The sequence below is a fragment of the Dromaius novaehollandiae genome, chromosome 1 (assembly GCF_036370855.1).
Source record: "Dromaius novaehollandiae isolate bDroNov1 chromosome 1, bDroNov1.hap1, whole genome shotgun sequence".
NCBI classification, from domain to species: Eukaryota; Metazoa; Chordata; class Aves; order Casuariiformes; family Dromaiidae; genus Dromaius; species Dromaius novaehollandiae.
Window position 1 is genome coordinate 121,537,678 of NC_088098.1, and position 72,089 is coordinate 121,609,766.

Genomic DNA, 72,089 nt, shown 5'->3' on the forward strand with positions numbered 1-72,089 from the left:
GAGCCTTGAAACAGCGTCCTGTAACGAAAACTACCAGACTGCTTTTGTAACAGGCTTTGCCAGAAGCTTTTTCTATAATATAGGTTTGCTTCTACCTTCTGATGCCTAAGACAAATGCAGGATTTTTGTCCTTAGCTGTGCTGCACCCTTTGGGTGAAAACTGGCCGCTCTGGGTGAAAGGAGAGAGAGGAAGGGAGGTGACTGTTGAACAAATTGTATCCCCCAGCATCTGTCTCCTAGGAGATCCCCCAGTTTTGTGGTCACATCGCACACTGCGGCTGTTGTATGGATAGGCTTGTAACTGAGCTTTTGGTTGCTAGGCAGTGGATGCTGCATTTCTACTTCTCTAAGTTTATGCAAATAATGAAGGAGAAAAATCTATGCTTTATCTGACTGATGGAGGTGTTTGTCAGCTTGCTCCCTGATGCTTACAGTGTTACTTGGCAGATGGCTTAGCTCTGGGTGACTGTCCCCAAGATGATCGAAGTAGAGAGCCTGAATTGAATTTCAAAGTGCATCTGGTATGATGAGGCAGAAATGTGATGTGAATCCATCTCTGTTTCCGCTGATGTAAAAATGATGACCTTTATGTTTTAGATAAATGGGTAGTGTGGCACTCGGCCAGGATCCAGTAGTGTTTTCTGAGATTGCATGTGACTCTTAAATTCTTTATATCACAATTCAACATGCTAAAAAAAAAAAAAAAAAAAAAAAAGACCTGAAAGACCTGTGTGCAAAAAGCTGTTTTGAACCCCAAACCTGCTTGAACTGAATCTCGGAGCTGGAGGGGTTTGGATGCCCGAGTCCAGCTTACCAGAATTCACTTTGTAGAGAATATTGATGAAAAAATAACACAGAGAAATCCCCTGGTGTCAGTCTCCGTGCAAGGTCCCAGTGAGAGAGGCTCCCTGGCTTGGAGAGTTTGCCAGAGGCAGTTGGCACAGGGTTCATTTCTCAGCCTTTTCCCCAGCATCACGTGGAAGCAAACTGGTTAAGCAATTTGCTCAGGGACATGAAGCTGGTCTGTTGCAGAACTGGGAACTGGCCTTGCGGTCTGAGCACAGTGCCCTGCTCACACAGCCCATTGCCCTGGCGAGCCTCCTGCCTCCAAACCTCCCTCCCTCTTTGGGAGATTAACATGGAGCAACTGCACGAGCCTGGGCATGTGTAGAAGAATCATTCAGGAGTGATTAAGGCTATATCACAAATTATTGGGGCTTTAGACTAGAAATCAGGAAGAGGTTTTCTAGCAGCAGGATCTGTTTCGGAGAATGATCTGCAGTGCCAGCCCCTCAGACGCTTCCCAAGATACCTGAGCCAAAAGCAGAGGCTGCTGGTCTGTGCTGGCAAGCAGAATACGTGTGGGGACTTGCTGGACTCAGAAGTAACTTCCGTTGAATTGTACAGGGTTGGGCTTTTTTGTTTTATTTTGTTTTGTTTTGTTTTAGCCTGTCACTACAGGCCTGGGTCTATGATGCAAAATGAACATTAGGTAGCAGGGCAAATCTTGCAAGATGTAAGGGAGTCAGCTTTTCATCAGGGCTGGGGGGTGCTCCTTACTCACTTTCAAAAGCTCTTGTGTGTCTAATGCTACCTCTACTTGAATGATGCTCGCAGCCTTGTTAAAGGCTCATTGACAGTATATGCCCAAAATATATGCACAGAGCATACCAAATATAATCGGAAATATAGAAAATAGTGTGGGAAAGGCACTGGCCCATGTATTCTGGGCCCAAATCTTTAAAATTGCATGTGCAAATAAAATGCCTGCTGCTGAGAGGTCTTATATCTCAGTGCCTTCACTGGTCTCCAGCTTGTGGGTTCCGGCAGGTTTTCCAGCAGAGCTGCGGACCCCTATCACTAAAGTAAGCTTGCCTTTCTTAATTACTTTTCGGAGAACCTTAACAAGTAGACCATGGACCCCAAGGAAGACACAAACATAGGCTCAAAACCACTTATTTCAGTGGACTATCTCTTTATGCAAATATGACTGCATGTCCATTTGCAGAAATGGCTGCAAATTCTGTGTGCTGAGTTTGCATGCTTAATTTTGATCTTGATCCCTGAGTTGTAAATTGAACTGGGGATTCGCAGTACTGAAAATGAGATCTGTTACGGAGTTTGCTAAAAAGCCAAGGCGCTCTGTTTGCAATAGGCTCCAGTCTGCTGTGGATTGGCAGAGACGGGGACCTGGAATGTGCATGTGCCAGCACATTGCATAATTTAGTTTAAATCTTGACTAATCAAGATCATTTGCCAGTTTGCAAAGGTTACTTTGCTGAGGCAAAAAGTCATAGATTCAATATTCCCTTCCATTTCTCAGAAACACTAGTTTTACTTTTATTCAGAGCCTTGGGATAACAGAAATTGAAAACCCATGGAAATTGTCATTTCATGATAGATTTGTAGTTTGCTCTAATTTTTTATAGACCTTTCATCTGCAGTTGACTGACTTTATTATGAGAAATGCGTTTCTCCATTAGAACCTGTTTCTATAGCAAGAATCATCTTCATTTTTCTCCTGACTGACTTAATTGCCCAGTAAATAGATTGAGAGTTTATAAGACCAAAGAGCTATAGGCACAAAATGAATAGAAAAGAGAAGAGAAATTTTTATGCCAGTTGGAAAGAATAGAGCTGAGCATTACTTAGTGCTATATTTGAGAGAGCGGGTGAAGGTGATGTTTGTAGAACTTAAATATATTTTTTCTTTTCCTCTGGAGAAGAGTAGGTGTTGGTATTGAGCAAGGACCACTGTTTACAGTTGGCTCAGGAAGCAGAAACCACCTGCCTTTGCTACCCTTTCTGCAGGGTCATCTGCCATGGGTTAGCGACCTCATGGGATGCATGGCTTATCAGCCAAGGGGATGCTGTCAGGTTAAAGACCATGAGCTAAATTCTACTCTCCTGTCCTTGTGTGTAACCCATTTAATTGTAACTGAGAACAGCATTTATCTCAGTTCTTGTGTAACATCTTTGATTATTATAACTAAAGGTTAACTTTTTTGCAACAAAAGGTTAAAGAAAATCTCCTGAATTCTAGCTTAGATATTACTTGTTTGTTTTGATCATTATATTTTATTTGGATTAGTCATAGCTTACATCAGGTACATTTTCTGATTTTCTGAATTTTGCAGTGCTTCAATTTCTTCATATTTAGAAACTGTATATATATATTTATGCACACACACTCATTTATGGAAAATTGTAAGTTCAAAATTTCTGTAACAACTGTCATGAACAAGAGAAAATTCTGATAGCATTTACACTTTTGAAATGAAATAATGGTTGCTGTTTTCTCCCCATGAAAACCTCAGAACAGACACACTTTTAGAATGAGGAGGAGGCGTTTGTTATAAATTCAACACCACAGTTTTATGGAAACAATGTTCTATATTTTTGCTCTCAGAAATGTTTTTGTTACTTAGCACTCAATAGATCCAGTGTATTTGCCTCAAGACCTGGTGTTTGTCCAATGGAGAACATGGAAACATATGATTATCCTTGCACGTTTGATACTGAATGTCCAGGGCTTAAAAAATGCTGCAACTCATCCAAAGGAGCAGGCTGTGTGGATCCAGTGCCAGAGGGTATGCTACTGATAAATTCAAAACTGCTTCTAATACAAAAATATGCTTTATTTTTGCTTCTGAGGATGGGAGTGGGCAGAGCAACCGTCACCATAGCTCTTCGTAAGACAAATATAGATATCTGTTTTGGATCAGTTCCAGGATATTCAGTTTCAGTATCTGAACCTGCGAGCCCTGAATAGCAGGTGCTATAGGTCCGGTGGACCTTGCTCAAGTTCTTCTAGCTAGTGATGCTGTCTGCAGCATATGGTAAACATAGCAGTAGCTGGTGGTTTTATGTGGGCCCTTCAAAATTTCAAATTTAAACCTGGCTTCAGTTTCTCAGGGCCTTCCTATAGCTCTGAACTGAGACATCAGACCTCAGATGATTTGGCTGTTTAATTTTGTTCATTTCAGAAAGAATATTCTGGTACAATGTGACAATGCTTGTTAAAATGGATTTTAGTGAATTAATCAGAGTGGATCCCCACCTTTTGAATCATTCACGCCTGTTACACTCCATGGTATGTACAAATAAAAATGTTCTTGTGTGTTGTTCTTTGCATCAGCATTTCTGTTACTCAGTAACCAGTAATGGCTTCAGTTTGGAAAGGATCTCATAGTTCTCTGTGCTGGGGATAATCTTGCTATCTAGTTGCTCCCCCTTTGTTCTGCAAGATAATTGTTTTTGGCCCTAATATATTCCTATTAACTAAATGTCAACTTCATCCTCAAGAACCTCAAGTAATGTTGATTTAACAGCTTCTTTAGTAAATTTTTCAGGTCTCTGCCGAGAGGAATTTAAAGTTTTCACATTCTAAAATATAATTTTTCTCCTGCTTAAGTGATGCCTGCTTCAGCTCAGTTCAGTTCTGGGTCTGTGACATAAGACAGGGTTGGGATTTCAAGACCTGCAAAGTGTGATGTTTTCCAATAAGGAGTTTTGAGCTGAACTTTTCAAGAGACAAATCTGATCTATGAAATTGGGATCTACATGCAAGGTGAATTGTGCAAGGCTAGACATTTCCCTGTCAAAATCTAGGAATATGGTGTGGGACTGTCTCTGGATCAAAGGTATTTCATTTTCATTCTTACTATAGCAAGTGGTGCTCTGTGAGACAGCAGTGTATTTCTTTTTCTGTAGGACCAAGGCTCTGCCTCGTGCATAGATTAGCAGTGACCATGGTAACTGTGTGTGTATAGTCACATTACAGTAGCACAATATGTATCTTAGTATCCCAGCTACAACAGATAAGAAGAGGCTGAGGCAAGCATCTCCGGAGGATGGTCTGTCTATAGGGAGAACCAGGCCACAGACTAAAGCAGTGTTCAGACAAGGTGGCTTTTTCTGTCCATAGGGTGGTATTTAGGAAGTGGATTGATGAACTAGGACAAAGACACCAAACCATAAACTTCATGCATTTTCCTAGTACATGTCACCATTTCATGGAGAAAACCAGGCTTGGATGTGGTCCCGGAAAGGTACCCAAAAGGGAAGTTCCCTATTACCCTCCACTTTCATTTCTGCTCCTCCTCAGTTTCCAGCTGAGAGTGAGCAAGTAGCAAAGGATACCCCTCTTCCACCATAGTCTAGCCCTGATGGGCAGGAGAACAGAAATGATAGCAGTAACATGGGGATTTTGTATGAATTTAGTTCTTCCTCCTGCCTAAATTCCTCCTCACCATATACTAAAAAACCCCCAAACCCTGGTCCTGTCCTGTTGGGGTAAGGAGTAGAGGGCAGTAATCAACCAAGACTTACCTATCCTAGTCTCAAGGAAGCTATGGCAAAACATCAAACACTCAAAAGAAAACACCAAAAGGAGTCTTTGCAAGGAACTTTTTCCTCAAAAGAATGTCTTCCAGGCCCTGTCTGCTCCAATGACTCCTCTTCCAATGCTCAGCTGGTCTCAGTGTCCCTTCTCTGATTTGTGACTTGTGGTTATGAGGACTTAATCAGTCTCACTGTCTCTCTCCATAGCTTTTAGTCCCAGTCTCCTTGCTCAGTCTGTTGTTCCCCCCCCCCCCCCCTTTTTTTTAATATTAATTTTGCCAGCACTAGGATTTTTCTCGCTCCCTTTAGCTCTCATTCCTTCATCTACATTCTATTTTCAGGCTCCTCCTTTCCTTCTTTTTTGGCCTCTCTCTTACTCCTTGTGTTCCCATCAGTGCACTTGCTCTATTATATTCCCTGAACACCAGTTAAAACTGCAAGGGGAAAGGCAGTGCTCTGTGTTCACAGCTCTGTTGCTTGCTCTCAGGACAACGCAGCTGAGGATTGAAATTGTAAGGAAAGTCCTAAGGAGCCACTGGAAAAGCTGAGTTACTCGGTGTGGTTCAGAGCTCTAAGAGGCTGAAGCATGCCTGGAGACGATGGACAGAAATCTAACTTTTCAGTGAATTTGAACTTGGACAAACATGGTCACATTTTCCTAGGAAGAAGAAAACCCGCAATCCTAACGCAAGTCAGTCTGCACACATGCCAAATAGCAAGTTGTTCTTCCTAAACAGGCAGGTGGTGGTAGAGTTTCTTCCACATAATGTCTCTGGAATTCTCTTTATTGACTTTTCATAAGTCCTAATTCTTAGGAACTACTGAATTATTTCATCTGAAGCCTTCAACAACCAGAAGGAAAAAAAATCAGCCTGAGGCTGACTCCTCCCCTGGAAAACTTGACTTCTCCTGGCCAAACTATGGCAACGTTGAAGGACTCTTTTCAGTTTCTTAAAGTAGGAAGCATTGGACAGCTTTATTACAGGTGCACAAATAGCCTGTCTAAAGTATATTCTGTCTATTGAGATTTTGCTGTTTAAGCATTACATGCGAAAGAGAACATTTCTATATCTTTCTGGGTTACATGCTCCTGTCAAAGCATTTGAGATCTGACATTGCAGCTCCATGCCTTCTGTAGTTTGGCATTGCTGTACTGTAACTCTTTTGTGAAATGCAATAATAAGAAGAACTCTCCTTGCATAAATACAGACCTAGTTTGCTAAGATTTCTGAATCGGTGCTTTCTGCACTCAGTTTATAATGGTAATCATTGCATAGATTATGCCTCATTGGCATACAGTTTTACTGATAAAGAAATGAGATACTGAAGTGTTGGTTCACCTGTTTTCCAGATTACTGGAGCGTTACAGCCCTTGAATGCCTCTGTGTATCATATCCAGAGTAACCATGCAGAAATATATGCTGGGACAGTCGCCTCTCAGGTTCTCACTGGACTGCATCAACAGGCTCCACTAGTGGATGTGTCTTCTTCCTTGAAGGACATTGTGAAGCGTGTGTATGAAGTGATTGACACAGATGTGCAAGGTTGCTATTTATTATAATCCTGTCCTTGGAGGAAGTGTTTTTATCCCTCTTCACTTGGGATTTTATCTGTATGACTATCCACTGGCTTTCAAAAATTTGGTGTGGCAAATCTTGTAAACTTTGCAAATATGTCCCTAAACCTTGCATTATAAAATGAATAGATGGATGTAGTTAGTAATCATTTTGGAGTGAAAAATTCGGAGGGGAATACTTCTGCTTCCTGAATTAAGTTTATTTTCTCCTGATAGCATAGCCCTTCTTTGTACTGAAAAGCAAAGGGGGTTCAAGTCTGTATCACAATCACTAGCTATTTTAAGCAGAAGAGGCTCTTAACAAGAGTGTTTGAGGTATTCTTGGGAAGCAGATATACTCTATTTGTGTAGACTTGTGTTATTTCCAGAAGCTTGCATGAAACAATGAGTATTTATAGTCTGTTAATTACTATTGTGTATTTAAATTTTAGATAAATATTTAAATATGTTGATTTAAATAGATTTAATCTACTTTTTGCTACATAGTTGTTTGAACATTTCCACTCCTGAAATGCATCAACAGCACAGTTTGTCATTACTTCCTACTCTGTGTTTATTTTTGAAAACTCAGTCCAACTTTCAGTGAGACCACTGGGTAGATCTGCCTTCCCCTTCCCCTCATTTTGCTTGTATTTGGATGACACTCTGGAACTGTATAAGAGGGCTGCCACTATTGCCATTTTATTCCAAAGAATCTGAGCAAAAAATGGCAGTTATAACTGAATCAGGGCTTGTTTCAGGGAAGGGCAGCTTTCTGATTTCATTGCACCCATATGAATCTGGAGTTGTTTCAACAAAGTTACTGCAGAATTTATCATATCCAGGGTCTGATCTACATGTATTGCAGATCAATCTTGATATTGCTATCAAGATCTATGTAAGATGTACTCTTCTTCTTAGATGTCAATGAATGTTCCTATGCTGAATTCAATGCTTGTCCTAAGAAAGACACCTGTGTAAATCTGGAGGGTTATTACAGCTGCAACCCTGAGCATGAACATGGTGATGTCAGTCCTCACCAGATGAACACAAGAAAGGAAGGTAAGAAATGTAGGCCTCACCTTGAAAATACTGCGATTGCTTCTGTGGGACTTCGGTCTAGCACAGGAGCTGCCTGAGAGGTGAGGATTTCTGGCATACAGTGCGGCCCATATCGTCCTTTTGGGAAAAGCTGCCATAGTTGTTAGCTATTTCTGATTGAAACATGGTATGTTTATCTCACAGTCCCAGACTGTCTCCCATATCTCACCCTCAGCTGTCCTTACCCACCTGCCCAAATCCCTCTAGCTTCAGACCTTGACTTCTTCTCAGAGCAAGTCTTTCATAGTCAGTACACCACCCCAGTGGCTTGGGGAAATATGATTAATGAAGTTATGTGTACATAAAGTCTCCTTCCTGTTTTGACCGCATGACTACAGCCTGGACTCAGTGGCTGTATAATATCACCTTGAGCTGCCGAACTGTTTCTGAGTTCTCTTTTGGAGGCAGCTGGAGCAGTGGGTGAAATGATTCTTTACAAAGTCCAGCAAAGTATGTAGGCATGTACTTACAGTCTACAGACATCAGTGGGCCTGCTAACAGGCTTACAGAATATGAGATAAATAAGTGTTTTCAGATTCAGTGCTTTAGTTCAAAAACAGTTTTACAGTCCCTTAGCCTCAAATATTAAGATAATGTATTATCATTATACTTATGTGATAATACATCTATTTTCATTTGTATTTATATTACTTCTATTGCTTCAGCTGCTGAAAATGTGAATGGTGTTACTTTGGATTTGCTTTATTAGGCATGCTTTACTGTTTCTCCCTTAGGCATAGTAGCATCTATTCCAAGTGCAGCGTTGGATCCCAGTAACACTAGCAATAGCTCTCAGTCTATAAGTAATTCAACTCTCTTGTCCATGACTAACCAATCTGCTGAGGCTGGATGCTGTAAGTAACCTTGGATTTGAATGAATATTGTCTTGCTTTTAATTCATCACCTCTTTGATCCCTTTTTCCTGAGGCTGGTTGAGCTATGGGAGGATGTTCACAAAAGCTGATGATAGTTTTGGAGTGAATTTCCACTTATGGAAATGGAAAGAAAGAGGGTCCCCCAGTGGGAGATTTGGATCAGGAGCTGTAGTGCTATGAACAGACCACTAGAAAAGGCCTTGTTATCCCAGTGGTTACTGAAGGAAGCTGACCTCCTTGAAGTGGGGTGCCTGTACTGGGCTTCTTGAGCCACTTGTGCCTCTGAGCAGTTCAAATGCAGATCACGTTGTAGGGCTTGTGTTGGATATTCCAAAGCCTCCAACATGAGGTAGAATTCCAGCAAGGGCTGAGTGTTCATCCCTGGTTGGTCCTGGAACAATGTAAGGGAGGATCCAGTACCGGCTGCAAGAGATCCTCCTGGTCACGGCCGCCAGGATGCAGACCTTTTGCCCTGGTGCAGACAAAGCTGTTGATGGGGTACTTGTTCAGACAGGGGGCCTGGCCACAGCCACCCTATGCTGGAGTTAACCTTTGTGAATGAATACTCTCTCTGCTTTGTATTGTAGCTGTCTGAGGGATCATGAAAAGAACAAAAACAAACCCCAATAGATTTGTCTTTATATTGGTGATTTCAGTCCTTTCAGACAAGAGTTATCACAATCCTTTTAACAACATCCTGTTCTTCTTTAGGGAAGAAATAGCTTTAAGGAGTTCTTTGCCTAGTTCACTGAGACAGGCTGGGTATTCTTGATGTCCATCTTTATCCACAACTTCTGATCCAATTTGAAGCTAAAGGAATTAAACTGAAGTCTTCCTAGAGCAGGACAGTATGACTTTGGGACTGTCTGGCAGGAGGCCTGGAAAAAATTCTGTCCTATTAAAATAATTTAAGAAAGCAACCCTTTTTCTTAGACTAACTCTTAGTATAAAAGAATTTAAGTTGTGACGGCAGGATGGCATGGTGTCTAGCTTAGCGTAGGGGCTGATGTTCATCTCACCTGATCCCAGCTGTCTGCAAGAGAGGCGTCTAGTCTGTGGTAACCATCTGTGCTGTATGGTTAGTGGAGAGAGAGAGGCCCTAGTCAAAAGCATTTCATCCCACTGAATATAGACGCCTCCTCCTCCTGCTCTGAGAGGAATCGTCTATGAAGAGTCTTGTCTTTTCCCATTGACATGATGATTGCACTGGGCTGGAGTGGCATAAATAAATAAAATGGTCTCCCCTTCCTCCCCCCAACCCCCAGCCTGTAAAAGCTGGGGTCTGTGTTCTGCTCTGACTTACATGGAAATTGGTGTTCTTTTTCCAGGCATAAATCAAGGCAGTGAATCTCCACCTAAAGATGTGCATTTGATGTTTAAAGTGGCAAGAGGCTAAACAAGTGTGAACATAGGTAGATTACACAGGTTCACTATTTCCAACTTACTTATTTCTGTTGCTTGAGCCTGTAGCTCACTGTCAGATTATCAGTATTACCAGAGGTTCAACACTAATACTTATGGTAAAAGGAGAAAAAAAAAAGAATGAACACTCAATTAATCACTCTAGTGGTTCATGGATGAGGGAACCTCTTACTGTGAGAGTGATGAATCTTTTGTGATGTTATTGAAAGAGAAACTTCCCCTATTGATCGTAGAAGTGCATGTCTATAATGGATTTAGAAGAGCACAGTGTTTTAAGGATGAAATAATGCTTTTTCTTTGATAACTCTCCCTGGGACTGTGGTAGATCCTCCTTCAATTAGAAACCACCGAATCTTCAGCGTTACCAGCAGCAGTTTTGAAATGTCTTGGCACATCACTTCTGCTCTGAACTATACTTTCCAAGTCCAAGTGTTGAAGGACAAGGAGATTGTACAAAACCTGAAGACAGAGGAAATGAAAATGGATGTGTCTGGACTGGAAGCAGGTGTGATGTATTCAGTAGAGCTCAGCTATGAAACATGTGGAAAAAACAGCATCTCCCATCAAAATGTTAAAACAGGTAAATAGCCACTTAAAAATATTCTGTCTCTACACTCACTTGCAGTTCAGCAATGATCCCTTTGGGCCTCCCCAAGCACCATTTCCCACCTCATTTGACATTTTCTCTGTCGCCCACCCCAGCACTTTCACAATCTGGACTACCAGGCAGCAGGGCTTTGGCGTCAGCTGATGAAGCAGTGCTAGAGCTGACTCAGACAATTACAGATATTAGGCTAAGCCAGCATGCACTTTTTCTTGGTCGGCACTGCCTTTTGCTACCACCACTAACCCTTCTCCCATCAGGGTCTTTTTTTCCTGATTGATGGCTGGGGCACGTGAGGAGTCCATTCAACTGGCTGGCCAAGGCTCTGCTGAGCTATTGAAAGTGCTCAGAGGAAGGCCAGATTTTGATGAGTAGTTTGTGAGTGACCAGGATTAAAGTGAATGACAAGAGCTGTGTAAGAAAGCTTGCAGAATAGCTGCATAATTTCATTCAATTAGCCAATGACGTTAGCTCCCTGAGACCCTAATCTGTTGATCAAACATAACTTTGCTTTTTCTTTATACTTAAATTACTTCCTGAGCCTTCATGCAAAAAGAAGTCTCTCTTCATTTTCTTTAAAAAGCAGGCAGTGAACTATTTAATACCTGTCAGCATGGGAATGCTGCTATTTATGTTTATCTGTAAGAGCCTTCCCTTTGATCAGATGAGAGATGACTCCCATTTGGGTCAGCAGGAACTGCCTCTCTTCATGCAGGGAAAGTAGGAGGTCTAGTGCTCAGGGAAACAGGGGGTTGGCCTGCAGAGTATGGAGTCGGAGCCCTTGAAAAAAGAGGTTTTCAAAGACGAGTCCAAAGAGTAACTGCCTCAGATTGTTTATGCAGGTTAAATTGGTTAGAGATTCCTCAGCTCTAGGTTACAGCTGATGTGCTCTGTGCATGATCTGTCTGTGCTCACCAGAGGAAGTGGTATGCACATTTTTTTACCTCTTCAGTTTGGAAATATACTTACTCCCTACACTGCCAGGATCTGGAAGAAAAATTATTGTGACTGATGGACTGAAGATGAGCTGACAGACATTCAACCCTGGATGTAAATCAAATGCAATAGTTATGTAGGGCTAGGTCCACAAGGATATGTGTATACCCAGCTCTCACTCAGTTGGAATTAGCCACGTAAATATCTTTATGGACCTGATGTAAGTACTCAATGTATAGAAGACTCGTAGCAAAAAATTGGCTTCAGTTTCTTGGTTTAATACAACATTCTTTTACCTCTCATATCCCTTCCCTCTCCCTCCCCCCTCCCCTCCCCCCCCAAAAGAGGAGGGGACCTTCTTTTAAATACAAGAGGGGGGTCTTCTTTTAAATACCAGCAATTTTTCTCCCACTATATTTCTCCTACTAGCAACACACTCAGGTCTTGTGCTCTTTGTATATTTTAGTTTAAAACAAATAGTTGCATATCAATTCCAGATTTAAACATTTTATCTTGGGTTGTGCCAAAAACAGGTGAGCTGACACCATATTACTGCTCGCTGTCAGCATTTGGCTATACCTCTGAGATTTTGGTCTAAGTACATCAGTTTTGATGCTTGATCAGCATGTATTTTAAAATTGTGTCCTACAGAGGCCAAGATATTTGGTATCACTATGAGGATCCTGAACTACAACTTCACTGAAGATTTCTATGATGCCAGTAGTTCGGCATATCAAGAATTTTCAAGACTGTTGTTTACAGAGGTAATGTTAAAGTATCATGCGTAATATATATTTTTTAAACTGAAAATGTATGTAATTTAATAGGGGATTTTGTGCACAGCTGAAATATCCCTTGAAAATCATCATATCGCTTCCTGTGACCTGTCTTTATAATTAAAACAAAATCCATCTGACTAAATAGATCAAGCCCTTGATCTTGTTAGCAATGGAGCCAATGGGAATTTTCCCTTACAGAAGAGCAAGGAAGAAAAAAATCAGGCATGCAATAGGGACTCCTTTCCTTGGATCTTTACTTTGGCAATAAACTTGCACTAAATTGACTTGAGGCTTTTTAAATGAATTTTTGAAATGACATTGCTGGCATTCATTTCAGTGCTGTCTTCACAATAAATGTTTCACTGCTCTCAAAGCTCTTTCTTCTTTAAGGAAAAGTGACTGGGTTAGGCTTTCTTCTTAGCTCCATTCATTACATACTCACATATAGCCACTATCAATGCTCAGGTGTAATCAGCCATAAACAAAACTGAGTCATGAACTCTGTTACCAGCTCTCAGCTTCCCAAACAGAGAGGGCATTTCAGACACCATAATCTCTTACAGTTTTGTTGTAGAGAACAGGGCCCAGACAGAGGAATTCAGGTCTTGATCCAAAACTAAACTTTCCCAAAATACAAGGAGACTCATGAACATATGTGAATATAAAACTGTGGAAAAAAAGGATAACAACAATGGAGCTGTATTTTCACAGGCAGTACAGAAGAGGCATGTACTCATGGAAAAAATTGGTAGTTGAGCCTTCTGGCATGGTTTTATTTCCTATAGCTGCAAATTGTCCTCTTTTGTTGCTTGGAAGGATTTTTGTTGGTGAATCTACTCTGAGGTTGATGCAAAGCTAATTGGCATCATGAATCTACTCTGAGGTTGATGCAAAGCTAATTGGCATCATGGAGTTGGGAAGGAAAAGGAGGGCTGCTCATCTGTGCTTCTTGTGCCTCACTGCATGTTTGGGAGCATGCTGCCCACTTCTCATTTCTTTCCTCTTCTCTTTTTCTTGCATCCCCACCCAGGTATGAACTTAGACCAGTTAAGCAGCTTGTTTGTAGAAATTTTTTGAGCAAACTCTGGTTGAATGAGAGCAAAGCTGTGTTGATTTATGACTATGCACTGCATGCTCAAAGGTGTGCTTTGAAGTGCACATAGGAAAAAAAGGCTCAAGCAAAAGAGATGCTTCCCAGAGATGTAGGGTGAAACCTGCCAACTTTTGCACAGCTCAAATATTGACGGCAGTATGCCAGCTTTCACACTCAGAGTAACACCATTTGGTCAATAAGTATGTCTACTTAGTTGAATGTTGATCAATCATGATGTAGTTATGATATTGCCTTTAAGCTGAGCTGTCTCAAATACGTTTTCTGGAAGCTACCCACCCATTTTTCTTGCGTCTCACCCTGAGATTACTTTGTCACCATACTCAGTGCAGGCTGGTCTTGGACTGGTGAGTTTCAAATAATCACTGATGTCTAAAGCTATGCCTAAACTGGTTAATCAAACATTTCCAGAACCATTTTCTGGCACTAAGATGAGATGGCACAAAACAGCCTGCATCCATACTGTTTGGCCTTCCAAAATATGGTGGCCACATTCAGATTGCCTACTGAGACTGGCCCCTGGCCTATGCTAAATGTCAAACCCTGCCTGGGTACTGCTTGCGGTAAGATGAGTGGTCAGATGGGTCTCATTTTCAAGTGTACCTAGGTGCACCAATGAGCTTCTCACTTCTGTATGCTTATATAATGTCTGAAAAATAGGATCTCTAAAACACTTTGAAACTTCTCCTTTTACCACATTTTTCTACTAATACTGCATGTGTATAAATCATTAAAAATGGTACCACTGTGATTCAGTTTTAAAATAAGCTACGCTTATTGGGTTCCTAATTGTTGATGTGTCTCTCACTTTATTCAGATTGAAAATTCATTTCCACCCAACATTTCTGGCTTATACAAATCTGGGAAGCTGAAAGTGCAAATTGAATCTCTGGAAGCTGGAAGTATCGTTGTGAGGCTCAGAATCACTGTACAGGATCCCGAGTTTCTGGCTGATGCCTCTACATTTGCCCCAATGCTTTCTTACCTGTACAATGGTTCTAGGCTTTTCGTGGATCAACAAAACACCGCAGTAGAAGGTATTTATTTATTTTTAAACAACAAAGCAGTGTTCGTATTTTGATCACCCATGGTATTGTTGGCTCTCTTCATGAAAAGTACTTTATAGAGAGACAAAGTACAATGTGGATCTTACAGTGATTTGTTGGAGAGAAAACCATGACATCAGAACACCTCTGTGGGCCTTTATCTATAAGCCCAGAAGAAGGAGCACTTGGCTGTCCCGAAGTACCTGCGGGCACTCTTTCCCTCTACTTTGGTATGTTCAAGGAGGAGAGGAGCACTCAGTTTCCCTATTAATTTTCCTCTCCCTCCTTCTTGTGAGCTGTTGTTTTTTTTTGCCGTATCTTGCACTGAATTGAGGATAGGATTACTGTGGAATATTTGTAGCCTTTAAATACACATGCCCTCTAGACAGTTTGTGCTTCAAGGCTGTGGGGTTGTATTTGGGCCAGGGCTTAAGAAAAGAAATCCAGCATCTTCACAATAGAAATCCAGCCAGAGAAATTCCCTAGTGTCCTCTTAGTGAATAGGACTAAAGAAACATGTATGGAATTTATGTTAAACCAGGCCTTTGTTTGATCTTAACTAATCCACCATTTTTATCTTCAAAGGACTAAGTTCTGGCTTCAGGTTTCACAGCTGACAAAGCCAGCCAGGGTTCTGAGAGTTGCCAAAGTCAACAGAGTGGGTTATTCTTCTCTCCCAGTGTATTGTGCCCTTAAAAGCTTATTTACTATGATCAGGGAAAATTCCCTTTGAAGCTGCAGAGCATACCAAGGTTAGAGAGAACAGGAGAGGAAAAAACAGAAAAGACAGATTGCACCTGAAGCCTATGAATATCGCACTGCTAGCAGATATGGAATTGCAAGATGTTGATGTGTGCCAAAATACCTTAAAAACATCATTGATATAATCTTCCTGGTTGCACAGAGGGTTGTGGGTGTCCTGAGAAGGGGTTGGAAGGAAGGAGGCAAAATTTCCTGAGTGTTATTTTAAATTCAGAAAGCCAGATGACTTCCAGTAGCAGTGCTCTTATCTAGGAGCACAGCCAGCTCCACTACTCCTGTTTAGGGCTAGAAAATGGGGCCTGTTTCTTAGCTCTGGCCAGACCGGCATTGTTTGACATGAGTTTCTTAAGATCAAATGTGGAAAATAAGGCTGACAAGTGCAGCACATGAAGGAAAGGCTTTATGATGGGGTCAGGAAGCAGGGCATCCTGAGTCCCAGGGCATCTATTAGGTCGTAAGCTAGCGCAGCTCCTCTTGCATTGGGGAGCAATGCCACTTCTCAGACGCTCTGTGCAGCCTGATCATCAAAAGACTATGTTCTTGGTTTAGTGACAGCACCAGAGCAGAGCATTCTACTTTAAAACAGCACGAGTGAGACGTCAGAAGAGATAGCACAACTGAAGGAATGGCGCAATTGCACCCATCTTTGCATCTCAATTATTAAGTTTTCTGCCATGATATATAGACACTAAAATGGCTGTCTGTTGTGCGAGGCATCGTAAGAAAAGGGAAAGGGACATGTGCTGAGCCAGGGTCAAGGTGCACCTAGCATAGTATCATGTCTTTAGTAGTAGCCGGGAACCAATTCCTAGAGCAGAGTAAGTATATGGCAAGTGCAGACGATGCCTTTCACTAATCCTCTGCTGGTTACCAACTGCTCCAGGACTTCCTGAGTCCAATGTGATTTCTTTTGGGTTTCTCCTCCATGGACCCCCATAAAGTCATGCAAACCTTCAGCACCTGCAACATCATTAGGCAAGGAATTCCCTGGTTTTTCTCCGCTCTGTGTACCTCGTACAGATATAATGGGTAATCAGGGTGAACACAACAGTAGGGTTTTTATAATTCTTTGTGTAGGACTGTTGGCAGAGGTGGGGGGCAGGAAAGGTTCTTGTCAAATGAGACAGGCCAGACAGATGCCAAGAGTGCAGAAAGGGAGCACAAAGCGCACCTTGGCTGAGATGCAAAGACTATAGAGGAAAAAGGGTGGTGTGTGAGTCCACATGTGTATGTATTAGTACCAATGAGCGCAGAGGAGAGAATATAAGTTTTGGGCTGGAACGTTGTGGAATGTGGTTATCAGAGATTAAGAAATTTTCTTAAAAAGTCATGCTAGGTAATGGGAAAGGAAACCCTCAGAGACAATGAAGCCAGGTAATATAAATTTTTGGCAGTTAGCACTAGAACATCTCTCAAATGGTGTTTGAAACCATCAAGAGCTGCAATTGCCTTATAGCATAGCAAGGCATTTGTGAGAGTGTTTTCATTGCTGATGCTTTAATCAATCCTGCATATTTCTATATTCCTTCTAAGTGGCTTAGGCTGTAACCTGATAGGCAGATGCTGGCTATGGACACATGAAATTATCTAGTGGAAATTATCATGGATACAACAATTATCTAATGAGGAAGAAAGGAAAAATAATTGAAATATTAGCTTGAAGGAAGTAAAAGGGGAAGCCTGTGTGCAAGCACAAAGGCAAATGCATGTATGTGCATACAGACACATGCTCTGTGCTTTCTGTTTCTAAAACGGGACTTTTTTCTGAGAAATAGTCACAGTAATTAATGTCTGTACGTTTGCAGAACAAACACTTATAATAATGCTTTGTGCAAAACAATTTTGAGGTCTCTGATCAGAATTATTTGTCCCAAGACATAGACTTTTTAGTCTAGCTTCCTGCTCTCAGTCAACTAAGGCCCGAGGCTGTGAATATATATGCACAACTGAGTGTACACAGGGAGTGGTTATGTAGAATTCACTGAGATTATTCATGTGTAAAGCATTAACTCCCCCTTTACATGCTTGCTGAAACACAGTGCAAATGCTGATATAAGACTCTAGATCCAAATCCTTCAGGAGTGAAGATACTCAGCCATAAAATTGGTCTAAAACTCCATGATGGGAGCATCACTTACTTTAACCTATTCAGAGTGACTGGAATTAGACCTTAGAAATATCATTAGAGCATAATCATGCCCTGACGAACCAGGATCTCTTTTCTAAGACTACCAGAAAGAGGGTCACAGTTCTATAATATTACCTGTAAAAGAAAGTCTTTTATAAGAAGAGTTTTCGCCCTTAGAACTTTCTCTGCTAAGAGGGGAGTTACTTCCATTTACTTTTTATTTGAAGCAGAAAATGATTTGACTTTAAAATGTATTTAATATTCTAGCTAGTGGTAACAGATTTATTCATTACTTGATGTATTTGGAGGTATTATAACCAGAATTTTGTATAATGTATGCTTTTGATATATCTGTCTTTCTGCTCTGTTATTATCTTATACCTCTATTTTATCTTCTAACATTTAGCAGACTTTGTTACACACAAACCTACAATATTTTCTCCCTTCAAATCAGTGTATAATTCTAAAAAAAAATTTCTTTAAAAAATTCTTTATCTGGAGAAAATATTCTTTAGAGTGAAAGGACAAAGATTGATTTTTTTATGTGACCCAATAACAATGTAAATAGTGTTCTGCATCACTCAGAGCTTGTTTGTCCGGTAAATGATGAGAGAGGAAGATCACGTATGTAAATTTAAATATTCAGAAAAGGACTACTTTGTGATTATTCCTAGCTTAATGCAGCAGAAGGGAGACCACCTGACCAGTGTTCTGGTTTTGGTCTTTCAGACTGGGATGAATGCGCTTCTCAATCTGAGAATGACTGCTCCGTGTTTGCAGAGTGCATCAATTTGATGGGCTCATACCTGTGTCGATGCAAGACAACCATGGACACCAATCCATCCCAACCTGGAAGAAACTGTGAAGGTGAGCAAGAGACAGCTGTTTAGTTTCTTTTGCCATGAAAGGTGGGAATGAGCTGTGTTTTTCTACCTCTGCTTTTATTAAAAGTGTTTGTATAGTGCACAAAGTGCAGTCTCTGGCTGAAGAATCATGTATGATCTCTGTCTACTATGAATGTGACCCTTAAATATGTCTTTGCATGTAATCTCTCAGATCTACTCTTTGATTAGCCTAAATACTGGATGCTGAGAAAGATGAGGCACACTTTCCTTCTCTTGGTATCTCTGGGGCTAATTTCTCTCCTCTGTAATGATCCATTGCATGCAAACCAGAAGATGAGATACAGGAATCAAATCTTCTTCTTTGTGTGGGCACAAACCAGACTCAATACCATAAAAATTGCATATGCTGCAGTTCGTTAATAAAATACCTGTTTCCGTAACACTGTAACATGTGGCGAGGTAGTCTCAGCCTTTTCCTCAGGTCAGATCTGGCATGTCCTTATGTTCTCTTCTGGTCTGAATTTCCATTTCATGTGCATTTGTTGTGCTGCAGGTGAAATTGTGAACCCCCTTACTGAAACGATGGCCCCCGAAGTAACAGGCACCACAGAGATTGCTCCTGAAATAAGCACTGCAGCCTCTGCTTCCCCGGCCGTCACTGAGATGGAGGTCGTAGCTGCTGTAGGCTCCAAGATGAGCACTACTGTCCGTGTCCCTGCTGTACTGCCCCTGAGTGACAACCAAGCACCCTACAGCCATTCTCCCACCAATGCTCCTCCAGCCACTTGGAAAAAAGGCCTGTCATCACAGATTGGCTTTGGCAGGGAAAACAGCTCCATGGCCATGCAGGCCACAGCCAGAGAGGAAGTGGTTGTGACCACAGAGCAGCAGGCAGCTCTAAGTCTGTCTCAGCAAAGCTTGGTGGGAGAGGCTTCCCGTGATGCATTGCAACAAGTGGCTGCTCTTACAAATGCACCCACAGGCATGGCTGGGCAAGAGCAACTCAGTTCCCAATTGCCAGTATTATCAAATCAAACGGCCTCCACTACTACGGGAAGACATGCAGCTTTTGGTGTGCCTGAAGTAAGCTCTCAGGGTGGCCCCAGTACAACGCTGCTGGTCACAGGAGATGCTGGAGTTCTTGCTCTCAATACCACTCTCAGAATACATGTAGAGACAGAAAGGAGCAACAGCTCTTCATCTGAGAAATATTTTGGAATCCTGGGGTCACCAGCTTTGCCAGACTTCTCTCAGGCTTCCAGCCCAACGCCAGGCTCTGCCATGGACTGCAGTGAGTATGGGTCCAGCAGGGGCCTGCATGCATGGTAATTTAACAGCATGATAAGCCAAACCTCACTCAAATTCCAGAAAGATGCATGGTTGTTGTAATCAGTGGTCTGGAATGAAGGCAACTGAAATTAGTTTGTCTTTGTCAAACATAGTTTCTTGTGGAAATTGGCACTTTTTTTCTAAATCAAGATGTCAAAATACTCTGACTTTCTGGTAATTTGACAGAAGTTCTGTTGATGTTACATTTCCTCTTCTCAAAGCAGATGAAGCAAATCATACAGTGTTCAGAGTGTGGCTCATCGAAAGATAAGTTACTTGTCCTTTTGCCACATATCTTAGTTTCTCCTGCATGGACTGGCACCAGGATACCATAGCAGCAGCCTATAGAGATTTCTTAGAGACCTGAGAAAATAAAATGACCTGCCTTCATATTTCCCTCAGTTAAGCATGAATTAGACAGAACTGTGCAAATCCCCTGAAGGGCAAGAGATGCAAGGAAATATGTGAGCCATTTTTTGAAGACCTCTAATTGAGATTAACAAGGCTGATGGAGAGGCCTTCATCCATTTGGGTTTGGAAAGATGTATTGCAGCTACTTAGGAACCTTTCTGTTGATCGGAGTTGAATCACAGTTCAAGGTTAGGGTCAGATTTAGTCTTTAAATTATAGTTGTGGTTGGGATAGAAACATCACTGTCTCTGCCCATCTCTAAATGTACTGTTCCTTTAGTGTGTTAGTGAGTGATACCTGTTTCAGTTTTGTTTCTGCATGTCTTTATTCTTTCTCTCATGCCATCCACATCTCTCCAATCACAAAGTGCACTCTTCTATTTCTCTGTTCTCTTCTCTCTGACCCCTATTCCTGGGGTCTCCATTCATCCAGCACCCTTCTGGTTCTCTTTAGTTCCTTTCTCCCTAAATACTCTTTTTCACCCTCCTGAGACCATCTCTGCTGCTCTTCACCCTCCCTTCCAGTGCTATAGTCTCCATTTCTCCAGTCCTACTAGTCTCTGGGCAGCCATGCAGATGCCTCTTTTTTGTTTTTGTCTTTTTTCTTCATATCTCTTCATATCCTTTGTTCTGCCTGGCGTTGGTGAGACCTAGGAAGAGAGCTGGGTAAATACATGATTTAGAAGCTTGCTGGGCAAATGGAGGAAAAAAGTCATTTTGGACTGAATAAAATATTGACTTCAACTGAAAAGCTCCACTTACTGCTTTGCTTTGTGCCTTCCCCTATCTTTGATATAGGGAAGAGTAAAAAAAAAAAGTTTTTTGTTGTTGATTTTTCCCCCCAGAATGAAAGCAACAAATGTTCATTTTTTTTGAAAATATTGAGGTAGCTCCTTTTAGATATCAGATATTGAAGATCATTTTCTTCCAGCTGAAAACAAATTGAAGAATTCTACACAAAGACATTCAGTTTATATGAATCTGCTTTATTTTCTGGATTAATCAAATATTAAGCCAAGTACATTTGCCCAGCTTTTGGTAGGAAAGAGGCCTGCAAAGGGACTATGCTTGGTGAACAAGAGGAAGAGCCACCATGGTGGTACTTCACCAGCCCAAGCAGGTAATTCAAAGGGCAAAAATCCATCTTTGGTCATGTTTAATACAGAGCACCTCCTTGTGGCAACATCTCTAACCTGGAGCTCATCCTTAGTCAGCAGAAAGCAGAGCCAAATCCTTTCATCTGGCCAGTGGTGGTGAGGGTTCCTTCTGGATCAGAAACATTCTGGGATAAAGCAAGCTGTCAGTAGCTTGCTTTAAGTAGACATGACTTTCTCCTTTCCCCTGCAAAGCTTTACTTCAAGACCGTTTCTCTTCTTCTGGCACTTGTCCCAGCTCAAACAATTATTGTCTCCAATGTGACCAAAATTAGCTTTCATGTAATGTGGTGCATAGAGTCTATGCAGAGTCCTGCTTTTCAATTCTTGCTCCTTCTGTAAAAGTAGCTAATATGGGAGACTAAAACTCAGTGTAGGAGTCTGACAGTCTCAGGGCTGGAGCCTGGTATCTTACGCACTGTTGAAATCAGGACAGAAAGGTGTATGAAGGAAAGCATGGCAGTACACCAGAAAGTGAAGACTGCTAATTGGATTTGGAAACAATTTTTAAACTGAATACCTTAGCTAGATCATACTGTCCTTGAAGTCTCTGGTGGAGAACCATCCTCTGTAAGAGATATTGAAGCTAGCATAGATTTTAGTGGATATCTAAGGCTAAAGGTGATGATCTGTTAGCAGCTGGAAGGCAGTGTGAAAGATGATAAGCTGGCAATGCTTGGGGTATTGGATGGTATAAATCAGTTTATTTGGCTAGCCACTAAAATGATGCCAGTGGTATCAATCATGTCTTGAGAAGCCCCTCTCCTCCATTTCATGATCACTTTCAGTTGCTGTTATAACAATCCAAAAAAAGTAATACCAAGAAATGATCTAAAACATCTGAGATTGCCTTAATGTGATTCAGCAAACAGAGCTTTGGGGGGAGAAGGCATCAGATTCATCTCATCTAACAGTAGCCATTTGAAATGTGTATGCCCAGTCTCCGATAGCTGTCTAGCCTTCACCTGAGGTTGGAGGGAGGATCTAGGTGCTGGAATGATTTGCCCTCTGCAGGGGCCAGTTTTCCTGCACTGAGTGTTGGGGGAGTTGGGACAGCTAGCTGAGAGTAGGAGAGCAGACACCTGAACATAGCCATAAAGTGACATTTTGGATGCTCCAAAGCATCCAAGACACAGGCTGTCAGATATAAGACCTAAATGAGATTTGTGCCCCTCTTGAAAAGCATCCAGAGGCCAGAGAAGATAGCTTAAGCGGCTGGATGCTTGTGTTTAGGCACTTGCATCCCTGCCTCTATTTCAGAGGGCTGACTTGCTGTTGTTTTGAGTTGAAACAAACCCTGTGTAACCAGGCATGCCAGTGACTGTCACACACTCATCCATGGACCATAGTCCATGAAGCATATGTCTAAATTGTCATTTTCTTGCTTTGCAGCTGTCCAGAAACTTAATGGAATGGTGCGGATAACAAATGTGAAATACTCTCTGGACTTCAGCAATACAAGCAGCGAGGAATATCAAAAGTTTGCACAGCTTTTTGTTGATGAAGTAGGTGGATAAGAAGGATGCGGCCTGTTATTGGTCTCAATAAAATCATGTGTATGATTTTTCCCATTAAAGGGTGTATTGCCACATATGTGCCCCTTCACACACCTATGTATGTCCTGAGTCCCACTGACTCTATGAGACTGTGTAGGCAGTATGCTGCAGTGTTTTAGTGTGGGACAAGGATTTGGGGATTCTCCGATGCCTCTGTTTCCTCTGTTGATCACATCTAGTTATACTGGCTTATTTATTTCCTTCAGGGATGTGGTGAAATGTTAATGAATATTTGCAAAGTGCTAGCGATACCCTTGCCCTGTACAGAGGCATATTAATGCACTGTATGTCTGTTATTACCATTTTCCATAGTACCTTAAGGCTGACATTTTTGTAATCATCCTTTTTCGTAGGCCCATGTCTAGAGAGGGAGTCTAATGTTGTTTCTTGGTTAGTCACCTCTGCCATCACTTCTAATTAGGGCACAGGGTATCACAGCACACTGCAATATCACCTCCTGCTTTAACACTCTCATAATTCTGAGGCATTTCCCTTGACAGTATTACTCTCCTAATTTCTTCATGAATTTATCAGAAGTTTGTTCCTGTTGCACCTTTTGGTGTTTACTCAACACACACCTGTGGTCGGAAAAACAGTGGTGGTGTTGTGCTGCTTTATTGCCTTCTCTGTCTCATCTTAACTGTCTACTTTTTGGAAGGATTAATAGCTGTGATGATAAATCCACTACTGACAATTATTTGACTTTTCAAAAGCAGCAGAACTCTCCCCAGACTCTCACTGTGTGCAGAGTTACAGCCTGTCACTGAAATACAGCTGTCTGTGGGGAATGTAATGACAACAATTTGTGTTCAGGCAGAGTCCAGCAAAAGGAAGATGCTGTGGCCAGCAAGAAATTAGAGAAAATTGTAAGGGAAAAGTGTAATCTCTTTTGTTGTGCATAACATTTCCTTGAATATCAAATAACTTTCCCAGTGGTTGTTACTGGTTTGCACCCTTCTGGATATGTTAGTGGAGCACAGCTTTCTCAGGGTTGCTTCTGCCCCAGGCCGCCACATCATAAAAACAGTCACGCCATGAAAGTGACATGATTATGCAAAGTGAAAAGGGAACAATTCTCCACTGACCTCAGATTCACTCAACATCACTCTCTGCCTGAGGCTATTTGGGAATAGTGTGTTATTAAAATGGGTTAAAATAAATATATTTTTCACAGGTTATTCGGTCAGATACCTTAATCCAGAAAATCCGTGATACAAATATGCTTGGAGAATTTGTAAAATGATTAGATAAAGGAACTAAAGTATGTTTTGTGCCAGTGTTACACAGTTCTCGAATTTTAGGCAGAAAACAATCACTTGGGACAATAAGGAAGTAAATTCTTTTTCCAGCATACAGGTTTTGTGAATCAGCTGGCTAGACATGTTATGGTCTTGATCTCATCTATCTCTGAACCACTATATATAGGCATCCAAATGCCAAAGAAAAGCAAGTTTAGGAAAAGAAAAAGGTCTACAAAGTTTTCTTTTCAGGTTATAAGGGCCACAAATAGATCCTGTTAAGGTAGGCAGGGAAAGTGTCATGGGCTTTAAAAGCAGTATCAGAATCCAGTTAAATAAATGTTGCCTAAGATTTTTCATAAATGTCTTTGATGTCACCATCTACAATTCAGCAAATGTATAAATCTGTATGTGTATAATGTTCTTTAGTGTAATGCTGCCCCAGCACTTAAAGCCTTGTAGTTAAATTGGCAGTACAGCCAATAGAAATACTGTCCTTGCAATACAGTGTATGTGAACTTGAGGTAAAAATCTTGATGTGACAACTTGCACTGTCATTTTCCATGCTAGTTTCACCACACTCCTCGCATTGCACCTGAAATACAACATTGCAAAGCGGGAGAGAGTATTTTACCCTTGGGTTTTGCTCAGCCTGTCTTTTGCAACAGCCAAGAAGAACTATCATGACTGCAAGGGCTTGTCCTCAGGAAAACGAACTGGGGAAACAAAGGGTTTGAAATGAGAATGCATACTCTGATGTGCATTAAATTCCTGAGTGGGAGAGATCATTCAGGATTCTAGCATCTTAACTATTGATTGACAAAAAGTGTAAAACTAATAAATGATATTGCCTTATTCCACAAGGTCACCCCCTCATATGGAACTGGCATAGCCTTCATTTAATGTAGCTTAATGCACTTAAAATGAGTGTAATTAAAGCCATTTGAATGTGGAATGGATGTTGATACAGGAATTAAGGCAGTCTCACTGTTTCAGTGGAAATTCACCCCTTTTGTTAATTTGAGTTTATCCTCCATTAGGAGATCCTTAAAGTTGGCTGTGATGGTGGCTGGGCAGACGTGTGCTCTAGTACCTTTCCTCTGGTGGTGCTGGCAGAGCAAGGGTGGTGGGGGTAGGCACTCTGAGAAAAACAGGCTTGATGCAGGTTATCTTAATAACTAATAGGATGTTCTGTTAAAATTAATGTCCCATTTACTTACTTGTTTCCAGAATGCCAGTGGGTTTCCTGCTGTATTGGCCATGCAGGCTTCTACATGTAGGTGACCTACAATAACTCTAATGAGCTGCTGACATCTGGCCTGGGACCTGCTGATGTGTGGTCCCAGAAAACCACAACAACCCGTGGTGGAAGCCTGGCTGAGTGAGCCTGGTGCTTTCCTCTCACTCAAAACACCTGTTGGCCCTTCTTATAACATTAAATCATTTTTAGTGTGGCGTCCATCTGGCCCTTAACTTTATCTCCCTCCTAGTTTTTCATGCTTTAACAAGGGACATTCCCTTCTCCCGACGTCAGTGTTGATTTTGTCTGTGCTTTCTCTCTTTCTTGTGGCTCTTCTTTTGGCATACATGTTTTCCCTGTTTTGGCCTTGCTAGTTTTCTCTTTTTTATGCTGCAGGAATTGTAGGTACAATTACAGATCCAAAAATATTTTATTTTTTGTAAGTAAACCTCAAGAATGCTATGTATTGAACTACTACTTTCTAAAAAGTCACTCTTTCTTTTCCTCATTTTCTTGCCCCAGAGCTCTATGTACTTCATCAACCATTATTTTGATAACCCAGGGTGTGGTACGTATTGTGAAATCATGTAGCCCTCTGAATAAAGGGTTTTGTAGTGTCATCTAGTGGCTAGCTACAAGTAATGTGATTGTACTTTTGAAGATGCTTTTCAAGCTTTGAGTCATGCTTTGTAAGCAAAAATATGAATAAAGACAGAAACAAATAAACCAAACAAAAAATTCCAAACCCAAAATAAAAAGAGGCAACAATAAAACCAAATATTCAGAAAGAAAGATGAGAATGGAATACTGGTGAAATTGGGGATGGACTAAGAGGACGTCACAGGTGTATTTAATGCCTAGAAGTTCGGACAAAAAATTATGAAAGATGAAAACTTAGGGCTGACCCACAACTTTTCAGTACATGGTTGTGAAATGGTAGAAAGGGAGAGGAGAACAGACTCAAGAACTCTATGGCTGAGTGATATGGCAGATAGTGTGGCTGACAAAGACCAGCTGCAGTCTGCGCAGGCTTTCCTGACCAAGTTACCTCTTTCCATCCTCCTAGCTCTGCCTGTGTGCCTTGTGGGGTGCTGCGGCATTTGCTCCACAGGACTTTTAGGCATGTGGTAAGCACGGGGCTTACCCTGCGTATGTTACCTGGTCACCAGGTGCATGCAATGCACATCAGCCCTGACAGCTCAGAAAAGGGCTGCAACTTGCCTGCAAATTCTGGGCTTGCCTGGAGGGCTGATGCAGGAGGGGGATAAGCCAGACTTGGCATGTAGGTGTTCAAGAGCTATGGTCACCTGGGAAAACCCAGCCAAAAATACAGGAGCTGTGTGTGTGTGGGTGCAGCAGAAATGAGGCTGCTTCTTGTGTCAGCCCTTACTGCTGGCCCTTGCCTTCCATCTTCCTTCTAGCCAGGGCCTGGGTTCTCCTGGGTAGTGGTCGCTGCCTGCACACCTGAGCACCATGCTGCGGACATGAGCTCTGCCTTAAACTTGCGGCTGAAATCCAGCCCTTCTTTGGCAAGAAATATCTAGAGCAAACATGCAGAGGAATACATTGTTGCCACCTTTATGATCAGGAAAGTTGAGCTGGGCAGGAAGTGAGTTATATATCCTAAACAGAGGGTCTAAAGCAGAGCAGGGTGCTGGAAAAGATGTGTGACTCCCCTAGACAAGGCATCTACACACCAGCTCTCACTTGGGCCAAGTGCTGCTCCTCTGGCTCCTACAGTGTGGTTTGCTCTGCTGCTCTGTATCTGCCGCTCTTGGCATCCCCAGGGAGCCTGGCAGAGATGGGAGGGCATGTGAAAGTGTTTTCTTCTTTTTCTTCTTCTGTTTCCATCTGTCTGTGTCCTTCACTGAAGACAGTGGCTGCTATGTACAAGAAGGTTGCGTGTATCCCAGGCTCTGAACATTCAGAAAGAATGAGAAGGACGGCATGGGTTTTGTCTTTTTTGTCCTGCTAGGAGCAGCTCTCTTTCTGAGGACGATCTCTTGCTGGGCTTTCACTGGGACCCTCTATGTGCAATTGTAATATCAATAGCTCAAAATAGCCTGTACTACCTGCCGATGAAGGTGTTTCGTTTCAGCCATTCAGGCTGAAAGTTTTGTCCAACATTTTCTGCTGTTGCACTTTGTAAGTGTGGAAGAATGTAAAAGACTTCCCAGACACATGTACATGTGATGGGGAATGTAATATAGGAAAAGTATTAAGAAGCACAGGAGATCTGTTAGCATCTCCTGGAGAAAGGGAGAGAAGAAAATATACACTTCTTATGGACAAATTCACAACGCTGGTGGATGGTGTCACACAGCCTGTGCTTACCTTGCCATGTGCCATGGCATCTGGTCTGCAAGACCAGATGTGCGTGTGCTCTGCTTTTCTTGGGACATGCAGACAGGCAGGGAGTCCAGTGCAATCCTATAGGGACTCTTGTTTGGGCACTTAGAAGAAATAGACTGAGGGGAGCACATGTGGATGTCTATCAACTTCTCCTTATGGCGAGTTTCTCACAACTATGTCAGTATTTCTGTGCAAAACATCTTCTCCACATACTCTTTAAAGCTGAATTAATATTAGCCTTGCATCTTGTCTTGGCCTGGTCCTGTGACCGATGCTATTTGGCCTGTGTTTGTTCCTCCTATGGCTGGTGCTGGGGCTGGAGATGAAGAGAAATGGTGCAGGAAATGTAAAAACTGTTGAAATTCCCCTTGGGCTGTTGCATCTGCATCATGCCTTCCCCCATGAGCTGCCCTCCTGTGGGTGGAGATGCTCCTGTGTGCGGCTGCCCTCCGGAGGTACCCAGCAATGGAGGGAAAAGCTGCAGAAAGGGAAGAAGCTGAATATTCAGCTCCAGCCTGTTTAATCTCTTTGAGAGAGGTCGGTGTCTCCATCTGAGTTGGACAGTGGTGGGGCGGAGCAGTGTAGCTGGTGCAAAGCCTAAAGCAGAGCTATGTTTTTTTTCCAGTTGTATATAAAGCAGACCACCCTGCACCCCAGTGTGATACAAGAGGCTGTTTCTGTGGGCCAGTGGTGACCAAGGCTCAGTGTGCTTTGAAAAAGGTGGACTTCTCTTTCTTAGGCCACTAGTGAATTCCAATGCTTCTGTGCACAGGCTGTGAATAGTAATTTTATCGATTTCTCTAGACTGCCCTAAGCTCAGCTATGCTTTAGCGCTGCACTACTTTGAGGGTGACCGTTCCTATTCAAGACAGTGCAGAGTCATTTCCTAGCCTGGCTCTTGGGCTCTCCAGAAGGACTGTGAGTGTGGCGTGTGTGTCCAGATGGCAGCTAGAATTTGCAGAAATAACACAACGCTCCTCAGGGAAGACTTTAATGAAATATTTCTGAAATCAAACTGAGGATTGAGTAGAGTCCAGGCTTGACAGGAGGTTGGGCTGCATGGCAATGCTGATAGCATGAAACAGCTGCCTTTCTGTTTTCTTTACCCTGGTCTCAGTACTTAAAAAGAGCCAGGTTTACACTTGGAGATAAGCAGAAAAATTTTGTGCGTCAGCTCAGCTCTGGTGAGAAACCACTTGTGAAGAAAGTCTGAGGGTGGTCTGCTCCAAGCTGTAAGATACGTCTGAGCTCCATGCATGATTATCGTAGATATACACACAGCCTGGCGCGCCAGGAGGCCTCTCCACTTCCATTGGCTGCACCCCCTTGTCTTGGGTTGCTCCTTCTCCTTTGTCAGACTTGTTGTTACCAGAAGCTTTTGTGAGGACCTGTGCCAAATGATAGAGGGGCTGGGTTAATCATTTTTCTGGTTTAATATTCACAGTCAAATATCAAATCCTTCGGTTGCTATTGAGTGGAAATGTTGTTAAGAAGCAAAAAGTCATTTTTCTGCTGCTGCTCTCCAGAGTAAGCAGCAGAGTTGTAATGCATAATATTCAATTCTGGGCAGTATACAAAGCCTAAAATGTAATTGCTTCTATCTGTCCATTTTGTCTATATTTTGTTTTTTATTCCAGGTACATAAATCTCTCTCCCCTGAGCTCTTTCTGAAAATGGATACCGGTCTGATTAAAGTGTTGATAACTAGCATCACTAATGGGAGCACAGTAGTAAGTTTCAATTTACTGATTGCAGAAGATGTGGATATCTACTACATCATCACAGCTTTTCATGATGCCTTTGAACACAACTCCTATTTCACAGTTGACAAGAGCAGTCTCTCCATAAATGGTAAGGAGCAGCTTATATCACAACAGTTCTTCAGAACTAGAAAGATGATAGAGCCTATTATTAGCTTGTATTTTTTGAGATGAAAGTACCTGTAAAACTGATGGATGAAAAACCATTCTCTCTCCTTTATTGCTTCTGGCTGTTCACCCAATCAGCTTTTTTCAGAGGGCATCAAAAGATAAAATAAGAACTGTGGTATCCCTGATCCAAAAGGACAAAACCAACCAGTGTTTTGGTCTGTAGCTAGGGATTTTATAGAAAAGAAGATACGGAGAAATTACAGTTTTATAAGCTACCAGTGAAAACAGGTCCTTTTACACAGATAGCCTAGCCCTGTGTAAAACCATTTAAAAACACATTTCCCTCTGCTTTGCACTGATAAATTTGCATGACATAAAAAAACCCCAAGAAACAAATAAATTAATTCTTCTGCAATGAGAGTATCTGTTTTCTTCACATGCCTGTGGACTGGGAGTTCAGATGAAAGTCCACAGTTTACCAAGACCAGCACAATGGGTGATTGTATAATTTCTTCTTCCTTATATGTAATTTAAGATGGTAACAAGAAACATTAATCTCCTGACTAAATGCTGCTGAATCCTGTCCCACAAATTGATGTCATCTCTAGAAAAAATTTGCAAATTCTATATCCTCAACATAAGTTTGTCCAAAGACTATTGTTATAAGCTGTCAATTAAAACTGTGGGCAAAATGACATCAGAAGCATATATTTAGTCTGTCCTGTACATTCTCCCTGGCTGTTACCCTTACAGCTGTGGCTCTAAAAAGGTTGCTGCCTTTGTTGGGGGATTATGTAGTATTTATGAGCTCTAATATCCAGCAACGTATTGTTCCCTAAAGGTCAGAACCAGTCACATTGCAGCTGAGTAAAGCTGTACTCATTGTGAATTCCGGCTGTGATATCTGGCCCTAAATGTAAGGATTACCAAGTCCGCATTTTTACTGCTTGCTACAGGTTATATATGTGCTCTTTTTGATTCTCTGGTATGTACAGGCATGATCACTCAATTTCCATGAGACTTCTGCCTTGTTGTATTTTGGCCAAGTCGTGGTGCTTTCTCATTACTACCTGCACATTAATTAGTAAGATGAAGACTATCTTGTGGTAGTGCTTGGTACAGTTCCTGCCTGCACTAAAACAGCTGGTTTGTTTCAGGGACAAGTCCCCATAGAGCTGGGGGTTAGTGCTGTTTTCTCAGTCCCACCTATGGTGGTATGTTCATATCTGCATAGTTATGATTAGCCTTGGGAAGAGAAAGGGAAGTTACACATATTTTTCTTTTAAAAAATGAAAATTTTGGCCAGAGAAAAATGAAGAAAGCAATTAGACTGAAACTTGGACCAGTCATATGAGCCCCCTGCTTTTTAAACTCCTTCATTAATGCTGGACATTTATTAACCATCCCCTCAGATCTGTGGAATGAGGGACACAACTGAGGAACCCCCTGGTTTTATAAGTGTTCCCTTTGGCTGTTGATCAGTTTAGGGGTATAGGAATGGGGTGCCTACTTTTAGGCGGAGCACCCACTGAGCATCATTAGTGGCAGTGTTCCTGAAGGACTTTTGTCAGTGGCATGCAAGTAGTCTTCTAGGCTGTGTGTCTACTGTCTTGCCTTCTGTAGAGCCAGCAGCTACCTGGCGTGTATGGTGCAGTTTCACAGCCAAAGTGTAATCCCACCATGATATGCTGACAATACCATTATGCTCAAGTTTCACAACCATCACTTTTTCATTTATACACTTTTCACCTTTGCCTTTTTGCCTTTGCCTTACCCAACAGATTATGATGAGTGCACAAGGGAAGAAGATGACTGCTCCCCAGATGCGTCATGTCATAACACACTTGGGTTTTATGAGTGCAGCTGCAATGAAGGATTTGCTGATGTGTACCCAGAAAAGCCTGGAAGAAACTGTGAAGGCAAAAAAACTTTTAAAATTATCTAATGGCTGACTGAAATCTTAGCGATCTGATCTTTATTGGGTCATTAGGTCACACCTGCCACAGGCCTTGAAATTTTGCCAGGGATGAATTTGGTTTGTTGTATTCAACTGCATCTTAATGGGAAATGTCTTGCAACAGACTTTAAGAATTTCTAACTGTAATACTCCAGTCTATTATATGAATATTTAATGGGACCTTTGTAATGTTCTTTTAACAGTTCTGTTTTCTTGTATTTGCCATTAAAAGTAGATAGGATTATCAGGAGCCTGAGTTATTTCCACTAGCAGCAGTAGCAGAGATAATGGAGAAGGTAACAGAAAGCACAGGGTAGGTAGTTTTACTTCTGTGTTGCAGCAGAGATGAAATGTTGGGATGATAAAGCACTTTTTCATATCAGTCAATTCATCCAGCTCCCTCTGTCTTTTCTCAAATCATTTGTTAGCTCAGTTATGATGAATCTTCTAAGTTCTTTTAGGCTTCTTCAGTAATTTGTATTTGTTTTTGTAACCACAGTGATAAGCTACTTGTTGGCTGAAGTAACAAGGATTTGTAAACTGATACCAACCATTCATTTGTTTTGTTTAAACAAGTATTTAACATTTGATAATGAACTTTTAAGAAAGTCAGCTCTGAAAGAGCTCAGACTTTTTTTTTTTCCGCTTGTCTTCAAATCAGCAACTTTCCAACATGGGGAATTCCCAAAGGAAATCAGTGGTGGATGAACACTCAGGTTGTTTCTAATACTAGAAAGCCATGGGAAATCCCAGAGCCTGTGCTGGAAGTGGGGTGTTCCACATGCACATTAATGTCAATTGTTGATTCTTCTTTTCCCCTGTTTGCTTTCTTCCTCGAATCATTAAAGATTCCTACTAACACACATTTGTTCAACTCCCTGCTCTATGTCTCAGGGCACACATGCAGTATGGGCCTGCAGCATGAGGTTTGTCCTGCGTTTCCTCAAGAAACAAGTTTTCCAAAGTGCAGAGGGTCATAATTTCTGTGTACCAACAAATGGAGCCAGGCTTTTTAACAAGCTCTGCTCCTGTTTAGACCCCCAAACCAGAAGTGCTTAGTCCTCCCATCAGTATCAGCCAAAAAAGTCTGAATGCTTGTCGAGCGCCTTACAATTGGAGATCTCTTGCTGGTCTTCCAAAAGCTATATACCTGGTTTGCTTGAGCACACAAATTATTGCAGCTCTCAGGAAATGAAGTACTTCAGCTTTTCTCACAGGCTCTTTATGTATTAAGAAAAAGCCACAGCTTTGGCAGTAAATAGAGCTGGTTAAAAAAAAAAAAAAAGAAACTAGTTTCCTGCCAGTAACTGTGAGTGTCCTCATAAGGGTTTGCTTTTATCATATGAAATGAACTTGAACCTGTAAATTACAACAGCGCCTTTATTTTTGGTACTCTTCAGCACTTCCTGTCCACCAGGAGGCAACAATGATGGATAAGAAACCTGTACACAACACAGTTTTGCCTGTGCCATCTCTGCAGACTTCGACTCATGTTTCATCCCCTGCTGCATTGGACTCCTCTACTATGAGGCACAAAGGTCTGGACAATACCATCCTCTCCAGTCTGGTGGTGCCTCATTTCACCACAGATCCGATGTTAACTCCTGACTTTTCTCCTCAAACATCTTCTCTCCCCTTTGTTAAACCTGCCCGGGAGATTTCCATTAAAGATGCAGTGGGAGTGTTCTGTGAAATCGAGAAGATAGTCCTTACCATCCAGAAGAGATTTTTACAGCAGGAATCGATCCCCGAATCCTCCCTCTACCTGGGGGAGCCTTGCTGCAACGTGAGCATCAGCAATGGCACTCATGTTGTACTGCAGGCAGGCTGGGGCGACTGTGGCATTGAAGTCGAGACGGTAAGTCCTCTGAGTGAAGAGATAAGTCCTCCGAATGCAAAGAAGCCCGAGCATTTTTTTCGCTCTGTGGGGTGGAATGGCACATCCTAAGCTAGGAATACAGTCTATTATTTTCTGAAATTTTGTCCAAAAAATTTCTTTGGACAAGGAGAACCCCTTCTCGCAAGTGGAAAGTTACCTGTCTGTGTGGGGGCAAGCAAGAAAGAGAAGAGAATCTTTGGGTTCAGGCAGCAAAACTCAGCAGCCTTTCCTGATTGAGACTCACTTCCCATGCCTCTTTGGGTTCCCTTTGCAGCCGTCAGAGGCTTCTCTTTTCTTAAAGCAATTCAGTGTAATATTTAAACAAATAGCCCAATTATTACCGTATAGTAATGAGAGGGGACTGTCTCTGTTAAAGGGAGTATCGTATCTTTAAAGTTTTGGATCCCAAACAAAACACAAGGCTTAAGCTATGCCAAAATACAGAAATTCCCTTGTGGAGTAATTATCATTGCAGATGATTTATCAAGGCTGATGGATTTTCATTTTCTAGCTCTATAGCAACAAAGATACTAGAGGTTTAATCTGCTTGATGTTTTGCAGCCAGGAGAATGGAGAATTCCTATCTACTTGGAGCTGGTAAGCCTGTAGGTCTGCTATATCCCTAGAAACACTGATGTTCACAAGTGTTTTTTTTCTTCTTTCTGTGTTCCAGAATGTGACTAATACTGTAGTGAAAACAATACTTCGGAATGACATTTCTGCTCAGGGAGTAGTCCACCACTTAAAAGTTGCCAGTCCAATTCACTGTGTGTTTCAAAATGATCTCTTGACTTCATCTGGATACACTGCAGAAGGGTAAGTAACAATTCTGCTTTGAAATGCTGTTGTGTTCAGCGCTGCTGCATGGGGAAAATCCCCAATAGTCGTAGCTGTATTCAGTGACAGTGCTTGCTATGCTAAATAGCCTGACAGCCTATGAGTCCTGTGCTCAGAGGATCCCTGTTAAGTATTCTTCTGCTACTTGATCCAACGTGCCAACAGATCTAACAGCCAAAAAGCTTGGCTGTTGCCTGGTTAAACTGTAGATGAAAATTAACCTTTGGGAACTACTGGTGCAGATTTAGGAGCCAGAACTCCTGACCTCTCTTTGCCTCCCTGGGCAATCACATGCAATTAGCAATAACAATATTTACCTGCTTTTGAAATGTAACTATGGTTTATCTTTTCCACTGCTTTAGGCATGCAGACTGCTATGTGGGTGCTAGGCTTGGTGTGGAGGATGGGAATTTTTAACCCCCACAAATTCTTATTTGATTAGCTTGGAAAAAAAGAAAAGATATGTAATGCAAATATTTTTTTGAGAGGCTCCAGCTGCTAGTAAGATGGAATGAAAACCTCCATTTATGGGTACAGAATAGGCTACAGCAAACTTTGACCTGACAGTGAATGTTCTCCCTTTGTATGGCTGTTTCCCCCCGCCTTCCCTAGCACCATGCTTACACTATCACCAAATCCACTTGCTATTCCTGAGTCTTTCCAAATGCTGTAACTTCCTTTACATCCCCAGACAAAATCTTAGTCAGGCCTTGTATCTTCTTTCTCTCTGAACTGTATCAATTCTTCATGTCCCTCATTTATTGTTCAGACTTGTCACTTCTTGGCTTTTACTCTCATTGTTTTGAACTTTAAGACAGCTCATAGTCTTGTTCCCGCTCAATTCCTACCTCTCCACCTGAAAACTTGATGCATCTTCACCTCTTTCTCTTGAAAATCTTCCTAACATCCTGGACTGCAAGTATCTCCTCCATGTAATGCTTGTGAGAGGTGGAGGAACAGGCACTGTACTTATGACTCACAGAAACACAGTCAAATCTGTGGTCTTTAAAGAGGTTAATTGTTGTTTCAGAATTTACACCATTTTTGAGGATTTACATGGATCTGGACACTTCAGAACAGAAATGCAGTTGTTCATTGGAAACTCCCCAATACCTAAAAATTTCAGTGTCTCTGCCAGTGACGATGTACTGATTGAAGTGGGGATCCACAGGGAGAACACCAAGCTCAAAGTGGTACTCACTGACTGCTGGGCAACTCCAACTAATAATTCAGTGGATCCTCTCTCATTCACTTTTATCAACAACAGGTACAGCAAATGCTACTGGCAAATAGTAAGTGCCATACGTTGGATATGCCAGTGGTACTGACTACTAATGTGTTACCTTTTAAATGCCTTTTATGTATGTTCTCATTGTTTGTATGCACAGTCCTTTACCATTCTGACAGGTCACACCTTCTTTGAACAAGGAAAGTAGGTATAAAAAGAAAATGTTTTCAAAGGGGAATGTGGTAGTTGTTTGAGTCTGGTTGTCTCCCACGTAGTTTTTAAAGGAATTGTAACTTTTATCTGAAGAAATAAGTGGTTTCGGCAGTTGGTAGTGTAAGTACATTTGAAACATGTGCTTTGCCCATTTCTCTATGGTTCAGGTATTAACAAGGCCCTGCATGACTCATCACTGAAGGCCTAGGTTAGGTGATTCCTGTCTGGTGTGACCCACAAGAAATATTCAGCAGGCTCTGGCAAGAGAGAAGGTTCATCCTTGGCCTCGCTCTACCCTCCACCCTCCACCTTAAAATACATGATAGTCCTTTCTTTCAGTAACAAAGGCTGTTCCTTCTAATGTATTGTTTGGTTCACTTTCTGTGTTTGCTGAAGTCAAGTTTAAATCCTTCTCCCTGTTGCTCTCTTCCTTCTTTCCATTCCTTCAAACAGTTCTTGAATCTCCTGTTCTATTTGGTTACTGCAAGAATATAGCAGCAAATAATCGCTTATCAATGCTGTGCCTGCCGCAGAGTTGCTTTACAGTGTCTGGCTATGACTTTCTAAAGGAGGCTTACAACCTGAGTTATCATGTGCTATTGCCAGAACATACCTTCTATAGCCCTAGCTACCATGTATGTTTTTACTTCTTCCTTTTCAGCTGTCCCATCCCAAACACGTACACCACACTGCTAGAGAATGGGAATTCAAGTAAAGCACAGTTTAAACTGAAAATTTTTTCCTTTGTCAACAATTCTGTGGTTTACCTACACTGCAAAGTTCGTATTTGTATGGAGACACCAGAAAGTACCTGCAGGACGGTAAGGGTTTTGCTTCTATACTCCTGTTTTTCTCTAATATGCCATACACAGCTCTTCTATGGAACTGAAGGATTCATGTTTCCAAACAGGCTATAACACAGCCCTTGAAATTTTCCTTCATTCTCTGCTGAGAGCAGAAAGGAGTGGGGAAGAACTATAGCCATATGGAAGTGCCTGCCTTTTTCTTTCTGTTCCCCATCCTCCTAGTTAAAAGCGTGGAGCTTACACAGAAATGGTTATCAAAATTGGGGAACTTGAAAATTGAGCCTTTCACCTCATACTCTAGGGGTATCTAGAAGGCAATGAATAGAAGAGAGAGGCTGTTCAGATATGTGTCGGTGATCCTTATACAGCTCAGATGGACACACCATAAAAGTGGGCAGCTAGCACCCATATTAGCAGTTTAAGCAAAAAGTCTGATTAAATTGATTTGGGATTATTTTCATCTTTTTTTTCCCCAGAGATTTTCCTCTACAAGTCAGAGTTTATGTGCCAGGATAGGAAATTCCATGGCATTGAGTTTTTAGGGCTATGAATCCAGTACAGTTTAATAGGGCTTTCTAAAGTAATAAACCAAGAAATGTTCTGATAACAACTGCTGTCTAATTGCCTTCCTAATTGTGTTCCAAATCAATGCTTTGTTTCTTTTTAGTGCTAAGTATGTGATACACAGTTTCATCTAAAAATATGTTGCCACCATATTAATAAGAAAAATTAGCTTCCGTTGATAGCTTTTTTCCTTTCTACTGTATACACAGGATTTCTCCCCTCCCTCTGCCAACCTTCCTGAGTATTTTCTGTGAAGGATGTTTTCATTAATAATTTGGTGTTCCTCCATTGTTAAACACTTTCCTCTAGCTCTAAATAACTCAGTTTGAGCTCATTATAACACAAATGACCTTTTCCTAAAAGATTACAAATGGCTAGCAGAAGATACTTGTTTCCTTTCTCAAAGCATAAAGCTTCCTCCAGAGGAAAAAAAGAAGTAGGAACAGGAAATGTGATTGACAGATGGAAAGAAGGCTCCAGGTTTCACAGCTGATTTTGCATGTTAAAAATCAGTGCTTAAGCAAACACCAGCATATGCACTCCTTTGGAGGAGGTGGTTCCCTCCCCCAGTTGGCTGTGTGACTGCAGAAACAGTGTCCTGCACAGCTGAGGAGGGACATGGTGGTAGGAGCCAGGCAGGGGAGAACAGGGACAGGCAGGGCAAGGACTGCATGGGCAGGTACTGTGGCTGCAAGGAATTAAGCTATGACTTTACTAGGAGCTGCTGTGTTTGCTCTTGGAGCAGACCTGTAACTGTGTGGATTGTGGCTTAGGTATATGGCCAACTGAAGGCCTGGCTCTCATCTGAATTGCAGGGGTTGGTGATGGTGTAATTCTGCTAGTTGACTGTAAAAGACCTGAAAACAAGGCCTGGAGGTGTGGCTGGGATTGATGTCTGCAATTAACATGGCACAGCAGAATTAATCAGCTAGGCCCTCTTCTTTTGGAGATAATATTCATTTAAGGAAAAGGAAATATACTGTTCTTTCTCTTATGCAAAACTTACCCCTAATGAAAAATTATGGAATGCAGTATGTTAGATTGAGATAAAAATGTTGTATGGAGAAGACAAGTACTATGCATATCTAGAGAGGATGGATAAATTGACAATAGCTTTTACAAAGAAGGGAGGAGGAGGTGCCAGAGGTGCAAAGATCAAGGACATTTGGAGCAATGACAAAAAACATATTTGGAAATCACCTCAGACAACTGGAAAAGTACCCAGGTACTGGGAACCCTCTGGACACTAAGGAGAGAGAGAGCTGGAGCCCCCAGAGCTAAGGGGGAAAGCAGAGATGGAGGCAAGTCTCCATGTTTAGGCCAAAGCGGTACCTGCAGGATTAGTCAAGAGCCTGCTTGCACGTCCCTTGGCCCTGCTGGGATAAAGGGGTCACCCTCACAGGACCTGCACAGAGAGGACAGCTGTTGACTAGCTACTTGTGGGCAGGCACTCGGGGCAAAGGGATGAAGCATAGTCTTTCTCCACCTTCCTGCCTGCCCCTGCTAGCAGAGAGCGGGGATTGCTCTGTGCCTGGCTCAGTCCTTCCAAGGGCAGGGGAAGAAAGTACTGACAGGTGGCTCTGAAATCAGCGCTGACAGAGGACCCCATCATGGGCCACAATGGCAGTGTGTCTTCCAGCCCTTGGCTGACTTGTGTGAAGCCTGGGCTAGGATGCTGAGAAGGTGAATACTCTCATAGCACTCTGCTCCTCTGTCTGCCGCTCCAGGCAATACTGGCTTGCTTCATGGCAGCCTTGCTTCTGTTCTTTGCCCACAGAATTGAGACTTACTTCTTTTATTCTTTCTTCTCATCCAGTCTTTTAATTCTTTGTTTTCTTGGGTGGAGGAATGTAAGATGCTCTTAAGTTTAGAGCAGAAAAAATAGATGTAGTGGGAGAGGAATGTGGTAAGAACCGGAAAAGAAACATGATTTTGAATGGAAAGAGGAAAGGTGTGCCAGTACCATCAGGCAGGGCCATGTGTACAGGAGAGCACAGTCACTCCATGGCCAGATATAACCAAAAATTAATTGACATCAGGGACTAGCTATGTGACTGTGCTCTCTAGCTGTGGATCTGTTTAGTTGGGAAAGCTACTCGGAGATTGGCTAAAGTCACAGTTATATGGCTATTTTATTGGGGCCTGATCTGACTTAAGGCACTGTTGCTGACAATGCCTTGAATAGGTGTATCAACATAATTAGGCTGGTGACACTGGTGAAACATTCTTGTGTAAACAAGCTGTTAAGATACCCTTACACTTTCCTGCTTTCTTTTGTTGATTATGGTATGATACTGCATCTTCTCAGTTTTGCATGCACTTCCAGGAGAGTCACACTATCTTAAGAATAACCTCAACAAGCTATGGATCCTAGCACAGACCTTTAGGTTGCAACCTAAAAGAGTAACAAACAAACCAGACAGTGCTACTGAGGAAGTATATAGAACATGACAGTGTGCTGTGTATTCTTCAAATATTGCTCACAGAAAGCTAAAGTAGCTAGTTCATCTGCAATATTGCACAAGGCAGGGCTTCCCAAACTAGTAGTTCTCAGAGTAGTAGTTCACATATTACTGAAGAGTTGTGTGTTACTTCAAAATGACCCACAGCTTGGCAGGGAGTGAAAGATGCCAGTACTGATGCTGGTGCTGGTTATAGTATCTGCTGTGCCTGCTGATGTGCCTACTGCCTATGAGCAGTAGAAGTATCCAGACAAAAACGATTGTAAAACCTGACATATAGAAACAGTGAGAAGTTTTTTCCCTAAAACAAACAGAAAAGTAATGAAAAGAAAGAGATTGTCTATGTGAAATGTCTGTTCACAGAAGTGTTTTCCAGTGTGACTAACTACAGATTGTAAACTGGTATTTCCCTAATGCCATTCCTTTTGAACTTCCATTTGGTGTTCATTTCAGTGTCATGAAGCATAACATTAAGAAACAGTACCTCAATGACTCGGAATAACATTGGGCTTTCAGCTAGTCATTGAAAGGCTTTGTATTATTAGTTAATCAGCCATATGATTTATTGGAGTTTGAACTGATTACAGAGATGTCGTGGTGTTCGATCCCTGAAAACTGGTGAAACCATTGCTACCCACAGGACATCCTGGGGACCCCTATGTAAATCTGCTGGTGAGTTAAGAATAGATGTTTATGAAAAGGTGACACAGGGTAACCACCATTTCAAGATTCTTTTTTACTGGCAAAGGAACCTGAAAAAGTGCGATACAAAAACCTCTTCATATTTTTCTGAGGGGGAGGGGTCCTTACTGAAGCCATGTGGCAGTGTGGAAAAGTCTTTGCCCTCCTTGATGAAGTGACTATCAGATAGTTAGGAGACTGGGAAAGGAGGAGGAAGAAAGCATTTCACGTACCTATTTGCACAGGCGAGTAAGTACAACAGCCACAAAATCAAACAGTTATTACAATTGTACAATCCCAAAATGGCTGGAATCCTTCAGATTGCAATTAATTTTAGTAGCATTTACTCTACACCATTCTTAGACCACAGTTATATTGAGCTCTGAAGTCCAAAATCAGAGGAGATAAGAGATTGCATTGCCAATTGCATTGCCATGTTTCCTTAGATTCCCTGACATTGACTTAATACTGCAAGGGAAGCTGGCAGAGCCTAGCTGGTACACAGCACTTTAGCTAATCTGGTGGAGCAGTATAATACAGGTTAATAAAGAGTGAAGACCAGCACCATGTACTTAGTGCAAGGTCCAGTTTGTACTGCTTTCTACATCTTCTGCATTTAGCCCTGAGTGATGTTTTCAAGGGCAACTGTTGCCTCTGACATTTTGAATCATTTGGCCCCCTCCAGCCATTTTCACTCTTACTTATTATTAGTGTAAAATACACATTAAGAGTATTTGTACACACCAGCTACAGAGTTATAACACACACCTAATCTGAATAGGCAGAAGTCGCCCTCTTTTCTCCTCTTGATTGCCTATTTTGCCAGTCACTTAATGCTTTTCTAACTGCGGAGTTAGTGTCAGACTCTCAATGGATTTTATGTGTTTCTTTTTCTCCCCTATTGTGATGGTCACAATGTTCTTTTGGAAATTGAAACAGGTTCTTCCTTAGCATATTGTATTTTTCTTCCTTTATATGCAAGTATTAGTCACGTAGAATAGGCTCTCAGTGTTCACTTCTGAATCAGGTATTTTTCTTTTGAACTTAGTAATTAATACAGCTCGTACAGCACTCATATCAAGTAGATCTTGCTCCCATTTGTATCAGAGACCCTGATGTATTTCTAATATTGAAAGATGGCCATCATACAAAAGGAACTCTGAGGGGGGCTTTAGCATTTACTGGCTGTAAATGGGGCATTTACAGGCTCCATGCCTGGGCAAATGTGTAGCTAAGTGGCACTGCAGAATGTTGTCTAATATTTCCAGTTTAGATACTCATATGCATTTTAAGTGTGAGGCTAGCCTTAGACAGTGATAGCTCCCTCTGTGTTGAAGGAGACAATGTGAATTATTATGTCAGGGAAACTGCTGCAGTGAAACACGAAAAAAAGCATGCTATAGCAAAGACCACTGATAAACATGCTCCCCTGTCTATATCTGGCCTTAGCAGTACTGCAGGCTGCCATTTGCATTGTGCATCTTCTTTTTCATTCCTTGGTTTGAGGCTGAAATTCAGAATTAAGTTCTAAAAATAATATACAAAACTGCCTTGACCTGTCTTGGACACTGTGTAGCTTGGACTCTGCTATTGTATACCTCCCTGGCTATTGACAGTGCCATTTGGCCAAAGATTTTATCTCTAATTGCAGGCATGTGTGCATCAGTATTTGTAATCTGTGCACCTCAGATATTGCATAAGTGCAAGGCTAAATAAATGCTGTCCTGGGAATGTATATGAACAAATACATGTTTCTGTAGGTACATTTACAAGAATAAATTGGCAGTGTGCAAAAGTACATGTACAAACGTTAATAGATGCATAATGTTAAGGGGGTGGGGGGTTCTGCCTGCAGATTTGGACACCTGTATGGCAGTGTCTATATTTGAGCTTAGGGGAATATGTTTATTGATGGTCAGTGGGGACTAGGGAGAGAGCTGGCAACCAGGGACTTTACTGTGTATCCCACACAGAAGCTGCTTTAGATGACCTATGGTGTCCTATTCCCTCCTTTCGCTCAGTATCTGGATGCTGTTCCAGGAAAGTACAGGTCTCCTGTAGATCCTATGCCATGTCTGCCAGGCCTATGCAGACATTGTAGGCTTTTCAGGTGGGTGGCACTAGATGCCGATGCTCAGGCTATAGAGTTGAGCCTTGGTGACTACTTCAGTGTAAATCACTTACCTGGCTCCACTGACTGCACTGGCTGGATCTCTGCTGACTAGAATGGGAGCTTAGACATCCAGCACCTATGGAGAGACCCGCATGTAGACTCCTGAATGTGAGTGGGTTGATCTATGAGCTGAATCTCTCTCTAAATGCCTTTTGTTTAAAGAAGCATTACTTATGAGATGAAAGCAAATCAAGTGTTTTTAATAATCATGGATGAACGGGAGCAGGATTAAGATGAGAGAATGCTCCACCTGTATAAACGTGGGTTGTTCTGAAAGTAGGGCAGCATTTCAAAAAGTTGCATATCCTTATCCTTCTTTTAAATCTTGTTTTAACGGATAATTGTAAAGGGAAACACCAAACACACATCACACATGAGTCTGCAGGGATTCTATACTTTTATATAAAGAGAGGTCTTGGATTGTGGATCATATACATTTCCATGAGAAGCACCCTTCCAAAATGGCCAAATCAATTCTATATCACAGCTCTGTGCTTTGACAAGTACACTGGCTAATTTGTAGGCAAGATTCTATGGCTTGGCTGGCTCCTTATCCCAGGAACAGATTTAGGAGTTTCAAAGCTTTTGTCTTTCACCTCTTCTTTTTTCAGCATCTGATTCAAAGGGAGAGAAGGAGGCTGGGCTAGGAGTTGGATACATCATCGTTATTGTCATTGCTGCATTTGTTTTTGTGCTGGGAGTTGCAAGCCTTTTCATTTTCCGGTACCAGCAAAAGACAGGAAGATACAATTTCAGAATCAAGTCTGACAACTTCAGCTACCAAGTGTTTTACAATTAGCTGTTTTCAAGTTATCAGATGTAAGTACTGAATCGTGATCAGTTACTCTTCTAACTGCTTAACTCTTCCTGAACTGGTTAAATACTTGCAGATGAGCTTTTTCCAGTTACGGGTATTTGTACATCTACATTCTTTTTGCTAAGGGGGAAGATCATAGAAGCAAGCACGAAATTCCTACTCTTCTTGCTGTTTCTCAAATGCCTCAGACTATGGAGGGGGAGGATAGCCTTCTCTTCCTTCATGGCTTCAGTCTCAGTTGTAGTAAATGACAAGCCACTTTTGGAGAGTACCTATAACCATCTCCAAAAAAGCATATCACTTTTGTTTTTACATCACGGATTGGTATAGTAGGAGAGAGAAACTTTACCACTGTCTTTATAAGCAAGGTCCTTTTTGTCTGGGAATTTGTTTCAGAAGTTACCCCTTTCTGCAAAAGCTTGGGTTTATATTTTTAAAGAAAATAGGGTCATGTTAGACATAAGAGCTGGAAGTGTTGATAGTATATAAGCAGTGCTTACGTGAGCCTGCAGAGGGTCTGAAAAAATAGCTCCGAGGAGTGTTAGCCGCTACAGCAAATTCTACCTCTGCAACTTTGGAATTTGACACTTTTCCAGAATGCCACAGGATTCAGCATTTTTGCTGTAAAATGAGTGCGTCTAGCTGCTCACCACAGTTTGTATGTTTGTGCCTTTAAGGGCAGGAGGGATAGGTGGGAAAGCTGGCTTGCTGAAAAATAATACACGATGTTGCTTCACAACTCAAAGATGATTACTGTGGATCTGATCCCATTCTGTTCCTGGGTGCTTGCTTATTTGACATTATCATGTTAGTGAGTATATTACAAAGATCACCCTTTGTAGTGATCTATGGGCAGCTCCAGAGAGATCTCTGAAGGTGAGGGTGGGCAGGGCTGCCTGTCTGGAGCCCAAAGAGAAGGTACTTGAGGCTTCTTGGTACCGCCTCAGCAGCTGTATGGTCTCATGAGTGATGTGGGTCCCACTGGGTGGTTGTAGTCAGGCATAAAGGCTATATCTAGGTACCTTACATTAAAACCTATCTATAAAGCTTCTGAGTCTCGCCACAAGGAGAAGAGAGGCTTGTCTTCATTCATCATCTGGCTCTTGTAATTCCTCCTCTTGGTGGTCATGAGTGATCGCAACACTTGAAATTAATGGCAATTCTGGAGTTGTGCAAGCAGGTTGTAGCATAAAGAATATTGTCAGGCTTATAACACATCTGATCAGCATGTTGGAGTCTCAGCCAGTGGATCCTTTTAGATTCTAGAACAACTCAAGTGTTCTTCCCTACACATTTTACTTCCCTACACATTTTTCTACTTTGGAAAGTAGTTGAAAGTAGTTGATTACATCTCCCAATCATGATTTATTTCACTTTTACTTTTTCTAGATGGATCATGTCTCATCACATAGAGAAGAGCAGCTTGTCTTCAGTCAGCATTTGGCTTTTATTATTCTTCATGATAGTAGTCACAACTGGTTGCAACACTGACTCTTGCAAGTTAATGTCATGTATTAAAGGATTCTGTTTCCCTCTGATTTTTCTGGCAGTCTGGCTTTTCCCTGGTGTCCTGATAAATATTTGTGACTGCAGCTCTAGACTGAAGTGAGCTTGTTTGGCAGTTTTTCCATGGAAAAAAATAAAAGGGAAAAAGAAAAGACTTCATGGTTCTCTACTCACGTTCCACTGTCTGGCTCTCCCACTGTGTCATGTTGCAATGTGCCCTTCTTGTATTACTTGTGCGTATGACTATTGACAAGCTGATGTTTCTATAAATACTCCAGGAAGTAAATCAGCAAAGCCTTGGAAAGAGCTCCTTTTCAATTTGGAATTCACCTGTTTACTTAGGGCGAGGTTGAAGCCCTGAGCTGCAGTGATGCTGAAGACCTAGCTGTACAACGCCTTAAGTATACGGAAGCTGAAGAACAAGTAGTAGACTTGCCAGCAGATAAAGAACAGACACCATGAATCTGAGGCTTAATCTGCCCCAAGTATTCTTCATCATGAGTTTTGAGAGGAGAAGGGGAAAAAGAAAGCTATTTGTGCTACTGGGAGCCCGTATTTTTCCAGATAATTATTGGTAACTATTTAGTTTGTTGAAGTAGGCCAGAATGACTGTGCAATTGAGCTCCAGAGTGTATTGCCCATTGAAGCGAGGGCACTCCAATTGCAACAGAATAAATATAAATTTGAGCTGTATTTTGACTGGCTGCGAGATCCCACTGTTAGTGTAGCAGCAAGGGTTCAGTTTACATGCTTCATTGGATACAACAGCAATCTGTTTGTTCAGCTGGATAACCTGGAACAAAAAGTCATGCAATTTCCTCCAATAGTCCCCTTTTCCTGACAGCTTTACTTTACAACTACTGCAATGCTATTTTCCCTTTATAAAAAAAACAGTTTTACAGAGGTTTTTTTTATTTCTTCCTTTTTTGTTCTTGCTCAGCTGCTCACACTTCAGCTGTGTCCTAGACTTGCTGCTTAAGCCACCCTCTGCCATGACCCATTAATGAAATGATGATAAGAATTTAATTGCAATATATGTTTCTAATAGCAAGGGAAGCTGCTCCTCTATGTTTCAGAGGGAAGGGCCTAGACTGTCACTTTGCAAAGGAAAAGAAAGTTCATGCCTAGCATAAGTAAGCAGGGTGCTGCATGGTCTTGCAGAGCTTGGCCTAAGCCATGGCACTCCAAACCTAAAGGTGCTGTCAGATTTGTGCTGCAAGACACCTGCAAAGGGCGGCAGAGCTGGCAAAGGTCTGCTATTGCTGTGAATCTTCAGACCAGTCTTTGACACGACAAGCAGCTCCCGCAGGACTCCTCGCCGGGATGTGCTTCTCCCCTCTGCCGCCGCAAGCCTCCAATTTAGTGAGTGTTTGGGAAGATGGAGAAGAAAGCAGCATGGTAATTTGCCACCACAGCCAGCAGGTTCTGATAGCTACGTGCTCTGCTCCAATATGGTGGTTTAGTCTGCTATGTCTGGGTCAAATATAATTCAGTAATTTACAGTGAACAAGCTCATCCCTCTTTAAACGCAATAGACACCATTATTTCAATGGAAATTAGCCATAAACCTGAACTCACAAATACTCTTTGGAACCATAGCATTTAGGTACTGATTTATTAGTGTGGAGTGGTAGTCTGGGAAATCTTTATCTTTTTTATCTGCTTAATCTAATTTCTGTTAGGTACTAAGATTACTGGTTAAGGGACTTGGCCTACATTTTGCAAAAGATCAGACTAATTGATCTTTGGGATCATGTATGCCTTTAAAATCCATAAATAAATTTCAAAATAATCATTTGTATTTTGCTTTTGATTCAAGCGGTTCTCAAAGGAGAAAACTTTGTGACTTGTGTTTTCCTTGCTGAAATGACAGTGCCCAGATCCTGATATAAAAATCCCTTTCATTACAATTCATTAGTGAAGCTACAATTTATTTATTTTTGCAGTCTTAAAGTTTGATTGACATAAACATAAACTTTTTATTTTGTAGGAGTGTATTCACTTTTGCTCAGTTTGCTCTTGAATGCACAATGTATTGGCCTTCTGGACACAATTAATGGGTAAACTATTTTACTATAATATTTTTCTAGTTTGTAGTACTTAAAATCTTCAGCTTCTTGAAAGTGACAGGACTAGAGCTTTGCCTGTTCATTTCAATGGAGCTATGTAATTTACCAAAGGTGAGCATTAGTCCTCAGATTTAAATGCAAAGCAGTAGCTCGCATGTGATACCTTGCATGCTCAGGAGAAACTGCCATTGTGAATATCAGAGTCTGTGTAGCTCAGTTGTGGTGTCTTAATAAAAGCACTCCCTAAGCTTACTGTTGGCCTTTGTACTGTTATTTTTTGCTTTTATGATTTAGTCACAGGTATTAGATGTGTGTCTTGTGGATGTGTCAGCTTCTGAAGAACTGTTCAGGTATCACTATAATGTTTGAGCAATGCCCAAAACACAACACATGATCAAATACTGATGTACTGCAATTATGACTGACTATGTATGCACACTTACTAGGAGTCTCTTCTTCAACACAGTGAAGGAGATGAGCATATTCTTGGTTTCATGTTTTACATCTAAGAAAACCAAAAAATTATTCAACATTTCCAGTCTGGTAACAGAATTTCAGTAAGGTGGTGATCCCATCTGAAACTAGTGTGACACCAGCCTCCCTGAGCATTTGATTTGTCCAATTTTGAGGGCTGCTCCAAAGGCAGCGTATTCAGAGCTCCCTCAATGAAGCTTCGCCTAAGGATGTTAGTGAGCTTCTTGTCTGGATATGAGCGTGAAAAGCAGGGAAGGATGACAGCACTTGGTCCAATTACTTCATCATCTCTGCGCAAAAGTGTTGCACAACTACCAGCGCCTCTTTGTTTGTCATTTTTCCCCTTCTCTGCTACGCTTCAGTGGCTGGCAGTCACCTTCCTCTCAGAGCCGTGTTCCCATATGTCTCCTTTTCATGCTGAGGCACAGAATGGGTTGTTCATTCGAGGTATCACACAGGGAGCAGTAGGGTCCCTCTGTCCCTACTGATTTCACCCTATCTGCTGCTTGGACAAGGCTTGATGGCTTTGAAGGGCTCCTTTTGGACTGCTGTGCTCAGTTGCCCACATAAGCAATCAGGCACTCTGTTGCCAAGCACGTAGCTCTGTGTCCAAGAAGAGATCTTCCAGAGGAGTAGCACTGACCACCTCCTCCCCACAGTCCGGGGTTGCCCACCTTTTGTTCTGTTAATAATGTGTTGGCTCTAGATAATCATTTGTGCCAATGGCTGAAAAACCATGTAGAAATAAAATCTGAAGATTTAGCTTTGACCTCTTGCATTGTTTCCTGAGAAGCACTTAAGAGCAGTGGTATGCATGCCTAATGTCCCCATTGTTCACTGAGTACACCACAGTGGTGACAGCTGATGCAGGAACACTCATCATTATGCCTTTCACTCATTTTATGACATTGCCAAGCTCTAATCCCACTGGGGCTGGGAAAAAAGCTGAGATAATTGAAAATGTCCTCGTCCATTAAAATATAAAAGAGCTGACTTCTTAATGCCTGTTTGTAAATTTTTCTTGTAGGCTGCGGAAGGAAACAAGTTAGACAAACTGAAAATATTTAATTGCAATTGATCTAAAAACATGATGTTAGCTACCTTCTGACAGAAAGCCTAGAGCACAGAGCCGCCTAACAGCTTCTTAGGTCTGCACAGTCAAACATGCTCTGTGTGGGAGCCTGCACTCTGTGGCTTGTTGCAAACTTTTAACTAAGTAGTACCCTCTTTACAGCGGTGCTGCCTTTTAAGATGCCTTCCTTTTTTTGCAGATTTCTCTTTTTCACTTGCTCTCACCTGATCTTAACAGGCCCACTTGAGACAGTACTTCAGCTTTGAGTTTTCAAGGAATCTCTGCCTGTTTTTTCAACTTTCCTCCCTCTGGCTGTGCTGACAGCTGCCATCTTGTGCTAAAGATGCTCTCAGGTACATTGTCTGGATGTGAACAATGTCTGCCAATGGGTAACACAGGAGAACTGTCAGTGCAGCACTTTTTCATGTACAGCAAATTCACCTGAAAGTGTTTTCTGCCTCTCCTGCCCTTCTTTCCGAAACAAGGAGATTTTTCCCCTGAGAGCCACAGAAAGAAGACTTTTAGAGACTTAATACAAATAGAGTTGCAAAGACTCATAGGCTATTAGCAATCCTAAGGCAAGAATAAAAGGGGAATTGAGAAAAAGCCAGAACATTTGGAGAAGGCAGGAAAAGAGTATTAAAGGACCAAGACAATGAAGATTGAGTGCTTTAGGGAAGGGTCAGTAATAAATCACTGATGCAGTACTTGGAATGAATCCCTATATGTTCATTCATATTGTGCTTGTTAAATAGCTAGTGTTCAGATCCACCTATAACAAAGGCTATAAAAGTATTGGGACAGGTAAGGTGAAGGCATGTTGCTGTCCAGTAAGTGGCTTTGTGGAAATAACAACTGTAAGAAATGCAAAAATATACTGGTTTTATCAACTTATCTTTGTGTGTGCTTGAGTGTGTTTTATACAAAATTCTGCATGTTTAGGAATACCGCAATTACACAGTGAAGAGAACTTGATTTGATCCCACTCCTTTCTCTTTTTCTTCTCCTTTCCCTTCAGAGAAGGTATTAGTAGAAATATTGTTTCCTACACAGGTTTCACACATATAAAAATATTTGATATCTTCTGGAAAAGCACAAGTATTTGTAGGCACAGATGGAGTAATAGGCTTTTATTTAAAGAGATATTTGCCCATTTTCTTGCTTTACTATGTATGTCTTCCATTTTAAAAGAAAAATGACATTTTTTTTCCATGATCTTTCTATAATCCTTCAAAGAACACCATCTCTTGACAATTGCTTTTCTTTGACAGTTTTGTGTCTGCTCTTGCTACAAATAACTCTGAGGAGGATCAGAACTGAAGGACAGTGAAATGAGAAAATATGTCCCAACTACCTTATTCATGGTGCAGAGAATGTTCGGCACTTTGCTATGTGGGAAGTTTTACTCTTTCCCCAGCTGGATGGGGTCTTTGGGAAAACCCATGGGAAAAATAGGAAAGCTGTATATAAACACTGAGGAGTGTTGGAGTACTCCAGGGATGGTGTCATTATGGAGCTGCTTTTGATTGATATTTGGAAGTTGATCAGGAATGGTGCAGTAGTCTATAGGGTAGCAGTATTCTCAACAGGCTAACAAAATCCATCCCAAAGTACCAAGAAATCTCACTCCAGGACTGTGGTGGTGACTTTTGACTTCCAAGAAGAAGTTGCGCAGAATTAGGTAGGGCTGCACAAGGTTGCCCTCCTCTTTCTGACGGAGACAGTTAGGTAAAATTGCTCTTTCCAGCAAACAATATCCTTGGGAATGTGCTGGCAGCTAATAACGTTGACAGTGTAGGTTCTTCATGGCTTTTGTTCAGTAATGCTTAAACTCTTCAGATCCGCTCAGGAAATGTCTGGCCTTGACTCTTATACTGCCCAGAGCTTTGATGTGAAATGCTGGCCTCAAACAATGCTCCCATTTATTAGCTGCCTTTGACACCTGGCAATTTGAAAGGATGAATGAAGTGCTTCACCTCAATATTTTCAACAAATGACTATTATTAGTACATGTGGATGGAAGGGTCTTGTGTTTGTTCTACTGCCATTCTAGAGATACTCATTACTGAATGTTATATATGAATAGATCTCTTATGCTTAGTCTAGTGTACTTAATTGTGCACTATATCATGCCTTCTCAGTAAGATTATAATGTCCACTGCGTTACTCAACAAAGAATATGGGAAAATATGGCTGAACTGGAATTTGGAATGGGATATTTACTGAATCCAACTTTTTACAGAAAACTGCTTTTGCAGAGTACAGGACCAAACCAAACCCCACAGCTCTTGTCCATGTCAGTAGGGCAAAAGCCAGGAGTAACAGTTGAACGAGATGCAATTGGCTTCTGCAGCTGTTTTGTCTATGTCCCAGAAGGATTTTCAGCTGATGGATTGTTCGAGACTACACTATGTAGTTCATTTAAAAAGCAGCTGACTTCTCAGGAGATACCTAGATACTGTTAGCTGTCTGTTTCAGCTCCCTCTTCTCCTCTTTTCTCCTTGCTTGGCCACAGCTGTGACTTCTTATTCTTTAACAGGAGGAAGGTACGTCTGTTGCCTTCCAGGTGTGCCAGAAGCACCACCTTGTAAAGTTCTGTCTTTCCCCTGAAAATAACTTCTAACTCTCACTTAACTTCTATCAAAAAAGTGAGTGCGCCAGCAGGTCCAGGGTGTGATCCTTGTCCTGTGTCCTGGGCTTTTCTTATAACATGGTACTACACACCATCTTTCTTCAGCTGCTCCTTAATAGAAATCAGTGACAGCTGCATGGCATCCCTGGAAAGACATATATTTAGTAACTTCCAGGTTTGTTATTTTAAACACCCCTCTCACACACCCCAGACAATTTGTTTCTTAAATTGTTATCAATGTTTTCAGTGAGTAAAGCCAGACACTGCAGTGAAAGGAACACCTGAGGTTTGCCCGTGCTGTGGCCTGCTGTCTTCCTTAATTGTAACCACCAATGTCTTCCCATCAATACAAGCAACTGATATTTGTACCTTGTCTTGGTGCAGTGCATGATGTTTTTATTGCTCTCACTTTTCCAGCAAAGCACTGGTGCCATTCATACTCATTTGGCAACGCTGACTTTCTCAGCTAGTTGTCACTGAGTGCAAAATGTGACATATGTTGTCTCACAGAAACCTTCATTCAGGCCTACATATGCAGCTGGTCAGTTATTTCACAAGACTGTGAGAACACAGGAGGTTATTAATGGGGACAGAAGTAGTTTGAAATTAGGAGTAAGAAATGCAGTTGAATTTAACGTGATGGTGCCTGGGCTTTTCAGAGGTGAGATGCTGGGTGAAAAAAACAACCTCCTTTGTGGCAGCTCCTGGTGGCTGAGGTAAGTCTGCATGTCACCTTCTTACTGGAGTTCCTGCTATGTTTTGACAGTGATAGTAATACAGGAGATGAGATAAAGGATGAACTGGACCCTTGAAATTCTTTCTGTGATTCTATAGCTTCTTCTTCCTTGTTAGGGAACATGCGTTAGTGACTGCCAGGTGAACAAAACCTAACTCTGTTTTCTAAGCGCATTTTCTAGGAGGTTGTTTTCTCCCCCAATCCCCACAAAGACACAAATAAAACTGCCTTTTCTTGTAGAGCTTCCTAAGGGAGGAAGATGGACCCTTCTAACCTACTTCTGACAGAGCCACTTAGCTATGCTCGCTCTGTTTAGTGACACGGGTTTAGTTACATGAATGTATTTATTTACACACATAATTTGTTTGAGATTACAGCAGCTGTAGTTAAGGAGTGCTTTATGGTGTCCCTGAAAACCAACCTTGCATTAAAAACTGTATCTGTATAAAATCTCATGGAAAGGTTTACTGCATTTTTTCCAGCATTGGCTAATGTACTCAGTACATTTAATTGGGTGAACTGATGTTTTGTACTCTTTTCCCCTTTCTCTGCGCTCTTTCTCCCAGGTATATGTTGGTGTACCTCTGGCTCTGCTTCATTAGACGGTGATTTTACAGGCTTGAGAGGAGCAGGTCCTCATAAACCTGTGCCCGTTTTGCTTGTAAGATGCCCAGGGGGATCTGAACAGGAGCTGAGCAGGAGAAGGGCAGGCAGCTGATACAAACGGAGGGAGAAAACATGGATTTGCTTTGCAGACCAGCTCCCTGCCAGACAAGCTCAGTGGTTTGGGACTGGCCATAGGGCACAGGGCAGGAGGACATGCGGACCGGCTGAAGTGCTTGCCTGATGAGGAGCCACCTCCCGAGCAGGCGAGTGCAGCCCGTCCACGGCCAGGGCTGGGCACTGGCAGATCATTCCCACTGCATGGAGGGGCACGTTGTGTCCGATCCAGCCAAGGACTCAGGGACCAGCCTGGAAACCCCCTTGCGGGGGTCAGGGTGTTACGCCCCGGCAATGGCGCTCTCTGGAAATGACAGCCAATGCTGCCATGGGGCTGCTGGCAGCGGGTCTCCCCCCAGCGTGTGCTGTGGCAGGAAGGTGGGTGGAAAGCGCCTGTGAAGGCCCAGAGCGAAAGGTATGGAGGGGCCTGCTGGCCTGGGGCAAACGGGAACACAAAAGAGTCTTTTGTCTCCCCTCTGTGGACCTGGGAGACATTTTAGGAGACCTCGGTCAGTGGCGGGGAAGAGTTGTGCAGGTTTTGTGTTGGGAATCACCTGGCTTGTCTCCCCCTGAGAGGTGTAAGGGATGGGGAAGGGTCTGAGGCCACCAGCAGGGCAGAGGCAGCCTCAAGCGCTCGTGAGGTTCCTGCTGGACTCAGGGGTTTCTCCTTTCAACCATCTCCTCCATCACAAATGCTGCATCCTATTGGGGCCATGTCCACAAAAAATGTGGAATTTACAGTCTGTGATTCTATAATTTTTATATCCTATATCCGCTCATTTGGATATCAATTTCTTCATTCCAGGGCCAGATTTTGCCAGCCCTTATTAATGATATAGTATAAGATGCAGCAGACTGCTTAGGTGTCTGGTGTAGTTGTCATAGGTCCTAAAATGTAAGTGTGCATCCCTGGCAAGATAAACCGATGCCACTGTCTTAAGCACCCTCAAAAATCCTATCAGAGGAGCATCAGCATGCAGACCCTGGAGTCTTCACTTGACGCCAGACACATCTGAGCTGATCATGCTGTTTTTAATACAAAGTGGCTGGAAAAAGATGGGGAGATAGTGATGATGGTTCTTGCTATTTCCAGTCCCACTGACAGGACACTCTATTGAGCATATTTAATAGAAGTTAACATGGGGGCTCTGAGGCTGCATTGACCCAAAGTTGTAGTTAAAGCTCGATGGGGCTGTTTAGGTGTAGAAGCCTTGCAGTAGCCAGATAAATGGTTTCAGTTCAGTTCATGGCATGGAAAGTGCCTAAAGTAGCCCCTCCATTGTCAGTGAGAGAATAAACAAGCTCCAAACCTTATTTGTTGCAATTATGTTCTGTTCTGGCCCTATTGTGCAGCACTACAAAGGCAGTTGTCTTCTTTTTTTTCTAGAACCCATAATTACAAAATGGGGGGAGACAGCAATATGACTGCCTGGTTCTGTTGACTGCACATGGTAAAGTAAGCCAGGTGAACGTCACGCCTGGAGAAAGTACTGTTATCACACTACTACCCTGTCCTGTCGTTCTGCATTGCTCCATTTTCCTTTCCCAGCAGAAGTTGTTCAGTGTCTGAAATGAAAATATTTCATCCTGTAAAGAAAAGTTTCTAGCGACTTGGCATATTATTGCTGTTTATCTGCTAAGCAAAGGAAGACAGATAATTGTCTGTTCAAAGTAATTTGAAACCCTGCCCAGAACATATCAATCAGTGTGGTTTTTAGTTTCGTTTCCTGAATATAGGATGCGGATGCTGGGTAAATCAATTAATACAAGTATTTTAACATTTACTACTGCATAAAGCAGTCCTTTTTTGGAGGAGTTAATGTCCCCATTTCTAACCCAATCACTTTTTAAATTACACTTATGATCACTAAGGCTGAGTATGGACGAATTCTCATACCTGTGAGAAAAAGCTGCATCCCTACCAAGAATTCTGTCCTGTAGATACACATATACTTCTCAGGAAATGCCTACATGGTCTGTCTTTGTATGGTCTAGAAAAATGGCCCCTATTCTTAATGAGATGGTTGATAATTAATGCTAAAAGGCATGAAACAAGGCCATCAAAACGAGTGTTAATTGCCTTTAAAACTCACTAGGAAATTTCTGACAGGGAAACCATGAGAGTTCTTGCAAGTTTTACATTAACTCAGATCCCAGGAAATGCTTAGCCCCTACATAAACATTCCTGTATTGCTTGGAAGATGCTAGATACAGATTCTAAGCATATTGCAGGTTACCACATTCTTTACATGTTAAAAATAATGTCATTTCTATTGTGAACATGTTTAATACTGCCAATACAAACTACTTAGAGGATTATCTTTTCTGGCAGATTTTAAAGCTTAATGCTGTAGCATATCTTGGTAGAGTACATTTATTGCTACATAATATGTATCATGTTCTTTTGCATCACAGCTATATGATTATTCTCAATGCGTGGCTTGAGCTGTCAAAGAGATTTGCAGAGCCATGAACAAGAAACCCATTATAGGTAGTCCATCTGTGATATGGAGGTTACACACAAAACACATAAAGAGCATCTCCTGCAGCTGCCCCTTCTGTAATGACCTTTTAGTTCTGTGCAGGTGGTTCTGACCTCAAATAAGAACTTCCTCATTCATTCCTCCAAACCTTTCTAGACCTCTCCCTTTACAATAGCAACTGATACCATAATGTAGATGTTTGCAGTCTGTTGCTGTTTGCTATGTGCTTTCATCTGATAAATAACCAATGTCTATTAGGGCTTTCTCTTTTTTGTCCTGTAGCAAAAGGCACATTCCATACAAGGTCATACAGATCAAAGGCCATATCTCTTCTTTACAGAGCTAGACACTGAGTCATCTTTATGATTCATAAAATGAAAATAAGCTTCCATAATACAGATCTTGTTCTATAGCTTTAAGCCATCCAAATACCTCCTTCCTTATTGCAGCCAGTGGCATGAGCTTTTATGGTCATCTGGTGTGAAATCAGAGAGGGAATGCAGCAGTCTGTAGCATATGGCATGAATTCCTGTAGAAGGGACAAATTTTGGAGGGCAGGGACAAGGTGAACCTGCCTTCCTGTAGGTTTGCCTTTGTGCTCTAGGATATATTTCCTGCAGATCTGTCCTGACCTCTGTGTTTGGAAAGTATCCCATGGCCTAAAGAAGGCTTAACATCTGAGGTATCTCTGCAGTATTTTAGTTCACCCAACTGTATTTACACATGTGGATGAACATGTATTTTACAAGTTCCAATATTTACATGCAATAAAACATTTATATGCCTCTAATTTTTAGAGATGACAACATGACTCATTTTATAGTTCCACTTCTCTGCTGATAACCATCTGGTGAAGCTGTTAACTGTCTACTCAAGTGGTCTCAGGGAATTCTCCTAGGTTAGGAGAAGAAGCCAAGTAAAGGCATGAGTGAGCCAAGGTCAAGATGAGGTGTGTCATTAGTTCTGTCTTACATCTGTTTACTTTTTCCAGTTTTGACCAGCGAAGTGAGGGGGATTTTATCTCTTGAATAAAACTTGGCTGTATTTATATTTCTTTCTGAAGTGTCTTGCTTTGTCATTGCATCATTATTAAAAACTACTTTGTCATTCATAACTTAAGGCTCTCCCCTTCCCTCTTTTCCCCTCTTTCTCTTGGCAACAATAGCTTGGTTGAAAATACCTTGAAGAAGTAGAATAATGAGCTTCTGGCAAGGCTGGAACGTAGCAGGTAAATGCACTACACATCCACGTAAATACACTCATGGTGGCAAGAGACAACAGTCTGGGCAGTAAATCTCACTGGAGTCCACTGTGGTTTTATACTCTCTTCCTCTGGGAAAAACAAAGATTTTACCTGCTTGGAGAAAGAGGGAAGAACTTTAGGGAGTTAAGGAAGTTTGGGACCCAACCAAAATGAGTCAAATCTCAGGCTTCAGGGCATAAGAGTGGGAGTTTTCTGGGATCCTATGCAAGGACATGCTTGCATGAATAATGCAGCAGAGAGAAAAACAGCTGAAGAGAGAAAGTATCCTTTACCAATGAGAAAATGAACCTCTAACAGCCCCTCTTCTATTTCTGGATTGGCAGCAATATTAGTAACTATTAATTCTAAGTGATATGAGTCAGAAAAGTGTTGCTTCCCAGTGCTAGTACACAGGAAACAAGCAAAACCAGGAGTCTGTCTATAGGCATGCGGAGGTAATCCTTCTGTACGGGATGATTTTTTTGTGTACAAGGAACACAAGTAGGTGCGGGACTTAGCAATGCCAGTCTGGATTATGCTGTCTGTTTAAACACACCAAATCAAATAGAAATTATTTAGACAAATAAGGAAGAAATATGAGTAGGTATTTATAAATTAAATTAATGCATGTGCTGGTTGATCCAGAAAAGTGAAGTTTTTTTTGCTGGGTCATACTATTCTTTGTGCTGTTGACATCTCCTCTCACGGGTTCTTTGTGTGAATAAGTATGGCTTCCACTCTGATGCTGGTCATAGGAGAACATGGGGAGAGGGGAAGGAAAGAAGTGGGAGGGGATTGCACAAAAACACATAGAGTTGGAGAATGATGGTGTCCAGTAAACAGGAGAGGCCTGGTGGTTGGTTGTATCTGGGAGTCACCCACTTCCCAGAACTTTTGACTCACTTAGTGAGGATGCTGCCTACCCCACCTTCCTCAAATACAAAAATGCCTTGTCTTTATATAGTAGCGTTGTTACCTTTGTTGTATTGGAACAGTGAAAGCAGAAGTCCCTTGGAGGGGATGCACTCAGACCAGAATTATTGAGCTGTGTGGGAAGTGGCAGAAGCTATTTCAGTTTAAGGCACCTTCATGTAAGTCTAACTGCACTTGCATTATAGGCTATCCAAGTACATCTTTCCTGGTTAAAAAAAGGACATCTTGAGTTAACATCATTTGCCAGTACAAGCACCAAGCATAGACCAGGCTGATGTCCTCCAGCAGCAAGCATGACACAGCTTCCCTTTCCCTGAGTAAAGCATGAGACCCACAGCAGTGCCTACAAAGCTGTGGGGAAAGCACCTTTGGGCAGTGTGTGAACATGTTATACTCAGAGCTGAGCTTATTGGCAAGGTTTTTAGAGGACTCTCTTTTGTGTCTGTTGACCAAGGAGAAACTCAAGCCCGTGTCTTAGACCTAAGTGTCATGTGCTCAGCCTGTTAACTATCTTGATGATCCTTTCCTGGTCTTCCTTCAGTTTCTCAATAGCTCTTTTGTATTGGGGAGTCACAAAACTGGACACAATACTCTCAATGTTGCCTCACAACTTCCAGCTGCATCCTTGTTAGGACCTATAGGATCATTTCTGCAAAGTCGCTTTCTAGCCAGTTGACCCCCAGCCTGTACTGTTGAAGGGCCTTATTTCATCCCAGATGTAGGACTTTGGACCTGCCATTGTTGAATCTCATGGGGATCCCATTGGTCCATTCCAGCCTATCAAGGCTCCTCTGAATGGCAACCCTTCCCTTCAATGTATTGACCACTCTCCTAATTTGCTGTCATTCATGAACTTGCTCCAGATTGTTAATATTTAACACTACCAGCTCCAGTATTGACCGCTGAAGAATACCAATAGATAGCTGGCTGCCAGTTTGACTTTGATCTGCCTGCCACTATACTTAGGACCTTGCAGTGCAGACAATTTTCCTTCCTCCTTATTCCCCAGCCATCCAGTCCATACCTCCCGAGGTTGTACACAGGAATGCTGTGGAATAACTTGTCAAAAGCCTTGCTAAGGCCAAAGCAGATGACACCTACTCTTCACTCACTGTCCACAGGGCCAGTCATCTCATTACAGAAGGCATTCAGGCCAGTGAGGCACAATTTGCCCTCAGTAAATCCAAACTCGCTTTCCCAATCACTTTCTTTTCCTTCATGTCCCTGGAAGAAAAGACTTCCAGGAGTATTAGCACTCAGGCACAGCTTCAGGGTCATTCCCCAGTCCCCTTTTAGCCTGGTGACTGGTCTCTGACAGCACTTGGGAGGGAGGAGATAGAGAAAGACTTTGTCTTGCTATTATTTTCTAGAGAACACAGGTCACCCTAGACATGCCAGAGGGACATGCTTTGTCATTAGCCAAGATCTACCATCCTTGTGCTTGAAGGAGTTGGCTGAGCTATGGTTTCTTCTCAAACAACTTCTTAGGTAGTGCAGTTCCGGTCCTCTCCTTCCTCCCTCAAGTGCATCTAGTGTCAGCTGAGTGCAGTCAGCCCCAAGATACCACTATAGTAATGGTGGATGGGAAAAGCCCTTGACAATCCTGCTGTCAAGCTATGCCATGAGGCACTTACACATTTCTCAGCTCCAGGAGCAAATAGGAAAGAGTGTACTGAAGAAAAACACATACAGATCTGCAATGATAAGATCTGCACTGGCACTTATATTTTTTTCTCCTTAAACAAATGTAAATCCTGACATTTGTAGGCTAATTTTATAGATTCGACATTTACTTTCAGGTAGTGTTGTTTGAACAGCCATTATAGTGAAACTCAGAGTCAGGTTTATAAAAATACTTTTCTTCAGCCAACAAAACCTCAGTTAACCAAGAAACCTATAGAGAGTACCTGCTTCAAAGTTACAATTGGATTATTGTGTTTCTTTAAATATCCTGGCTGTGTACTTTTCTTTCCTACTTATGTATAAATGGTTCCCTATAAATTTTTTCACATGCTCTTTGAGTCAGTAACAGGATAAGCAGAGGTGAGAGGGCAGTTTTCACCTCACTTATTAGCACTGCAAAGTGAGGCATGCACTCAGGATTACACAGTGAAGGAGGGGCTCCTTTCTTTACCGGTTTTGCCATTCCCCTTCATGTTGCCCCACCAGTATAACTTTCCCTAGCCCTGTTACTCAACAGAGCTGAGCAGAGAGCTGTCTGTCGGCAGCTTGCTGCAAGACTAGTTCAGAATCATCTGGTTTGTGGAGCCAGTTTGCACTTCTTGAGACTGTGTTAACATCGTCTCTTCAACAATAACTAGATGAAAAGTTTGATAGAAATACTAAAAAAAGTTTGGATTGATTTATCTTACGGTACAGCAAAGAGGCTAGCCTGGCTGGGGAGTCCCAAGTGTTGGCCCTTTGTAGTACATGACTGACCCTGCTCCAGAGAGATTCCAGTGTAAAACTGATAGTGGAAGAAATAAGCATTATATGAAATGCCCAGTCACTAATGTAAAGAAGATTTATGTTTATTTTAAAGCCATACAGTAATATGTGTGAAATCACAGAAAGGGAAGTTACTTATCAATGGCTAGCATTTCTTCATGGTATGCATTTCATATGTGCATATATTTATATATTTCATATGTACTTTTAAACTGTAAGGACACATATGCCATAAAGATCTTAGTACAGAGGCTTTTTCATTCCAGCAACTTCTGGTCACACCTCCCCTTGTGTCCCACACAAAAGGGCTTGCACTACCCTTCACGTAATGTGCTTTGCACATTGTAGTTTCCTCTCACCTGCAGAAATCTGTGATCAGAGACAGATGGTGGTGGATGAGTAATGAATGTGCATATAGACAACATATCTCAAAGTACTGATTACCTGTAGGTAACCTTTTCTTTCCTGAGGGAGCATCTATGATTCATTCATGCTATAGATATAATGCTCCCTTTTTGATCCATCTGGAGAGGAGAGGTTTGTCTTAGAGACTTTGGTTGACAAGCCATTGCAAGAACTTTCTATTAAATGTTAAGTCATACTGAGATAGCTCTGAAATGGCGCACTACTAGCTAAGGTGTAAATTAAAAGCCTAAGCAGCTGTGTTACACTTATCCATGGTTGAGACCTTCTATAGTGAGGCCACGGAAATATCATGACCTCTTCTGCAATCTGTGATTGCTGATTACCAATCCAGCGCAGTGGTTTCATAGAAGTGAGTCTGTCATCCAGACTGACAGTCTGGTTATAGACATAAATATCAGCATGGGACACAAACAACCATGAAGACCCTCAAGTGGATTTGTGTTGTGACTAGAGGACAGTGCTCACTTAACATCTGGAGTCTGCAGTGATGCCCCGACTCTGGATGCACAAACCAGTGAACTGTTTGGCTCAGGTGCAACTTTTGCAACTTAAAGTGCATCCTCATGAAAAACGTGTCTGGGAAGATAACCGTAAGGGGGATCTGCCATCAATATCTGGGTTTTCTCTGCTCTGCTTCCTGGATAAATAAATGCCGGAAAAGCTCCTTCATAAAGAACACCCTCTCTTTCCCCCCCCCCGCCCCCCGCCCCAACCTCAAGAAAAAAGCCACCCAGGAGTTGTTAATGTTCTCTGAAAGCCAGGGGCTCTCCTTTCAATCTGACCAACATATCAGTGATCAGCCTCCCTACGTAGGGGGAGAGTCCACATACTGCTAGCTTTGTTATAGTGTTATCCATTATAGCCTGATAATGGTGGTCTAGAGGCTTGTCTCTAACCACAGCTGATCAGTTAGAAGTTGTAGGGACCCAAGTGAGACTTCTGTGTCAGGCAATATCCAGCAGAGAACTCCTCTGCCCAGTGTTAGCGCAACTGAATGTCTGTGGAGCCAAGGTTCATATCATGACTGAGAGGAAGGACAGACTGATCTTATGTGTATAGGTATTTCATAAAATGTCTGAGAGAAAAAGATTCTATTACTTACTGTAACAGAATATCTGTGTTGTCAGTCGTTTAATGAAATGCCTAAAACTTTTAGTCATTCAGTGAAATAAATGGTTTCACACTATGATTGTAATACAAATTTCCTAAGGAAGTGGTGTAGCTTTCTTCTCAGAATTAAACTTTCTTAATATAGGAGTCCAGTGTTATTCCTAAAGCTTCTTTATCTCCATTCACTTGCCACACACAGTAAAAATTTCTGCTTGTAGCTCTGCCCAATGTACTCTGCCCGTGTAAAAGTAAAAAATTTGTAAGTTAAGAAACAGGACATGCATCCTGACATTGTTTAATCACGTAAATTTACTTGGCTTTTAAATTTTCTTCAGGAGGATAGAAAGTTTTCCAAGTGTTTGGAATTTCACCGTACCTATTCTCCACTTTCCTCTAGTACCAATGTCTCTGCTGTACCCATTCACTTGAAAGGTATCCCTGGCAGAAGCGGGCAAATTTCTAGCCTCTGAGAAGTGCTATTCCTAGTCTCCCAGGACTCTTTTGTGCAAATACCTTGAGCAAGGTATTTAACCATTCAATTTCTCTGTTAGTAAAATCAGGGTAATTATACTTAGAGAAACCATTGGGGCAGATACATTTATGAAGTGTAGCCAAGTCATGTTTGAAAATCTCAGACAGTAGGTCCTACAGAGATGCAGACTTTTAGGTTGTGTTTCACAATCCTTAGACATTGAAGTCAGAAGACTTAGCCAGGGACAGTACTGCTTGAGGGCCTGGAATTTGCTCTGTTAATTACTATTATTTTTAATAGTACTAATTACTATTATTTTTAATGATTTAGTATTGTTTCATTAGCTACTGATCATGTATATTCTTCTTGTTGTCTTGTGCACCCTGCGCTCATGATGTATTCCTGACTTAGCTTTGTGTTGTGAAGCCATAATCCAGTAGGCTCTTAAGTACCTGCTTGATTGTCGCCATGTGCTTATGGCCTTTCCTCTTTACTTAAACACTACAGTGAAAATGTGATGCTGACTGTCAATAATGTGGTGCCCTCCATGGCATCTAGATCCTTGAAGTGCCTTTGGAATTATCATTAAACTGGTAGGACTTGTCAAAGCCATAGCAAAGACAGTGAACACAGGGTTTTCAGTATTCCTGCTAAACTATGGATAACTCAGAAAGTAGCAAAATGCATAAATATTGGCAGGGTACAAAAGGGGGTCTTCTAGCCATTACTAGATTCAGATAGACCATCCAAGAAAAAAATTTCAGGTATTGTCTTTAGTGTTTGGTCTGCATTTTCTCAGGCTTATTTCCTTTCCAAGGCTCAGATATGATCTTGAAGAATATTTTTGAAGGCATCAATGCTTTCATTAGCTGAATCTACTTAGAATTTTCTAGTGAATCCCTTTGCTAGTGAATAGTGAGAATCCCTTTACCTCATCAACAGTTTCCAGGAAAATTCTTGTCAGATAAAGGTGTCAGCTTATTTTAAGTATATTTTGAAAACTGAGGGACAGATAAGGCTGGTAGAAGAGAAGGTTTCTAAAATTCAGAAGGCAGGCCAGGAATTACTTTATTAAATTAATGTCCCACTGGAGGCCAAATCAGACCAAATTAGAGAAAGCGATGAAAGAAAAGAGCATTCTCGGAAGAAGAACTGAGACATTAAGAAATGCCAGTAGGAGACGAATTTGAGTCATTGATCTTCCACTGGAGTCTACAGAGGAATACGTTAACAAAGAAACAAAATCTTCCATTATATTCAGTCCTGAAACGGGACAAAAAAAGAATACCAGTCCCATCCTCCTCCCATTAATTTTGGCAGGCCTCAAAGAGTAATTTACATTCCAGCTAAGCCCTTGCCGTTGTTACATCTTGCAAAATGGTCCCTCCAAAGAATGCTAGAACAGGCATGGCTAGCTGAAGCCATGCAGTCCTTGCCCCGTGGGTAAATTAACCCAGAAAAGAGTTTGATGGCTCCTCATTGTCCCAGAACAGCATGTAAATAATCAGGCAAACCAAAAGTCATTCCTTAAACTAAGTCATCCTTCACAAACTTACACAGAGCACTAAAACACTGCCTGTCCTGGTTGGGACAGCAGCAAGCCAAGGCGGTTTACTCTAAGCTACCCGTATCCTATTCACAAATGTCACCAACTTCTCATTCCCACAGCCATGTTACACAGGGTAATATTTCTGGTAGCTCTGGAGCACAAAAAGGGATTGTGTTGCGATGCCAGGTACATTGAGCGGCTTACAGTCATTACCAACAATTAATTTCCTTCAAAAACCACTAGGCTTGGGCCTGTTATTTCACAGAGAGTAAACGGCACTTGGAAGCATTCAATACTCCACTAATTACTGTAATTGATATTGATTTCTGTTGTAGTGCTAAGAGTAGTCAGAAGTGAGAGAGAGTCATATGATACATTTATACAGATGTGTGTATGTTCTGTTGTGCACACCTTGAAGGCAATGAGTGTTATATATATTAATATCACGTGTTAATCACTTATTTTGTCATTTTTGCATAGGCTCCCTCCTTTGAAGTGGCTCATTGTGTTGTCATTTACCTGATCTGTGCCTTCATATACTCACTGTATTTGAGCTTGAAGAGCAGGGACTTGCCCTGTGATAATTCTGTTTAAGGGCTTCTGTCTAGAAGAAAAGGCTCTAGCTCTCTCCTTATTAGTGAGCAGAAGTCACAGTTCTTTGTGAAATGTGAAAAGGCAGCAAAGAAAATTTCAACAAGCAGCCTGCAGGTTCCTCTACAGGCTGGGCTAATGAGAAATACAGCATCAGTCGTGCAATCTGAGTGTTTGACAGGGAGCACATTGCCCTTGTGCTGTCTGTGCAAGGGGATCCAACCCAGACTGTAAAAACTGAGATGAATATCATGGATAGGGCAATATTTAGCAGCAACACGTAGCTGGTTATGCCAAAGGTATAGAGTGATCTCTTGAAAAGTGACAGCTTCTAGAACACATTTTCTGATTCATGTTCAGCATTTAGTTTTCACAGGCAAAAGATCCCCCACACCCTTAGCAGAGTGTGTTTATTCATGATGGTTGCTTGTTCATGCTGGTCTTGTCTCCTGATTCTGGTCCTGACATCTTCTAGACATTGCACATGTCAATGAGACTTTTTCCCGTGAAGCAAGAGAAAAGCTTCCATGAACATAATTTCTCAGCAGAGAGAGAGATACATTCTCACTGGTGACATCTGTGCTTCTAAATAAAAATGGCCAGGGAGTGGAGTGAGTTCACCCACCAGACCTCTGAGCTTTCACAGTACTTAACTGTTAGCTCACTCTGGTTTTCTCCAAGACAAAACTTCTGCAGAGGAACAAGCTCTAAGCAGTGTAGTTGCAAAACAGCTGGTATCTCTGGCCTCTTGGGGCCCAAGAGCAGTCCACAGCTCTCTTCTGTTTAGTGATATTTGGGTTGATGGTGACCTTGTGGTATCTCCTTTTCTCTTTCACTTTCCATTTCTAGAAAAACCGACTCTTTTCTGTAACGACTTGGCCTTGTGCTTTCTATGCAGCCATGTGAAACTAATCACAGCTCTTTAGGAAAATGGTGATGGAAGGCTGAAATCCCAGTCCTTGTTGTGGTGGTATCCTCTACGGTGTTCTGTGGCAGAGGTTTCCAACAAAAGGAATGCAGGTATAAAAAAGTGTAACCTAATCTGGAACACAGCATTCTTGCATAGTCATTATCCAGCTTTTGTTAAAGAGGACAATCAACTTAGAGGAGTCCCTGGCAAAAATACTGTTCCACTGGAAGGTCTTTAACTGTTTTTGCTGGCTTGAGAACAGAACTGTAGAAAAAAATCTGTTTAAGTGAAAAGAAACTCTCCCTCAAAAGTACTCTGCTTTCACTGAAATTACCAGGGAGTATATCACAATGCTTCTTTTCAAAATATTGTCAAATAGTTTTTATTTTGCCTTTATCATTTTGTATTTTAAGCTCACTTTGCAATTTAACATGGTGTGGAAATCAGAGTTTTTAAATTTATAAGAGTCAAAACAAGAGCATTCAGCTAGAAACCCAAATTTTCTTTAATATTGAAAAAAAATTCAGCATACTTTGTTTCACAAATGTTCTGGAGAGTAGTGACACTTTGAGTCAATATGAAGCAAAAGTTTCAGAGTCTTGAAACAAACAGAGATTCCTGTGGCACTTAGGCCTTCTGTCACTTTTGGAAATGCTGAGCCTGAAGAAATTGCAAAATAGTGTGGCTGACTTTTGTGGAACAAGGCTGGTAAAAGGGGAAGGTGAGTTACAAAACACCTTCTCAGAAAAGTCACAAAACAGTATCCGTACCAAAAAGGTGCTTATCAAAAGAGTCCAGTCTGCAGAAAGTGAAACAAAAAATTGATCAATAGGGTGGATTCATAGTAGTCCTGGTTTTGGACCAGACCTGCTGAAGAACCCCACTCCATGTTGGTGGAAAAATTAGAGCTAGCTCAAAATTATTCCACGTAGCTGCCGGTTTTGCACCAGTAACTGTTTCACAAAAGATCCTGAAGCTGCCACAGGACAGTACGGCCATGCCAATTTAACACCCGGGAGCTGCCAAGGAGGGCAGGCCCACCCTTTTCTCTAGCAGTATGCGCCTACGTACCCAAAACTTGTTTCAGATCGTGTGATTCTGCGGCCTCAGGGAGAGTCAGCTCAGCTGGCAGGTCCTATTAAAATACGTCCTTCAAAAAATAAAGAAGATGAAAAAGGAGACTGGGTTAGTTCTCTAGCAGAAAACTGTTAACTCCCCGCTGTAGCTGCATGATTTTACCGAACCAGTGTAAAGCCAGACACAGCTATGCACAGCCAGGGACTGGAGCAGAGGAGCATGACAGTTCCTTTCAGCAGCAGTGTCAGCTTAGCCATAACATCAAATCACGTCTTGAACGTAAGAAATCTCCTTCTCTGTGTACTACTGTTAGCAGCATAAAATAACTCTGCTCCTAACAGGTCGCAAGGCTCGTTATTAGCAAATGCAAGACGTACACACACTCACATGTGGAAGCAGCAGTCCCAGCAGCTGATCTTTTCTCCAAAGAATAGTAATTCAAATAGCCCAGACAAAGAAAGTAAATCTTCATTTTGCAGACAGAGGATGAGATCTTATGTTCAGGATCTTGGGAGGTGCTTGTGGCAGATCTGGAAATGAGTTAATTTCATGGAGGCCCGGTGTGATGTCTCAATCAAGCCTGGCCTTTCTCTCAGTGTATGTACTTGTCTGAGGTTCTCCAACGCAGCCATGTTTCTGAGTTTGTAGGAGAAGGTTTGACACGCTTTATGGAGTTACAAGTGTTATGCTACAAAATGTAGATCTTCTACACATGGGGAACTTTTCAGTAACGCTAGGAAGTCACATCTGAGAGAAAAAAAAGAAGACTGCGGAATTACGAGAATGAAACATCAAGAAAACAAGAATCAGAGCCATGGAAGTGACGGTCATCAGTAGCCACATTAACAGCTGCTTTCAGTGTCTACCATCATCATTTTGTTAGTTAGCCAGAAAGGCGTTAGATCCCTTGCAGCAAGCCTCCAAGACAGGTATATCTTCCTTGGGAGTCACTATTTTAGTTTCGGATGCCAGCTCTCTGTAACACTGTTACGGTTGGCAGTAATCCCTGGCTGAGCAGGGTCATTGGAATTCTGTTCTGGAACCCACAGTTAATTTCTTAATTCTGATCTCCAGTTGATGATTAACATGGATATTTATTCTCTGGCAGTGGGCCTGATGAATGCATTTCTGAAGCAGATGCTGTGTGAGGGATAATGCTTGGTGGACAACTGGACTTTCTCATTTAGAGACATTTTCTTTTCTTTTTTTTCCTGTCCAGGTTTACAGGGACAATTTTTCTACATGGCCTGATGCAGTTCTGCATTAGAGCTTCCCTGATAGAGCTCTGACCAACTTGATGCATCCACACAGCACAGAATAAAGTTCCTTGTCAAGTCACAGAGGCAGCATAGCTTCATTAACATAGTGCTGCCTTTTTTCAGGACTAATTAGGTGCAGTGGAACATCAAGGGCACTTGGGCTTTCGTACTTCTGCTTCTAGAGCCAGCTTGCTTGGTCTTATCTCAGGGATCTCTGTGTTGAGTGCTACTGGGTGAGGTAGATGCATTCTCTGATGATGGTATGCTTTTGCTTTTATGCCCTGTCTAAACACAGAACATATTTCCCTTTTCCCCCACAGACATGCCTCCTTTCCTGCACAGAAAGTTTCTTTCTATTTTCTGCTGTTCTTATTTCCAGAGTAGAGCATTTTGACAAATTCATGAGTTGTCTGTTTGGAAGCTGGGGCCTGTGGTTTCCAGGTTAGATTGTGAGCTCTGGGTGTTGATTTGCTTCAGCTGTATCTCTGATTCTTAATCTGTGCTGTTTGCAGTTCGCCTGGTATTTTGTATTTGATTTATCTTCCATCTGCTCTTTCCAGGATAGTGCAAGTCTGGGTAGGAAAACATGGGCTTCATCTCATCAGAGCTAGTTAAAGCACACTCATTACCTCTGGGGATCTCTGCTCAACACCATGCCTCATTAGCTTTCTACAAAAAGGAATATGTTTTGCCAACTTGAAACAGGAATAGTTTCTAGGAAACCCATTTTCTCTCATTGCAAACCTGGTGGCAAATGGTTCACATTTAAAATATATATTTAGATTCCATTTGCTTTTGGAATCACGACTTTTCAGTGACTTTTTAAAATCATATGCTCAGTGACTTTGTAATGTTGAAACCAGCCTGTGTATCCCCATTGCATAAGCAGTAACTCATTCTAGGCCTTGCTGTAGATTTTGTCTAGGGTGGCAAAAGGTAAAAAAAAAAAAAAAAAAAAAAAAAAGGCCTCTAAGCAGGCATGCAGCCAATCTAAAAGGCACCCATCTAGTTATTAAATATCCTTCTCCAGGGGACTCTGGACAGGTGTGGCCACCCTCTGAGGGTTCACACTCAGGTTTGTTTCCTGTAGTTCCTCACCACATGAGAAGAGGGAAAGCAGGCACAGGCATGTTTTTAGTGTAGTGAGGGTGAACCCTAATGAATAGGAGCCTTTCAAAGGTATTTGGAAGTCCTGTGTAGCACAAAGGGAGAGTTTTCTTCCCTCTTATCAACTAGATTGTTCTGGGGCCTACGAGCTAGGAAATCTTTATATTAATCCTGCTCCGGGTTAATACAGGTCCCCAGCCCACAGTTTGTCCATGTATGAGAAAGGTCTCACAATACATAGCTCACATGGTGTGCTAAAAAGCAAGGAGTTCCTCAGAGCTGTCTCAGTACCCAGGTGGGTGATGTCTAAAGTTGGGAAACCACATGACTACCATATACCATGGAGTGTCCCCCACGCACTGATTTCATATTGTGTGAGGTACAGGAATACTCCTGCACCTCTCTTCAGTTGCTTTCTCACAAAATGTAAAGGGGCAAGGGAGAAACCCAGCTTTCTTCAACCAGGTCTTCAGTCTGGATGATCTAGGAACTAGGACCTGCCAGAAAATAGTGTGTTCTTTAAGTCTCTGGCCAAGATAACTATGCTGTGTGAATGCCTGGTGCTAATGTCATCTAATTTACCTGTATCTGATTATCTTTTTGTGCTCCTGAGCATTATTTTTGGTCTGGAGCCCTTTAAAACCTCATAGACAATAAGATTTGAGTGCACATTTAAATCCATACATTTTCTTTGAATGTTTTTGGACTTTTATGAGCAGTAGAAAATATGTTTCATATTTGTGCTATTGGGACATCACACTGAATGAATTTAGAAATGAACGGAATCAACTGCAGTGGACAAGTAAGTAGCAGAGTTTTTAAAAAGAGAACATTCTCTCTGACACTGAAATTACTAAATGAGAAGGTGCTTGCATATATCTGGACAAGGAAGAACTTCACTTTTTTATGATTAGTGAGAAGGCAAATATAAAATAAAACCTCAGGGACAGTCTCGAATTAATATTAAATAGGCTGATATTGGAGCAAATCCAGTGATTTCCACTAAATAATGTAGCTTTAGGTTCTTAAGGTAGATTTAAGGCTCCAAAATGAGGTTCACCCATTGAGTAAATGAACTGAAAAGAAAATTCAGTGATCAGGCACTTCTTACACAAGTGTAGTTGTAAGTGAAATAACATGTAATCTGGAAATGTCACTGACCCACAGCTAGTATTAAAAAATCTATTCCTCCAGCAAAAACTTCTTAAGTGACTGTAGAAGGCGTAAGGGTTTGAATGTCTGAAATTCATATTGTGACTGCGCTGCATGACAGTGCAGACACATGTTTCTAACTAGGGTTTCATTTACAGGGATAACCGTATGGGAAGAAGTTGATTAAAGTGCTCCTTTTGTGTTATTCTAAGAACACCATGGAACAGATTTTGATTTTCAACAGTTACAGGTATATGGCCACACAGGCATTCTTATGCACATGGAAAGTAGAGTTATTACATTTAAAAAAACCCTTTTCTCTTACTCTCAACACCCACAGATCAATATTATCAACCACATCCTCACTGACGGTACTGATATGTTTTTGAACGTTCTTGAATACATTAGTTTGGGACTGTGATATGATAAAAGAAGTTAAAGACAATATTATCCCATTTCCCCAAATGGTGATTTCCCCAAGAAATTCTGCCTTTGACTAATAGATGGGCAAGTAAGAATCTGGAAATGTTCAGTGATGGTTGGCAGAAGGGAGTGTTAGAAAACTGAGTACATCAAAATGGGTTGTTTATCTTTCAGTTGTGAAGTCACTAACATCCCTCTCCAATATCTATTGCTTGTGATTTAAGCTGGCTGAGGGGCTTAGATGCCCACAAGAATTTTAGCTTTTATCCTCATTGTATTAGTTGACTTTATAAAAGATACTGCTTCTGCCAATGGCGGCTGCCTCTGTATTTCTTTTTGCTTCTTCCATTTTATTGAGGAGCTAAGGCCTTGGTAGATATGGGCTTTTAATGACATGTTCTGAAGCAGATGGAAATTAATATCCTGAGTTTTTGTTGCAATGTAAAGGCCAGAGCCTTTAAGCATTCCAAGCCAAGGTCTTGAGCAAGTGAACAAGTGAACTGTATGGAGTATCAGTCTTGTTTCGTCACCTCTTACATTTAGGTGTAACATGAGCTTCCTCACAAGTTATGAAAGAAACATATAAGAAATAGGTGGTCAGTCAAATCTTGAGTTTATAGGTGGGTGAGTCAAAAAGCACTAGAAAAATTTGAAAAGTGACAGCAGTTTGATAGTGGGAACTCTTGTATCTTTAAAGCATGTGGTAAAACTTGTTCTGCGTTTCGCCAGAAAGCAACTTTTATGGGAAAATACATGGCAGGATGACTTGGAAGTTACTTTGCTTCTTGGAACATAAATTGTCCCTGGTGAAAAAAGAGAGACTGTGGAGTCTAGGCTGCCTAACAGAGAGGCTTAGTCGAACCTTACCTCTGGTGACAGACTATGATGAAACAACCAGCTAGCCCACTACATCAATCCCTCTGAGATAAAGAGAAGGTTTTTTTTGTTAAGATAATTTGCCTTTTGCTGTATAGTAGTAAAAATAGACTTATATTGCTAAATTCTAAACTTGATTTGCCCTTTTGGTACATAAAAAACTTCCCTTTTCATAAAAGTTAAGTGTCATTGTACCCTGGAGAATGGTAGTGGTTCTTCTAAGGTAGTTAAAATCTTGACTTAATATTTTGCAGTCAATTTTCTATGGCTGTCAGTTCACGGTGATACTGGCTAAGAGGAGGGAGGAGGAGCAAATCTTGCCCTTTCCTTGGTAGGGACAGAGGGCTCTAGTTTGCAAGAGAACTGATTCTTATACAATGTTCGGAGAGGAGTAGGACTTGCAGAGGCCATGGGAGGGCATAAGGTCCAAACATTCCTCTTGCATGTGGAATGGTTCAACCATAAATGCCCAAGCTGACTATGAGCTGAAGATGAGTGTTAGACTAATGAGAGTCGAAGAGAGAGGAAGCCCAAAGGCACTGGACTCCTGGTTAAAACGAGGATGGGATTTCCAATGATTTCTGCAAGAGGAAATAGCTTGTTTGCATTCTTCAAACATTTCAGTTAAAGCTGGAGCATATGACTGTAAACAAATGATTGCTAAGAAAACACTCTGACTGTGTAGGAGTTCCTACATCAAACAAGGCACAAAGCAGAAATTTGATACCTCGTACCAAAGAACAACAATACCCTTTGCTGGGTTCATCAGAAGTATTATAAGCCTTCATCTCACTTGCATGTCAAAGTGAAACCAAAATGAAACTGATTTTAGAAAACATATCTTCCAGAGCAAAATCTAGGATTTATGTAGCTACAGATATGCCAGGTTTTGAAAATTTGAAAAACACTTAGATAGATAACGGTATTCATTCTTTGGGCCTGTACTCCTAACCACATCACATGGAGTATTCTTAGTAGAAAGCCAGGGTATATCTCCCAGTAACTGTGAAACAGATTTTTCTGTTCTCATTTGTATCTTTCAGTCCCTCATTCTTTCCCAATGAATGGTGAGAAAACTGGAGAATTAGTGTCCTAATCTGTGTGACTAAGAAAACAGGACCTATACAGTTCTAAGAAGCAAAATGATGAAACAGAGTGAAAGCCATCTAGAGAGACAAGGGAGACAGGAAAGACACAATATATTTTTTTGTAATGAGGCACAGGAGGCTGTGATTTAAAGACTACACTAATATGAATATAACATACAAGAACCTTCCTTCTCTGCTCTCTTCCCTGCAGGAAATTCAAACATAGTCACAGCACTTGCTGTGCCAGTACTGGTGGCGTTCCCTGGAGCAGCAGTAAGGACTCCCCCCGTGCTACAGAGTAAGAGGCCCAGTTGCAAAGGCCCAGAAGTGCTGCCTACTTAGAAGCATTCCTCTATGCACTGTTTGGCTGAAAAAAAATCTCACTGAAAATGATTTAATCAAGGCTCTTACCAGCATAAACCTGAGGCAGGAAAAGGTATTAAAAATATGACATAATGC

The 72,089-nt window shown here is 41.7% G+C and overlaps 1 protein-coding gene across 1 annotated transcript; it reads left to right on the forward strand.

The window, feature by feature from the left end:
* The first annotated feature begins 3,991 nt into the window (after positions 1–3,991).
* On the forward strand, positions 3,992–47,101 carry UMODL1 (uromodulin like 1). Its single transcript, XM_026121592.2, has 19 exons — positions 3,992–4,093; positions 6,695–6,887; positions 7,820–7,960; positions 8,734–8,853; positions 10,622–10,876; positions 12,488–12,600; positions 14,544–14,763; positions 18,392–18,529; positions 19,061–19,798; positions 22,793–22,905; positions 29,424–29,637; positions 31,439–31,576; positions 33,015–33,472; positions 34,167–34,309; positions 35,361–35,597; positions 36,433–36,592; positions 40,191–40,275; positions 43,069–43,276; positions 44,664–47,101. The coding sequence occupies exons 1-18, from the start codon at positions 4,013–4,015 to the stop codon at positions 43,254–43,256; spliced, it is 3,735 nt and encodes a 1,244-aa protein (XP_025977377.2). The 5' UTR covers positions 3,992–4,012; the 3' UTR covers positions 43,257–43,276; positions 44,664–47,101.
* The last annotated feature ends 24,988 nt before the right edge of the window (positions 47,102–72,089 follow it).

Excerpts from the sequence above, each read along its gene's own strand:
- UMODL1 (XM_026121592.2), top strand. The coding sequence starts at position 4,013 with ATGCTTGTTAAAATGGATTTTAGTGAATTAATCAGAGTGGATCCCCAC. Across the intron at positions 7,961-8,733 it reads GATGAACACAAGAAAGGAAG|GCATAGTAGCATCTATTCCA; the intron begins GTAAGAAATGTA and ends TTTCTCCCTTAG. Across the intron at positions 35,598-36,432 it reads TTCACTTTTATCAACAACAG|CTGTCCCATCCCAAACACGT; the intron begins GTACAGCAAATG and ends CTTCCTTTTCAG.